This window comes from Brachypodium distachyon, chromosome 2 (genome assembly GCF_000005505.3).
Source record: "Brachypodium distachyon strain Bd21 chromosome 2, Brachypodium_distachyon_v3.0, whole genome shotgun sequence".
Classification (NCBI taxonomy): Eukaryota; Viridiplantae; Streptophyta; class Magnoliopsida; order Poales; family Poaceae; genus Brachypodium; species Brachypodium distachyon.
Genome location: NC_016132.3, coordinates 10336989 through 10396982, shown reverse-complemented (window position 1 = coordinate 10396982; position 59994 = coordinate 10336989). Strand labels below are relative to the sequence as shown.

The window sequence follows — 59994 nt, the reverse complement described above, 5'->3', positions numbered from 1 at the left end:
AGAGAGCAATGATGGGGAGGAGCCGCAGAGGGAGGGGGATAGGGAAAGCGACTCCACTATGGAACCAATTCGAAGTTGAGTTGAGACTTGAGACCCAACGCAGTGACCGCGGTCTTGGGCTGCGATCTCGGGCTCGTCATGAATCAATGACTCTAACAAACCCTAAGCATAGCTCTGAAACAAGGATTCCACTATTGCTGGAAGAGTAGTATCATGTTCCACAACAATAACAACAATAATAAAAAACCAAACAAAGTCTATGCCACACGTGCATATTGCAATTAATCGCAACCAGGGTTTGCGAGGCTAGGGTCCTAAGAGCTGGTATCGTTGGCCTGGACTGTTAAGATCCAGAATACCAAATCGAGCGTTTGACCAATTGCACGAATCAATGAGTATGGGCATGGGATCTGTACGATATATAACCTGCAGTATGAATTATGCTAGGAGACGCTAAGTTCTAGGTTTTCATTCACATTCAGAGCATTTCTATATATTACAATAGCTGGTATGTTAGTTTGTATTCCCTTCATCTCATATTAAGTGACAAAATATTACATGTATCTAGATGCTTTTTGGGTATAGATACATCCATATTTGGACAAATTGAAGTCACTTAATATGGGACGGAGGAAGTAAGTGTAAATTTATCCATATCATGAACCAATAGCATATCATACAAATACTCTAATACCCCCTCCGATCTATAATTGTACAACTTTGTACGTACTAAATCTTACAACCATTGGATATACGTTTACGAAGATGGCACCACCTCGGGTTATATCCAATTATCCACTCCTAGTAAGTTCATCTAGGGAAACCCACTTATAACAAATAGAAAAATAAGCAACACGAGGATATCATCAACAATGGAGTATATGTCAGCTGCTACTTTCATCTAGGGAAACCCTCATTATAACAAATAGAAAAATCAGCAAAGGAAGGATATCATCAACAACGGAGTATATGTCAGCTGTTACTTGGAGTTGGGCCTAGCTCAACTGGTTGGGCGAGTGTGCTGTACAAACCCATAGTCTGGGTTTAAATCCTTGTGGACGAAAATTTAGGTTCCTATTCTTGGTGTTTAACCAAGATTAAAAATCCCGGTACTCATGCTTAATGGTTGTGTGCAGAGACAGAGAAGTGAAATTCTCCCTCATTTTTTAAAGGGCTAATTGGATATATGCCACTCTCTATTCCACCGGTTGGAGATATGCCATTACAAAAACTTGACTTGGAGAGAAATGCCACTCTAACTTTTTTATACCTCTATTCATGCCATTTTGTCCAATACCAGCACGTATGCTGTCTAAATACATATAGACATAGCTCTATACGAATAATTTTTTTTCCATCCCAAGTCAAACAGTTTTATTCCTCTCATTCCCCATGCGTTCCTCATATCCCGTCCCCAACGGTGGAATCATATTACTGCTTTTTTATTTTCTGTAATTTTTATAGATTTTTCTGAGAAGATTGAATTTTGGGCCAAATTTGAATTTTTTTTGAACCTTTATGGTGCCTGGAAGACTCGAACATACTGTTGAACGTTGTAAATAAGGGTATTATGGTAAATACTGTTGTACATGCTGAAATACATGTATTTTATGAACACTTATTGGTCTTAAGTGGACAGAATGACATTGATAGAGGTATAAAAAAGTTAGAGTGGCATTTCTCCAAGTAAAGTTTTTCTAATGACATATCTCCAACCGGTGAAATAGAGAATGGCATAGATCCAATTAACCCTTTTTTAAATGGTTGTGTGCATCATTTTGATGAAGAGTCGGGATTTCAACCTCCTTTTTGGAAAATAAACTGAGAATGCAAGAAACAGTTTGGACTCTTTTACCAAGACACAAGTAATAAACAAATTTTTCTTAGAGAGATGGTTTGTTACTAAAACACTTACTTTGTGGGGTCTACCCTCTCACATGATCTCTAGCATTTTCTATGTAGTACCAACTCATAGCTAGCAATGATTTATCGGAGATGTTGCTATTAGTTATTTGGTTTCGTTAAGAGATAAGACTTATTTGATTTCATTAACACAAGACTTTGACCAAAAATTACCTAGGCATGGACTGCCCGATCCTCCTTTTGCACATGAAGCCCGGTCCGGGAGCCTAGTAAGATTAAAAAATAGTATTTTTTAGATAAATGGATATAAAAATCACTTTACACCCTAGATGATTAATTTAATGTTTTTAATGTCAAACAGGTGTTTCTTCCGGGCCTCATGTCATCCTTGGCGTTCTTGTTGCCGGGCTTTGCGAAGCCAATCTTGGCCATGTAGGCCTCACATGGCAGAACCATTGTCAAACGGAGCGTGGTGTACAACTAGGGCTTGTTGGAAGATATGCCCAAGTCTACTACCATGCTCAAGTCTACTACCATGCTCGGTTGCTTGCGACGCTGGTGCCTCGGCTGCTGATGGTGCTGGCGATGATGGTACCTCGGTTGCTGATGCCATCGAGTTTGTCGATAATGCTGCTACATGATGGGTTATCCATTCGCTTCATTACGCATTCTAAACAAACTTCGAGTTCTGATGGTGACACGTGTAAAAAATATGGATCTGAGCCACCACCTCGCCAATGTTGGATGGTGTCAGGGCCGAACAATGTGTTGGATGTGTGAATTTCCTTGCGAGCTCAATAGGGTTATCGAACTTGACTGTAAATGCACCAAAGGAATAATGAATTTTCATTTCTAACAAACTTCGAGTTCTGATTCTGCACGCCTTCGCCAATTGGGCAATAGGTGCTTTAACAATTTGAACACAGAGAGAGAGAGCGCTCGAGCTCTTGCAGTCAGCAGGGTCTTCTTGTATCACCATATATCATATGATGTGACGACATGTGTTGTCGCAGGGGTAGGGGCAATCGATGGCCTTCACTTCAGCCCGGCCAAAATACCAGTCGCCCACTGATTTCGCGATCCCCTGTGAGTGCACGCAACAATAACAAAACATGAACTTCAGGTTCTGGCAAATACATAACCGAGGATACAATCCCCTGTAAAATCATCGATCGTACCTTGTTCTGGACTGCAGGGGAGCCAGGGGCGTCGTTCCAGGTGGCCGGCAGCTCGGACTGGCAGTGGGCGAAGCACGAGTTGATGAAGAGCCCGTTGCTCCTGGAACCGGAGAAGGCTTTCACGGATGCCACCATCTGGTCCCTGAAACCTACGTGCATTTTATAAAATTATTTTTGTTCAGAACTCCGTTTCCACATACATATGATGTGTCTATGAATCTATTATTTCTGTTTATTCCCTCCGTTCCATAATTCTTGTCGAAATATCACATGTATCTAGACATCTTTTAAGAATAGATACATTCATTTTTAGCCAAATTTGAGACATGAATTATAAAACGGAGGGATTACTTTGCAGGAACTTGATCTGAGACGCGTCGCAGGCTGAGCGGTTGTACTTGCAGGCTCGCCACGCACCGCTGGGGTCAGCTCTGTTTGGGGCCAGGCTTTCCTCGATCTGATTAAAGGAATTTTACGATCACATTTCCTAGCTCCTTTTCAGTTTACTTACCTAGGTACTAGGAATTAACGAGAGTATATGTATTTTACCTGCCAGGCGTCGTAGGCTGCGTTTAGCAGGAAGATGGGGGTCTTGATGCTGTCGATTACGTTCTGAGGGAAGAAGCACTGCACGCATGCACATATATATATGCAGATGAGTTGGCAACGATCGATCATCAGTTGGAGAAATTAATTACTCACGAACACACGAATGATCAATATGATCTCTTTGTGTATTATGCAACATGAAAATGAAGTGATCGATCCGTGCGCACGTACCGAGGTGGCGTCGAGATGACCGGTGCAGCTGGGCGGCAGGTTCCGGGCCACTTCCTGCATGGCTACGATTTCGCCGTAGTAGGATCTCAAGCTGCGGCCCCCGGAGACATCCAGTCTGCAAATGCATTCGTGCATGAACGGATCAAAACCGTGCGTACTAACTTTGGTCATTTGGACTTGGAACAGAGTAAGTATACATATGCGTACGCGTCGAGGAAGAGGCCTGCGTCGGCGAGGCACTTGACGGTGGTGTTCTTGCCGGCGAAGAAGGCGCTGAACTGGTCGCAATGCAGTATCGCCGCCAGGCCACCGGCGGAGCAGCCCGTCAGGAGCACCTAAACATATGTTCTTCTGAGTGTTAAGCATATGCAATGCTTATTTGGTACTAAAACAGCGACAATAATTTAGAATCGGAGGGACTACGGAATATTGAAGTGAGATGGATATAGGACGTTGCATGAGGAGAGACCTGATCAGCCGATGCCATTCCAATGGAGAGGAGGTGTTGGATGGCGGCGTCCCAGATCCGCTGGCCTCTGAAATAGAGCCCGGTGCCCTTGTCGAAGTTGTCGCCGGCGAAAGACGCGCTGTCGCAGTAGCGAATCTTCACCCGGTTCCAGCTGTAGAAGTCTGTACGTATATACACACGCGCGATCGAAGAATGCGTGTCAATTAATTCCATATGGATCTTTTGGGGTCTGCTAGTTGAAAACAGAGCTAGGGACAAATATAGATATATACTTACCAGGGTTAGAGGCGGGGCTGGCGCTCATGATGCCGCTGAATGTGATGTGGCGCTCCATGTAGTCGGAGGAGCCGTGGCGGGTGCGCGTGCGGAACTTGCACGTCCGAGCGTTGTTGCACCACCCGCCTCCCTCAAGGTTGACGATCCAACTGTTGTTGCCTGCTCCGGAGCCCGGGTCCAGGTGGTACGCGGGAGGTGTCCCATCCATGCACACTGCATATCAACGTTTTATAGTGATAATTATTAATTAATGACCCGGAAGAACGGTCAACTGGTCTAGCCTAGCGAACATGACCACAACGTCAGTATTAGTAATTGCTTGGAATTTCCACCTCGAATCACATATATATCGCCGCACATGTACCTGTCACGCTAACTGTAGGGGATGGATAACACGAAAGTTACGTGTGCTGCCGTACGTATGTTGCAAGGATGCAACTTCAATTCGATCAACAATCCGTATGTACGTACGTGCGTGAGTTTATTGACAGTTACCTCATACTCCGTATCAATTTTGCAGCAAGCCCGTTTTCACTGACAGCTCGTTTGGTAGAAATGAAATGGACTCAAAAAATTCACTCCCTCCGTCCAACAAAGGATGTCTCAACTTTGACTAAATTTGAATGCATCTATACACTAAATCACATCTAGATCATTCGAATTTTGACAAACTTGGGACATCTTTTGTTGGACGGAGGGAGTATAAGATTTCATTTGGTTGAATTTGAATTTTGAATTCAAAATTCATGTTTGTTTGTCACATGGATTTGGAGAATGAGAAACAAGTCCAGAGAAATGATGCCTTTTATAAAGTAATTGGGGTAAGGTATACATGTAATTTCATGAAATTTCAGATTGGTCTCCTGTACCCAATTCCATGCCAGACAAACAAGTTGGCTCCTCGAATCCATAATAAATTTCAATAATTCAGACCCAAATGATGGGAACCAAACGAGCTATTAAACAATTTCAAAATTCCCTCCACCTCATCTATGTCCTTGTCAAGAGAGAGGGGAATGAGATAAGTATGTATCAGCTGGTTAAAAATGGAATTTTTATTCAAACTGGAAAATATTATTTGAAGCATCTTTGTATATCTATCTCTACTATTGTTAAAATCATGAGGCGTGGCGGAGCTGAAAGACCACGGACATTTTAAATGGATAATTGCAACGCTCGCAATATTTAAATGATGTGCGATATACATCATATTTTAATTATCCAATGATAATGCCATACCTATCACCACTCCAGTTGTGGAAACCTAATTTTAGTTACAAATCTTATATCATTAATTTGTTTACAACGTGAGTAACTTGGAAAGCTTTCAATTAATAAATTGCTGAAACCCTCAATGAATTACAAATTAATGTTGTTAATTTAAAATTACTCTATAGTTATTCGAATAAATTATCTTGTTAACAATTTTCTTTGTATCAGTTGACACGCGTAACTAGTAATAGAAATAAGATCAACCATGTATACGTACGGAAGGTTAAACTTGATTAATTAGATTGAACAAAAAAACTGTAACTTTCGGTTTCTCATAAAACATGGTGATGCTTCATATATGACTCTAGCCGAACAGGAATTCTGCATGAAACTTGGGAGAATTTTTCATACCCAACAGTCCACGTACCACAAAAGTAAATTCTTGACAAAATTTTGTGTTCCAAATATCTCTAAATATATATGCAAACCGGTATCGCGGTATGTAGCATTGCTAGCCAGCTGAATCGATCGAGAACAAGAAAAGAAGAAGCAGACAATCAAGAACAAGAACTAGTCATGCTTAAGCTTTACTGATACGTACCGGCTCCCTTCTCTGCGGCGGATTTGAGGAGGGTGATAGGCACCATCCCGTCGGCCGCCGCCGTGGAACGCCGGGGGCTCCTCCTTCTCCTCCTGCCGCCGCCGTTGGCTTGCTCGTTGACTGCCGCCTGCGCCACGCAGCTGAGGACGAGGACGAGGAGAAGAAGAGCAAGAGGCAGCCAAGGCCTCACGGCACGAATCCTCGCCTTCATCTTCTTAGCAGTGGCCGGATTGAGTAGAGAGCAAAGAACCGATAGCTAGGAAAATAATCCCTGGAACGATAGGGGAGAGCGTCTCGTAGTAGTATATATTTTGATTAATGCACGCATAGCAAGGGAGTGACACACCTATATGTAGCTATACAGACAAATAAGCAATTAATGAAATAAATAGGCCATCAATCCAGATAAGGGAAGTGTTTGCTTCCGTATATGTGTGCCCAAATCTGCCAATTTATCGTGGGGCAATAATATTTTGGCAGCAATTAACCACCAGGGGATCGATCGGTTGAAGAAGAATTAGGCAGGAGTCGCATGCATGAGACTGGGTCCGCTCGCACCTACACGTATACGGCAAGAGACCAAGCAAAGACCGACTGGCGTGATCTATACCGATTGTCTTATATGCGTGCTCATTTGAATGGACGCAACCGGTTGATTCCGACGGCTCACCGGCGTTCATAGATTCGGTCCAGTCTTTTGTTTAGTAATCACTCAACTACAAATGCTCAGATTCCATTCTATCGAAGTAGTGGTACAAGTTCAGGTAAGAGGCAAAAAAAAAAGGATATTTATTTGTGGCTGCTGGGATTCGAGCCCAGGTCTCCACGGCCACAACGTGGAATTCTCACCACTAAACTACAGCCACATTTTGTTCTTACAAGCCTAGAAAGAATTTAACTTCAGAGAGACTGTAGCAAACAGAACACTCATGCTTTTCTTAGGCTGGCCCGGATATCAAACATTTCTTTTGGTTTATCAACAAAGGGAAACATCGCTAAGAAAACTTCTATCGGCTCGGTATTTGTAGTGAAGGCAAGCAACGATTTCTGTTGCTTAGTATAATATGTCAAGCAATATCCTCGAGTATTACAAATTTACATAAGGCCTGAAGATCATGGGACCTAGCCGAAAACAGATATACATGGTTCTGTTGTCTTTATTCCTTGGACCAAAGAAAGAAACTGCTTCGGCCAAACCCGGGAGAGAACGATATGAGCGTTCTACAATCCCTCCCAGAGCTCATCCAAACAGAAAAAACATCACTTTTCATGGTATCAAAGAATATAATTTGTCACATCATCCGTTCAGTCCGAACATTGAATGGGTTTAGCTGATTGCAAAGCTCTCTGAAAAAATGAACTGCAACCAACCTGTAACTCTGATGATTTCTGCTTTTCTGGACAAGAGGGGAGAGGCACGACTTGCATGTTTCTAGACAGTGCTGGACGACACTTCAGAGTGGTCATCACTGAAATTGTATTGCTCGTAAACCTGGAACAGCATCTCTCTACAGGGGACAACTGCGCCAATCTTGATGCAGGCCAAGAATGCACCTGACAGCTTTCTATGGAGGCTGTAAACTTCATCAGGAGGTGGGGTTAGCCTGTGCTTCAACATGGTAGCCCCAAGGTTGGAAACACTGTGCGTGATGTTGTTTGCACGGAAATCGTGACCACCAGATGTTGAGAATGGCACACCAACAATGAAGGCCGCCTCGACATGTGCGTCCAACATGACCTCTGGTTCCTCACCTGTGAGAAATCCCAATCTGCGGGACATTTCTAACACGCCGGCTCTGTCTCTATTTGCACAGGCAACCACCTGACAATACTGGAAATCAGACATCCATACCAAATACAGTAAACAATGCAAATTATTTTTGAAACACAAATTTGTAATGGAAGTGAGGATTAATTGCGCTGCCTACCATCCGGAGGTAATCATCTACAAACTTCTTTGGAAATTCACGAGCTGCCCCAAAGTCAATAAGATTAAATTGCCTTGTAGTATCATCATAAAGGAAATTACTCCAGTTTGGATCAGTCTGCACAAAAAAGAGTAGTAAGAGAATGGCCTTCTGTTTGCAGTTTCCAGTTAACCTCAAAAAGGTACAGTGCATTATGCATCTGAGAGAAATGTTAAAAATTCATCCGGTGCACCACAAATGATGCATCGATCAATTGCTGGAACTTTAATGTGGGCACAGATTATATGACTACTAAGACTGAAATGCACCAAAGTCCTGAAAGTATTGCATGGGGTGCCAAGTTAGTCCTAATGCTATGAAAATGCATATCTGAGTTCCAAAAGTATACTAAGTGAGTTACTGAAGGTCCAATCCACACGGCATCAGCTCTGACTTGCACGCGTGGTAATTTTGCAAAACCATCCCTAAACAGTTGTCTCTTCTCATTTTCTGACTGCTTTACACATTTTCCTCTACCTCGAGCTCACACAGGCTCGCCACCGTGCACGCTGTGTACTGCGATGCAAAAGCCACACCAGGCTCAAGCAATGGTGGCCCGAGATCCCAGGGTCGCCGACAAGCATGCCCAATCAGTATCATCGCATTGCGCGTGCATGTTGGCAAGCCCAAGTGACCTTGAGTTGGGAAAAGGGATAGAGGGTCATTTTTAGGTTCTCTCGCAAAATATTGTCTACATAGCTGTGATCAACCTGCCACGAGTGCAGGTCAGAGCTGATGTGGTACAGATATGATCTCTAATGACTCACTTGGTGTAATCTGAGGACATAAATGTACATTTTCATAGTATTGGGACTAACTTGGCACCCAAGCAATACTTTTAGGATTTCCAGAGTATTGCAGGAGTGCCAAGGTAATCCTAATAATATGAAAATGAAGGTTTGAGTCCTAAAAGTACACTAAGTGGGTCACGAAGGTCCTATCGCACTGCATCAGCTCTAACTTGCATGTGTGGCAATCTGAACACCGCCACGTAAGCATTTTTTTTCCCAAAACCACACATGAGAAGTCCTCTCTTCTCATTTTGTGACCGCTCTAAACATTTCCCTACCTCGACTGGGCTTGCCATAGTGCGCGATGAACCGCCAGCGATGACATGTGAGGTGCTCTGCAAAGCAAAGGCCACAACAGGCTCAGCGGCGGCGGTTTGAGAGACCACGGTCACCGGGAAGCTTGCCTTTCAATCGCCCATCATCAGCATCGTTGCATCAACGAGAAAGGGATAGAGGGGCCACAAAATGAGAAGAGGAGACTTTTTAGGATCTTTTGCAAAGTATTGCCTACATAGCGGTGGTCAGCATGCCACGTGTGCAGGTCAGAGTTGATCGGTGCAGATAGGACCCTCGATGACTCAGTTAGTATTGGCACTACCTTGGCACCCTGGCTAACTAGCATGACTGTGTGTATCCTTTATGTATTGACACTAACTTAGTATTGACTCATTTAGACTTCTGGTGCATTTTTACTCTAACTACTAACTAGCAAGACTGTGTGTATCCTTTAAGTATTTAAGCCGATGGTATGAGAAGCAACACGTGCCTGCATAAACCGGAAGACAAATAACTCCTTTATCGTAAGTTCAAGCAGTTTACATCCAACATAATTGCGGGTTTCTTGGCTTAGTCCTGCCACCTTATCGATAGGAACTCCTGTAAATAACCAACAAGCAGATGTAGCTTTTACTTGTTAAGCACTCTATCCAAAAACAAAACAAAAACTTAGTATGTGCAAACAAGACGGGGCACAGGAACACGATGTGCACTCATCTACCGATTAAAATACAAGGATTAATTTTAGATAATTAGAAGAATATTTCGTAAAGCAAATAACAAATGGTGTCATGGATGTGGATCCATACAGCAGGAGGTGTGCATTGCAGTAGCACTGGCATGGCATGGCAGCTGGGGTTGAATTGTGTGTCTTTATTCGACACTGACATATTGAATGTAGTTAGCAAAATAATCTTGCCGGTGTCTGTATTCGACACTGGCAAGATCATTTCATAAAGCAAAAACTTTGTTATGCTTTAACTTTAAGTATTGAATCTAGTTAGCTGCAAATATTTTAGTAGTAGGTGTCTTTATTCGACACTGAGATACGTAGCGTATCTCAGTATCTCATTGTTAGGACTCCGTTTTTTCTGTTAGGCTCAGCTTTATTAAAGAGGGTGTCTGGACCCTCATTCACAACACTGGGAACCACATTTATTACTCTGTTCAGGTCTACAAGGGAAATTAAGCTCATGAGTAATCAGCAGTAACAGAGGAGTTCTGCTCCGGAATGGTTACTGAGTCTGACTATTGTCACATAGCTGACACAGTTAATTCCATGCTTATCACCCCAAAAAATTATTGATGGATAAAATTACAAGAACTTCACAAGGACAAACTAATGAACAGGGAGTACTCCTATTATTCAAATGATGCAATTCAAGTACTATTCCATTGTGAAACTATCTGCAGAATAAATATGGAATAAATAATTTATGGTTACTTCAAATTCTTGGCATGAATGCCACAAATATGGCTTACTTTCTGTATGAAATGCCATAACAAAGTTTTCAGATGTCAGTAAGTAGTTACTATGTCTACTTCAAATTCTTGGTCCGGCAATAAGATACATACTAGGTCATTTACATAATAATGACAGTTGAGTTCAGATTGCATATGTACAACAAAGGTAGAGAAATTCCATGTCAATTTCTGGAATCACATGAAACTGAAATGGGCATGGCTTTTAAAAAGATTCCATCACTAAAGCACCGTAAACTGGAACAGCATAGACCCAAAAAAACAGAATGAAAAATCAAAAGCACCTGGCACAAACTCTGATGTCAACACCTTTTTGCTAGACAATTGGTCAGTGACCTTAGGGACATAAAAGCCCTCGCTACCAGAGAGCAACTCCTTGTACCGCTTCTGGTTACTTGCTTCTATGACATAATCACATTCCCTTGCCAGCTCTTGCTTTGCAACCTGCATAACAGGAACATGGAAGAAATTATGCTATGTCAAGTGCCAACCATAGATTTGCAACAACTTTACACCTATATTTAACTCAACACTGGAGACCTATGTTATTTAGATTTAGAATACCATCAGCGTGAGCAGTATGTGTTACAAGGTGAGAACTAATAAGATCGTGAAATGTGCAGAGAAAGACTGTGAACAACAGTAATATTTGAATGTGACTTAGGTCATCTCAAAATTATATCGAACTAAGCTCAAAATTAAGTATGGCCCTGTGTTCATTATTTCATGACATAGGCTACAGCATCTGCGAAGGAAATAACATACATACCCTTGTGTACATTACTTCGCATAGCATTTTTAGGGCTCCATGATTCACCGCATTCCAAAAGTGCAGGAATAGAAAATTTCATGACATGTTAAATCCTAGGTAATTGAAAACGTAGGAACAAGTACTCCCTCCGACCTATATTACTTGTCTCAAATTTGCCCAAATATGGACATATCTATGTTTAAAAAGCGTCTAGATACATGTAATACCGACAAGTAATTCCGGCTGGAGAGAGTAATATAAGTTTTTTAGCTGCACCAAAGGAAAAACACAGGAATTTCTTGAATGGTTAGGTGTTTGCCATAGTTTTCATACACAAGATGAAAAAAATCCATAATGTTGGACCCAATGGAAAAATTTCTTTGGAATCAGGGGCAGAGCTACATGCTCTTAGCCTGGTGCACTAGCACCAGAGCTCAACATGATTTTTAGTGGAACCTATCATTTACATGCCATGCTACGCAATGAAACATTGAGAAGTATATCCCCTTGCCTAACCAAGGCTGTAGCAGGCTCAGCCTGTCCATTCAATGCAGCAACTCCATCCTGCACTTACACACTCCTTTTGCATGATATCAGCATGTATGCATCAGGGCATGGCCCAAGAATGTTTTATGAAGGGTATTATGCATGTTTAGTTGTTTTTAACTCTTTCACAAACCTTAGTTAGTCTATAAGGTGTTAATGACTAGGTTTGGCCTTTAAATTAAGGCCGGATATGATATGTATTTTGACAATGCCAACCATCTTCTGCAAGCTATAGTTACTTCTTTGTCATCGTAGATTGTCATTATGTCGAATTATCTATGCTAAAGTTGCGAACACATTATTTTGGCATGAAAAATACATATATTGTTTTATGAATGTCAAAGCTGTCCACCCGTGTTAGTTTTCTCTAGCTCCACCGCTGGTTAGAATTATATGCAAAGTAGCCCATAGGATAAACTAACAAGGTTTTCAATCTTACAAATCAAATCAGCTCTATAGGAAAAACTTGTGAGGAGTAGAATCCTCCAAAATTCCCACGGAATTCCTTTGAATTAAAGGAGCCCTAGAAAGTTTTGACATAAAAATTTATAATACAGTATACATATGTAGACTAAAATTACTTTCTAAATATGAAGACTAAAATTACCTTTATCGCTCTATCAAGGAAAAGACCTTTAGGGATGAGATTTGTATAAGTCAGGAGTAGCCTAACATTCTCAATATCACTTTCTATACTATCTGCAACCCCGGGATACTGTATTTTCATCACAACTTCTGAACCATCCTTCAAGACCGCTCGATGAACCTGATCAAAAGGGAAGGAACAAATAAGCAAAAGACAGCTCAATTCTCTGAGCAGCATCAGATAATATATTAGCTTCAGTTGGTGTTGGTGACCCTCAAATGATCAAATCTTGACTTTCTTATGCTAATTGCCTCAGGTGGTCCAACCTGTCCGATACTCGCTGCAGCCAGTGGCTCATAATCGAAACTCCTCAACCTAGAAGACCAGCCTTGACCAAGCTCAGCATCAAGGACAGAATTCAGCTGCTTACTGGGCATAACATCAGCGCCTTGACGAACAATATCAAGAGCTGCCAACACCTACATTAAGTCAGCCAACATAACTTCAAATGGCATATGACACACATAACAATAGGCTAAACCCAAATGTTGCAGCATCAGTTTCAGGTAATACCGGCGGGGGCACGAGGGATTCATCCTGGATGCTCAGCATCTGTCCCACCTTGAGCGCCGCTCCACGCATCCGGCACAGTGCAAGGGCAACACGCTCAGCATTCTGGTCAGACAAGAATGGTGAGAGTGCTGACTGCTTGCCATCGCCAACCGGTGTGCCGTACATCACCCGCCGGGCTGACTCCTGAAGACCGCCCCACGCAAGTCCAGCACCAAGACCTGCAAACCTTAATTTTTTCCGGCACATCACCAATAAAGAAGAAGATTTATACATACACGAGGAAACAACAATAAACATGTATTTGGGTTAAAATCGTTGCAAGGCGTTATATACTAACCCAATGGCTCGGGTAAAAGGTGTGGAGGGAACATTCCGTTCCCTTCGCCGGCGCCTCTTTTCGACCGGCGACGGCGTGGGCGAGAGCGAGGGCGAGGGCGACGGTGAGAGTTCAGGGCGAAATGCCTCGTCTTCAGGTCTAGCCGCTTCCACGGCTTCTCGTTTAGCAGCAGCTGCGACTGCGGCGGTTGTATGGCTGTTGGTGATCTCCTGATTCTCCTGCGTCTGGGCGGGGTGGAGGGAATCTTGCGACGGGGGTTGCTGCTCCAATGGGGGTTCTCGCAACGGGGAATCATCGTGAGAGAAGTACACGACGGAGGAGGACGATGGGCGAGAGGAGTCTGCTTCCCCAGGATGGGGTCCGGGGGTAGGTGGAGGGGGCTGCGGGCGGCGTGGGGTGCCCCTGGTGAGGCCGGCGAGGTCAGTGGCAGCGAGGAGGGCAGACCTGAGGATATCGCGGCCAGAGGAGCGCCTGGCGGCCTCGCGAGCGACGAGGGCTGCGCCGTCGAGCAGCCGCCGGAGATCTCTGGACGCCATGTCGAGGGGAGAAGGCGTGGATGGCTTCGGGACCAAGAAGAGCGGTGGCGGCACGGGGCGCTCTGATTTCCTTTTTTTGGGCCGTCGACGAAGTTAGTTTGGCAGGCCGACGGCCACGGGTTGTTTGCCTATGTCGAGGCTGCGGCGTCGATATGAAACTTTTTTGTTTCCCTAAAAACACGAAACGTACTATTGTGTTCTCAGAAGAAGAAAAATGAAAACGTACTGTATTGATTTTAGTGTTCGTTGGAAACAGGACTTTTTTGGTTGTGCGTTTAAATTTTTTCGTTCATACCTAAGCAATTAGTAGTATGTAAATATATACGGCAGGAAACCATGTGCATTCGATATTCTCGGAAGAAAATTATGGTTTGTTACCCTCCACTCACTTCCAATTTGTTCACACACTATGTAACATTTTATTGGTTTTCTGGCTGATGAGCATTCTTCCAGCTAAAAGTTATTGATAGCACAATATTACAACAATTTTTTTTATACAGAAGCGATCAATAACTCTCGAAACATGACGTCGTGGGGATTTTTGGCCTCTCATGCTCCATGCCATGCTCATATCACTCATCTTTGCTGGTGTTTACACCAAAATGCCATTGCGCTAATTCTCCTGAGCCATCGCAGCCCCTCCAAACTACCCGACCGCCTCTCTCCTCCCCTTATTCCTAACGCTCCTCTCTTTCCCTCTCTATATATTTATCTCTCTCACCAGTCCTCTAGGGGTTTCTACCACCGCCGCCACCTGACTCCACCACCTCCGTAGCTCCTCCGCCGCCGTTCTCCCCCAACTCCGTTGTTGCAGCCCTTTCTCTACCCCCGCCATCTTCTCGTGTGCATCGGTTCCATGCGATTTCGCCGTGGAACGATGGCGTCATGTTCTCTTTACTCCTCCGGGCCACCATCGCCCTTGCACCAATTGCACACCACGCGCTGCAGATCCGTGTCACACCTCCTGTCTCCTCCGGATCGAGCACGGGATAGGGAGGAGAAAGGCTGCGAGACGGAGAGGCAGATCCAACACTGCAAGGGGGATAGGTCATCAACGGCGCGTGAGGAAAACGACGGAGGCGATGCAGCCTTTGATAGGTGTCGAGCGAGGTAAGAATTTTTGTTTTGTTTTTTAATCAATCTTTTGTTGGGCTTCCAAACTCATCCAACTTTGGAAAGCCAGCTCTAGTTAGATTTTTTTTTCTAGTGTCTATGTATGCATACATGTTATTGATAGTGCAGAGGAAAAGGCCCGAAAACCCCATGTTCTCCGTTTGGACGTGCATCTTGTATTTTAATCCAACTCCAACCGCACCTGCGTAAGACGCTAGTAACGAATAGGGCGATCAAACGAATCCCCATCCTCGAGCTATCGAACTACTTCTTGTCTTCCCAACGACTCCCAAATAAGGCTGAACCTAGATAGCTGGTAGAGCCACAGATCTTAGACCATGCGTCTGCATCCCGAGCAAGGACCAACAACAGGGTGCCACCGCTCCGAGTAGAGAAGGGCACGAGGCAAGTTCTAGGTCTCGTTCGTTTCATAGGATTTTCATAGGAAAGTCAAAGGATTGAGGATTTCATAGGGAAAAATCATCGTAGATGTATTCGTTTCGTAGGAAACAAGCAAATTGATTTCTTAGAAATCTCATTGTTTTCTTTGTTTTGGCGGGAGATGAACATTAGGTCCAACCTTTTTTTTTAACAATTCCTTAGAATGAAAAGTGCCACCATATGGCAATTCTAAGTTTTGCTTTTTTCCTATATTTTGATTTCCTTTTAACCGAATGAGCCCCTAATCTTCTTCTTTCTGAAGCTTTCGCCCCACCCCAAATAAAAATGCTAACTCCGCCCCTGATGCAGCGACGCAAAAATTGTTCTATGAAAAGCATCAGGAAGCATGAACCATCGAAACATGTTCATCCAAAATACACCACAATTTACTTTAAAAAAATACACCACAATTTAAAGTTAACTCGTCTTTACCACATCAAAATAAAACAGTATAAAAATACTACTCCTTCCGTTTCATAATTCTTGTCTCAAATTTGATGAAAAATGGGTGTATCTATTTTAAAAAACATTTAGATACATGTAATCTTTTGACAAAAATTATGAAACGGAGGAAGTATCTATGAAACAGCAAGCAACCAGCGACGTGGGCTTCCATTTACCTTTGCTCCAGCTTTCGACGTTCGTAACCAAGAGCCTTGAGCATGATGTCAGTGAAGACAATTCGAGATAGTCATTGATGGGAAGATAATTTGGAGTGGATCCCACGAACTTTTCAGGATCGACTAGGCAATGGGTTGACCAACTTTAACTCATGCTATGGTACACCCAGGGATGCACGATGGATGATGGAAAGAAGGCGGCGTCATCATGTCTAGGTGCCAAGCTGAAATCGGGGGTGATGAGGACCGGGAAGACTGGCAGAGAAGTTCACATCCACCTTTCAACGGCAGGGCACGTACGTCATTCAAGCGCACGACAACGCGAGGTATCAATTTCGTTTTCTTCTCTCGCTTTTCTTTTAGTAGTATTCCGTACTACCTCTCACGATGTGATAATGCCACAATTGTCTACCGTGTTGCCCCCTGACAATTCAGAGGTGCTCAATACTTGGTATCTAAAATGGAGTGCTTGGGTGTTTCTTTCAAGAAAACACTTAGTATCTGAAGAAGGCGAAGTATCCAGTGAAAACTACGTCTACGGTGCAAACTATGAAAACTCCATCGAAAAGATTTCAAAAAATTCTTAAAAAAATCACATATGTTAGAAAAGTGACGTTTTATATATGTGTAAAATTTCAAGTCCAAACTCAATTTCGTTTGGTAGCAGCGAAAAAACAAATTCTGCATGAATAGTGGTCTTTCAGTGTTTGACACTATTCATTGTAATTTTCTCTTTTTAATTCCTTTCAAATGCTTTTGATTTTGAACTTAAAATTTTGCAGATTTGTAGAACATCGCACTCACAACATATGGTATTTTTGTAGAATCTTTTTGAAACTTTTAAACATGATTTTTATGAAGTTTGCACGGTTTGCACCGAATGGGGGTTTTCACCGGATACTTCGCCTCTAAAGAATAGCAACGATCAAAGTATATTTATAAAAATTTATGGTAGTTTATATTGCTAGACAAGGGCATCTCCAACTCCAATGGTTGATACTAAACATGTACTAGGTCTATGTGACGGAGAGATGGATAGAAAAGAATAGTACATGTTACTTGCAAAAGTAACAGGTTTTACGCGGAAACCCATGAATTCCTCAAAACGAGGCTCATCAAAATGCAAAATCTAAGACTACTATAAGGCTACTAAATAAAATAAGTAAAAAAATTCGAACGATTAAATTACTGCTCCCGAATATTCAACTGACTGATTAATTTCACCGCCCCCATGGAGGTGGTCCACAGGGTTCATAACTACCCCTCTTACTATGGGGCGTTTACCTAGCCAACACTTAGATCCGCCGAGAACAAAAGGAAGGATGACACGTGGGTCCATTAGAAAAGAAAAATGAATAAAAAAAAGAGAAAAACCATAAAATAGAAATTAGTAACGGCTTGTTGTTGAAGACGGTGTAAGTACTCCAAACCTATAAACAGTGGCGGGTAAGGTTATACGAGCTCGGTTCTGAACTTGGCTAAAGAGAAAAACAGTAAAAAGGTGAATCATGAATACCTCCAAAAGAGGTAAAATCTTCAGAGTCACTCGGTTAGGAATGGACGCCAGACATTCCCTCCCTCGCAGCGCTGCGATCCAGTAAGGTGTAGTCGGCGCTGCTTCTATCTCTGCTGCCGCTGAAAATGGAACAGCTGATTCCTGACATCCCCCCCTCGCTGTCGACGCGCAATCTAAAAATCCTACACTACCACGGTAACTTTTGAAAGGAACAGCGCTCCTTGCGATCTGACGATAATCGCTGACAGTCGGATCTTTTTGGTCAACGAAAAACAACCAAATTTGTTTTATGGGGTAATAAAGAGACCTGGCAGTGTTACTATAGTGCGCGCCTGGCGCCTGCAGCAGATAAAAGAAGAAGCAAACAACAGCACTGAGCAGCCTGCATTTAAACCACATAATTACCACATCTTTATTCCCGGTTTACCAAAGTTCAAATATTGTCACCCATTACCAAGAAGGAACAGAAAGAAATCCATATTATATAAGTCTGACCTGACACGAGCTAGGCTCACAAACTGACGAACTTTGACTGACTGCATTAGACTAGAAACGATGCTGAAAATCTTCTCAATAAAACACGGTCATCTACTGCTGATTACTACTAGGAATTAATGGAAAGCAAAGATATGCATGCGATGGGAGGAGCTGCGCTGTTTGGTCTTCTCCTCCTAGCTGTGGTGGCCGCCGGCGGTGGAGGGGCTGGAGCCGAGCTGCTGCTGCTGCTGGAAGGCGGAGAACGGCGGGGTCTGGCGCGGGTTGTGGTCAACAGAGGAGGAGTTGTTGCAGGCCTCGCCGGCGGTTGAGGAGCCCCTGAGCAGGTCCATTTCCTTGTGCTGGATCATGAGCAGCATGCGTCGGCCGTCGATGCGGGCGCGCTCGTTCCTCAGCTTGGCCAGCTCCATCTCGCGCTCCTTGCCCGCGCAGAAGCGCTCCCACTTGAGCCGCTGGCGGTGCAGCTTGTACTCGCGGTAGTCGCACGCCAGCAGCTGCTCCTCCACCGCCAGCGCGCGCCGCCGCATCCACCGCCGCGCCTGCTCCGGGTCCCCGCCGCCCGCCGCGGCCGCCAGCTCGCTCTGGAGATGCTGCACGCCCGCGGACGACGGCGCCTCCCCCTCGCCCGCCCCCGTGTTGTCGTTGTTGTTCCCGTCCTCTTCTGCTTCCATCGTGCTGCTCTCGCCCCGGCGGCGCTTGGGGAACCCGTTGCTGTTGAGGCTGTGGAAGCGGCGGTGCTTGCTCTTGATCCCCGGCGCCTGCTCCTCTTCGTCGTCCAGGACGTCTTCTTCGTCCATCTCTTCAACCTCGTTGCTTGTTCGGGGGTGCGCGTTCTCGCTGTCGTCGTCCTCCTCATCCCCTTCTGTGCGCGTGGAGGAGTTCATCATCGCCGGGGAAGGAGCCAGAGCATGGAGAGCGGCAGCAGACGAGGCACATGCCACCGGCTGCGGGTGGTGGAAGCATGCTGCGGCGCCCTCGTGGTCGTGGACGGCGGCGCCGTGGTGCGAGGCGACCGTAACGGCGGCGGCGGCGTGGGGGTGGGGGGAGTTGTGGTAGTTGCACATCTCGCGGAAGAAGAGGTGCTTGGAGCTGAGCAGCTTGCGGGCCTCCTCCTTGGCCCGGGGGGGAAGCTCGTCCATGGCGTCCAGGAGCGCGGGGCTCTCCACCACGGCGCACGCCTTGCCCCTGCCCAGCAGGTCCACCACGCGCTTGTACCGCTTGTTGAGGTCGTTGAACTTGTCCTCGCACTGCTGCGGGGACACTGTGAAGCCGTGCTCCCCCATCGTCCGCGACACCGACTTCCACTTGCCCTTCTTCTGCTGCGCGTGCGCCGCCGCCGTCGCCGACCCATGCCCGTGCCCATGCGCCGCCGCCCTGCTTCCTCCTCCTCCTCCTCCTCCTCCAACGGCGGCGGCCACGGCGCCCTCCCCGTCATCCCCGGCGTTGTACACCACCATGATCAGCAGGCGCACCATCGCGTCCGTCCACTTCATCCGCGACCAGAGGCCCCCCGGCTGCTGCTGCTGCTGCGCCGCGACGCCATCGTTCCCGGCGCCGTGGCCCATGGCTTCCTCTTCGTGATGGCCTCCTCCCGCCCTGACCGGCACCGCCGGATAAGGCGAGTACGACGGCGGCTGCTGCCTCGCCGGCGCCGGAACGGGTTGGTGGTGGTGCTGGCCGAAGACGCCGCCGTGGAGGTGCTCCGGCTGCTGGAACACGGGGGCGGCGGCGTGCGGCTGCGACACGAACTGTTGCATCCCCATGCCCAGCATTGCCGCCGGCGCGCCCCGCGGCCCCATCCCTCCTCCTCCTGCTGCTGCTCCGTCGCCTCTCTCCATCTGCAAAACAACCGCTCCTCTTCTTCTCTCTTGCTCTCGATCGCACTCTGCTTTGTGGGCTTTGTGGTTTGTGGACGAAAAAAACAGGGGAAGCTGGAGACCGGATGATACCGGAGAAATTAATCGAGCTCGACGTGTGCGGCCGCCTTGGAGCGCATGCCGCGGCAATTAGTAGTCGGGTTTGCGCAGCACCGGCGACGTGAGCCCACAGACACGCCGCAAAACAGCTGCAGCCCCGGTTTCCCTATGGTTTCGGTTTTGCCAATTTGTCCTGAGCGCCCAAAAGTTCGCGAAAAATCAGAACAAGGCCCTTGCTTAGAACTAATGGTAACAAGGGTATGCTTGTGATTTTTTTGGCAAACTTGAAACCTCTGGTCTCTTTTTTTTTCTCGTATTTCCTTTAGGATAATCTTTTTAATTTCAGAAATAATAACAAAGTAGTTGATCATGTTTTCTGAAAAGGCTACTACAAACTTATGTTTCTTTAACGTAACCCTCACGCCACGAATAGTAGCCGCACCATGACAAAAACATGTTTGAAGTGTGGGACAAGCGAGAGTATTTCTGGTGTGACCCAGCTTGCCTTCGCCCTAAAATGCATGCATTATTGATTGTCTACAAGGGCTAGTGAGCATGGATCCAACTCATTGGTTTCTGTGACAAATTGGTGTTCAAACTAAGATTTAAAAAATATACTTTCTCGTTCTCTCTTCTATATGCATGATCCTCTCTCATCTCTTACCTATATGCCTCCCCCGCCTCCCTTACAACCAGATCCATCGTTCCTGCATCCTCTTCATGCCTTGCTACCCACTGCGCTCGCTCCTTCCTCCTTCTTTTTCGTGGTGGCCTAATCGTTCTCCTCCCTCCCATGCTCATAGAAGAAGCCTATGCCACAACGCCTCCCGAGAACCATCCGAGGGAGAGCTACCCTCTGCTGGACTTGACCGCTTGGGACAGGTCGGTGCGCTCCGTTGTGAGGTGCTCTGCATGTGAGGAACACCTTGGGCTTGTCAGAGCAACACATGAAGTCACCCCTAGACTGACCATGGCGTCTAGATTGGCCTTGGCCGTTCCGATATCTCCTCCAATGATGTGAAGCTGCCAAATTTTTTTTGTTGATTAACCGAATGTTTCTTCTTACTTGTTAAAATTTTGAATCTTCGTTTCTTCTTAAAATCCCGAACATAGTCCGGCACAACAAATCTGCATGAGTGCAAGTAGAGAGAGGTTGGAGGTGTGTGTGTCTAGATGGAGTTTTATTATTGCTCCGAGGAATTTGGCGATAGAGGAGGAAGGTTCTATGGTTCCATTTCTTTCGTATTTGGTTATGCCCCACAATGGTATGAACCAACGACAAAAGCCAAATTTGGTATTTGGCACCGCAGTTTAGCCTAAGTCATGGGTGCCACATGTATATGAGAAGCCTCTTTCGTGATGCACGGACGACGATGCACTTCCCACACGGTCAACATGGACACGTGGGACACAACAACACACAACCGTATCCTTCATCTACCTTGTCTCCTCAGTCCTGAACCTTGCTTTCTCCTTCTCAATCTCTCTCTTGCTAAGTATCTCAGATGCGTCGCCGCGAGGAAGTTGTCCACACACCACTTCTATGCCAGGGGTCGACGCCACTTCTATGCCAGGGGTCGCTGCGAGCCAGTGTCGAACTGCACAGCCGTTGTCCAACACTGTGATGTCTAGGGGAGAGGTTGTCTACATGCCACTGTTGTGCCTTGTGCCGCCACCAGGTCCAAGTTTTAGCTAAGTTAGTCTTTGCCCCCTCGATTTTATCTTTACTTATTATCTGTTTTGTGTGCCATGTTTATGTTTTTGTGTACAATGCCTTGTTTATGCATCTTCAAGAGATTAGGTTTGCAGTGAGTGAAAATCTTGAAATAACCCGTGGTGTATGCTTATGCAAAGTTCTTTTGATTTAGTGGGTCCTTTTTTTAGATTAGTGGGTCGGTGTAACTACCAAGTGCACCTTTTTTAACATGAAAATACCCAAAATAGCGGTGGATGGGGCTTCGGGTTGCTGGGCCATGAGTCATGCAGTCCTTCTCTTTGAAGGGCTTGCAACGTAGGAGATGGGATCACCAATGACCCTTGATGTGTTACAGTGCTGCACGCTGCCACCGTGAGCCTTTCACCCAGATGTCCTATGGAGAATATCAAATCCAGGAGATTCGATCGATCAATCAACATCAACATATTAAACCATGCTGGTTTTGAGACTCAGTTTTGTTTCATTCAGCGGAGATGCAACGCCTAGTAAATTCCAATTCAACATTGTCTTCAAATCCCAATCAACTAACGCGGTGATTATCTTACATTGTCAATGTGGACACGTGGTGCCCCCAAGTCTTAATTCGTAAAATCTTTGCATGATGGTATTTTTATTGTAAAATCAATATTTAGATTTTCGCTAATTAAATAAATTTTTATTGTAAAATCAATATCTCCAAAGACTAGTCTAATTTGTTGGATCTTTGCATATTTGACCTCATTAATGTGAAGTATTAATTCGTAGGATTTTTGGGGATATTAGCCTATTTAATGTAAAATATAATATTTAATTTGCAAAATCTAAATATGGAGTATTTTATTTTACAATAAAGGGGGCAATCCGTAAATTAAGACTTCAGGACACCACGCGGCCACTTTGATCATGTAAACATAATCACCACGTTGGTTGATTTGGGATTTGGTGACTATACTGAACTTAGAATTTGCTCGGCATTGCATTTTTGCTGGATAAATGAAACTAAATATCAAACCAGTGCGGTTTAGTGCATTGATGCTGATTGATGGATCGAATCTCGTACGTCTTGTCGAAGGCTCACGGTGGCAAGCGTGCAGCTCGCAGCCTTCTTCGAAGGGCAAGAGCGAAGCCTCTTCCCGAGTTTCGGTCGGTTAGGAAGAGCGACACGGAACAAAATCGCTGGGCCAAGCCATTTCAGCTAATGGCAGATTCACATAGGCTTGGGCAGTTGGGCCAAGCCGTCTCCTCTTTTTGTTGGTAAGCGGCGTGGGCCGGTCTTGGTTAGCGCTATGTATCATACGATGACGAAATTTTGTGCTCCTTTTCAAATCTCAACAATATTGCTGGGAGCCTGGGACGATGTTGTCAGCACCACGATGTACAATAGTACCCTTTGTTTTGTTCTCAAAAAAGAGAAAAAAAAAACCTTTGTTTTGTACAGGGCGAGAAAGAAGAAAACCCACCGGTCAGGCACCTGCGTCCGCTGCCAAACCGGACTACAGACAGTAGAACCTTGTTGCAATATACTCCGTACTTTTTTTACAGTATGTTGCAATATACTCCGTACTTAGTTTAGCGCTCCTCCTGAAGAAATCCAAGACTTCGCGAGCTATGCTGCTAGACCAGCTGCAATCACTAGTCGTTTGTTAAGCCAACGAGAACTATGGATACAGAAATAACTGGCAGTTTTTTGTTTGATCGAAACATAACACCACGCACCATTTTTTTTTTTAAAAGGGTGATGGAGCTAAGAGGAGGTTAGGACTCGACCAAGCTAGCATCCTTTTGATACAGGGTGATGGAGCTAAGGGCATCTCCAACAATCCAACTAGTCAGCTCTGGGACACAACAACATATCAGTGACGTGGGTAAGAGGAGGTTAGTACTCCGGTAATCGTAGCATACCCCTTCCCTCGTGTGCTGTCTGAGCTATGCTGGTACGACCGATAGGTGTACGATGGCGTACTATGGTAGGGTAGCTTTAGATGATATTGGATCGTGCCCTAATATAGTGATTAATTACATTTCACAAATATTAATACGGAGTGATTACCACTTGAGAATCTTACATACGGAAGTTGCATTATGCAAGAAGAACTTGATATTTCATAGGAGAAGACACCACCAACGGCCCTTGATTCGCCACATTGTTGCACGCTGCCACCGTGAGCCTTTCACTAGACATCCTGCGGAGAAGACGAAATCAAGCAGATTCGATCGATTGGCATCAATTTAGTACAACCACACTAGGTTTTAGATTTATCTCGTTTGTTTAATCCAGCAGCGGTGTTCCGAGTTCATTGTAGTCCTCAAATCCCAATCCATTAACGTGGTGGTTATCTTCACATGGTCAATGTGCACACTTTTGGTGCCCTTAAGTCTTAATTTGTAGGATCTTTGCATATATTAGCCTCTTTAACGTAATATCAAATATTTAGATTTGCTTTATTTCCTAAATCAAAATATTTGATTTGATTCTACGGTAAAGAGGCTAATATCTGCAAAGATCACCCTAGCCTCTAGTCCTAATTTGTAGGATCTTTTCAAATATTGGCCTATTTAATGTAAAATAATATATTTTGATTTGCTTTATTTGCTAAAATCTAAATATTTGATTTTACAATAAATGGGTAAATAACTGCAAAGATCCTAAGAATTTTGTATGATCGCTGCAATTATTGCCTCTTTAATGTTAAATCAAATATTTTGGTTTCATTTATTTCGTTTTACAATAAAATCTAAAATTTGATTCTACAATAAAATGGCAAATATATGTAAAGATAGTAGGAATTAACACTAGGGGCACCACATGTCCATGTGAAAATAATCACCGTGTTGATTGGCCAGGATTTGAAGACTAAAATGTACTTAAAATTTAGTCGACATTACTTGGTTGCTCGATAAAACGAAATTAAATCAGAGACCCGATGTGGTTTACTAACAATGATCTATCGAACGAGTCAATGAGATCTTGGTTTTCTCCATAAGACATCTTGTCGAAGGCTCTCGGTGGAAACCGTGCAACAACGTAGGCTCCTCAAGGGCCGTCGGTGGTCCCATCTCCTAGCCTCCCACCTCTTCAAAGAGCAAGAGTCATGGCCAAGCAAGCCGCAACCTCTTCCTGAGTTTTGGCCGGGTTACAAAGAGCCACATGGAGCTGGGTCGGGCAGCTTTGGCCATTGTTGGCATGTTCACATAGGTGTGGGCCGTCTCCATTATACGACGATGAAAGTTTCTGCTCGAGCAAATGATACCATTTTCTTGATTGATGGGGATGTAGAGGGGTCTAGAAATCTTTAATGTCTCATTTGCTTACTTGAACATATTACTTTTTTGAAATTAACTTCCACAAGAGTGAAGTGTATTGTTTTGGTTCAGCTATAGAAGATATCGTTGATTTGGCTGAGATTTTTACCTGCAAATTAGGAAACGTTCCTATTTTCTATAGAAAATTAAGGAATTCCAGTTGGAAAACTACATAAGACAAAGTAGAAGGTAAATTGGGCTGCTGGAGGGGGGACACTTTTATCTCTAGGAGGTAGATTAACTCTTCTTAATGCTAGTTTAAGTCATGTTCCTTCTTATATGATGTCCTAACATATTTTGCCTAAAGGTGTAAAGATTAGGGATGGCAATGGGAACACAGTACCCGCATACCGGTGGGTAAATCCCTATATCAGGGCACGAGTGTGGCCAGAATTTTTACCCGCAGGAACACAGTACCCGAAGGCATGTGTATGGGAATACATAACCCATGCCCTTGTACCCGTTTAACCATATAATAAACTAGCATACCGGTGCGATCTTGACAGAGAAGGGACACTCATGATATGCTGCGGTTTTTATCATTACTAGCTAAATGTCCTGCTTTGCTACGAGATTAAGAATCTGTGACTCATATTTTTAAAATTTCTGATAAATAATAATTATCTCTGTTGTAGTAAAATAAAATCTTTATATGGGCCGGGCCGTAAATTCTACGTGACGACGACCAAGTCAACATTTCCCAAGCACGAGTCAAGACGCCCACGTGGCGCAGTCAATCCTACGTGGCAAAGGAAGACAAGTCAATAAGTCAAGCCTCTCATGCCATGGTCAAAGGATCAAATGAGTTAGAGTAGGAGACAAGAAAGGTGTGGGGAGGCTTTTGGTCCATGGTAAACCATGGACCAACACTCACTTCCCCCTCATGGTGCACACAAAAGCTATGGACCAAGGAGCTATTTTTATCATTTTGCCTCCATTTTTCTCTCTCCCTCAAGGGTAGCCATGGTCTTTTGTCATGGACCCCTAAGCTATAAATACCCCCCATGGGGTATGTACTATTCACTCTCAACTTGAATAAACTCAAGGGAGAGGGCTAGAGTGCTCCCTCTAAGGTTCGCTCTCGCGCGCCGCTCTCGACTGAAAGTCGACCGATCTCGAGGAAGCCTTCTAGGGGACTCTAGTTTCGAGGCTCCGAGCTAACCTTGGTTGGCACGGGCTCGAAGGAGAACGGGTTGGGTTAGAGTTCCGAGGGTATCCTAACCTCGATACTTGGAAAGATGCGTTCGGTCCAAGTACGAGGCGGCCCTGACGAATCTCTCGCTAAAGTTGACTCGGGAAGATCCGCTCGGCCCAAGCATCTGGCTAACCACCCCCTCGAAGCTTTTCCTAACATAGGATTAAGTTGTACCCGTAGGGTCGACCGAACCTATTCAAAAAATATCAACGTGTCAACTTGTCCAAGTGTACGGCGACCTTCGCTATAAGGCCGACGTACACGCCCTACTTTTATACCCGCACTTGTGCCATCGAGCATTGGCACCCCTTACTCTAATTGTTGTGGAGAACAACATCCGTGGCATCGACCGTGGGGAACCCTCCCCGCAATTGAAGATTTAATGGCCCCGACGAAGCTTACTTCATCGGGTCCCCAATTTGCCGCGAAGTCTACACGGTTGCAAACGAAGAAAGCAAGTGCCTCGGGGGCTCCCGAGGAAGAAGGAATCCTCACCAATCCGGATGTCGCCGCAAGCATGATCGCCACGACGGAAGTCGTGGTCGCCCCTTCGCTACCGGCCGTCTCGGAAGGAACCGAGGTGTTGGAAACCGTCGTAGGCAGTCCCTCGACACTCACCAACATGGTGGCAAGGATCGGCGAGCTGCCTACGGTTGCCGCCCCCGTAGGGGATACGGAACTCGGCATGGCTCACTCGATGGGCTTCACGCCACCTTCCCTACAACATGTAGTGACCTTGCCCTCGGAACCTACAAGAGGAAACAATGTGGCATCGGGAGGATCCGCGCCAGAAAACCAAGGAGTCCCAGCCTACGACCCCTCCAATCCGGGATTGCCTCCATTGGCGCTCGCCGCGATCGCTCATGGAGCTCCTTGGTATCATCCTTATTGGGGGCTTCCGCCGCAAGGCGCTCTCCAAGTCGCACATGCTCGGCATCAACCTTGCTTTGCGAGTACCCCGCAAGCGCCCCTCGCTCCCCCGTCGGGGTCGAGCAAGGTGGCAACCAGGTACCGCCTCAAGCTGCGCCTCGCGGGGAACGAGACCCCGGCGTGCATGGGAACGAGCAAGTGGCAGAATCCGGAGCCCGTGCCGGCAGCGAAAGGAATTCTCGTCGACGCTTCGACCCCCCAAGAAAACGCCGAGATCATTCTCCGAACGACCCCTCTAGCGACGAAAGCGACGAGGGAGGACCTCGCCACAGAAGGAACCAAAAGAATCGGCCGACTTGCAACCCGCTCATGCGGGCGATCCAAGACGCACTTTTTCCGCCATGGTTCAAGCCCCCTACAATACGGCCGTACGACAGGGAATCGAATCCTCTTCAATTCTTGGACATCTACTCCACCGCAATATGGGCCGCCGGGGGAGGACCCGTCGAGACGTTCAATTCTTTCCGCTCGCGCTCACTGGAATGGCGCAAACTTGGTTTAATAACCTGCGGAAGAAGTCCGTGCACTCGTGGGAGCGCCTCCAAGAGGTCTTCATCGCCAACTTTCAAGGAAACTTCAAAGAACCCGTGCAGGCTCACGAGCTATACGCCGTCAAACAAAAGCCGGGGAATCCCTCCGAAGCTTCTTCCATCGCTTTGCGAAGGTGCGAAGCCAAATCGCCAACCCGCCATCGACCACCGTGATCGACGCATGCGTGCAAGGCCTTCTCCAAGCAGAAGTGAATCGGGCCCTAAGTCATAACCCACCGAACACGACCGAGGAGCTCCATCGAATCTTCCAAGAATACGCCCGGGGCGAAGACGGGGACATCGCCAAAAAAGACATGCCACGCGTCGCTCCCGAGGGAGCTCCCTCGGTCGACAAACCCCCTGTGCCCACTCTGTCTCCCAAGAAGAAGAGGAGGTGGGGGAAAAAGGCCCCTGGCGACCAAGCCCGGAAAATCTTCGCTGTCGAAGGACAAGCATCATCCCAAAAGACTTGGCAACCCAAGAAGCCACCTCGCCCCGCCGAGGGAGGAACTGGGAGATGTCTCATCCACAACTCGGCAAGCCACAGGACCGAAGAGTGCAACACTCTCATCATTGCTCGCGAAGAGTTCCAGGCACGAATGCAAGCCTGACGCAAGGACGAGAAGACAGTCGAGGCTCCACGCCCCGCCAACGTCCTTGTCGCTGACCCAAGACCCAAGGAGGATAACCTCCCGTTTCAGGAACCCGCACATCACGTCGGAGTGATACTCGGGGTCTCCCCCATGGGACGGGGATCGAAGCGGCAACGTAAGAGTATGCTTGCGAAGTCAACGTCGTGGGAACCTTCACCCCGACACCACCACCCAAGTGGGCGAGTGTGTCAATTGCCTTCACCGAAGAAGACGCCAAGGGGATATGCTTCCCACATGACGCCGCCCTCTTTGTGACGGCGATCGTCGCCAATTGCGAGCTCAAGAGGATGGCGGAAGCTCCGCCAACATCCTATATCTGAGCACGTTAAAGAAGCTGATGGACCCACAAGGGGATACAAGAACGGCTCGCTGCAGCCATCCCTTTATCCCCTCACCGGCTTCGTGCCGGGGAAATCCATTCAGCCGCTCGGACAAATCGAGCTCCTCACGACCTTCGGAGACGCCACAAACCATCAGACCGAGCTCGTGCGCTTCGACGTGGTGGATATGGAAGCCTCTTTTAACGCCATCCTCAGGAGGACGACACCAAACTGTCTTTGCGCCGCCATCCACCACAACTTCTTGTGCATGAAGATCCCAGGCCGAAGGGCGTGATAACGGTCCGCGACGAGCAATCTTCTGATAAGAAGATGTTCTACCGCCATGAGACCAAGTGCGCCGAAAAGGGAGAATTATCCAAGAGTATTAACATGCTTTCGAACGCGGGAGCATCCAAAGCCAATCACCCGGAGCGCTACATCCCTAAGCCCCTCTCCGAAGGAGAACTCAAGGAAGTATGCGTCTCCCAAGATGACGCCACGTGCACGGTGAAGATTGGAGCCGACCTCCCGAGTAAACTCGAGGAAGAACTCGTCGACCTGTTTTGAAAGAATTCCGACCTCTTCGTTTGGTTGCCTTCCGACATGGGGGGAGTCCCGCGCGACGTCATGGAAAATCGCCTCGCCATGGGACCTGACAAAGCTCCCGTAAAGCAGAAGCTCCGGAAGCTCTCCACCGAGCAAAGCGAAGTCATCAAGTAAGAAATCGCCAAACTCTCCAACGCCGGTCTCATCCTAGAAGTTTGGCACCCCGAGGGGTTAGCCAATCCGGTCTTGTTAAAAAAAGTCAACGGCAAGTGGCGAATCTGTATCGACTTTACCCACCTGAACAAGGCATGCCCCAAGGACGACTACCCGTTCCCTCGGATCGACCAACTTGGCGACTCCATGGCGGGATGCGAAAGGTTGAGCTTCTTAGACGCCTATTCAGGATATCACCAAGTCCACATGGCCAAGGAAGACGAGAAAAAGACCAGCTTCATCACTCCTATCGGCACCTTCTGCTATCGCAAATGCCTTTTGGTTTGAGGAACGTCGGCGCAACTTTCCAACGCCTCGTCAGCCTCATCCTCAAAGAACAATTGGGGAGAAACGCCGAACTCTACGTTGACGACGCCGTCATCAAAAGTCAAGTTGCGAAGACCCATCCCAAGGACCTGCAAGAAACATTCCACAATCTCCGCAAGTATGGCATAAAGCTTAATCCAGAGAAGTGCGCATTCGGAGTGCGAGGGGGAAAGCTCCTGGGCTTTCTCGTCTCTCAACGAGGGATCGAGGCCAACCCGGAGAAAATCCGGGCCATCATGGAGATGGAGCCTCGTCGTTCCATCAAAGATGTGCAATGCCTAGCGGGAAGAATGGTGGCCCTAGGGCGATTCGTTGCCCGGTCAGCCGAGAAGGGTCTTCCTTTTTTCAAAACCTTGAGACGACTCCGTCGACGAAGCTCAAAGGGCCATCGAAGAGCTCAAGACCTATTTGTCGACCCCTCCGCTTCTCACGAGCCCAAAACTAGGGGAGCCTTTGCTCATGTATCTTGCCGCGACCCCGGTCGCTGTAAGCGCAACACTCGTGAATGAAGAAGACTAGTCACAACACCCAGTATATTATGTGAGCAAAGCCTTAGGAGAAGCAAAGGGTCGATACACCCAGATCGAGAAGATCGCGTACGCCCTCCTCATGGCCTCTCGAAAATTCCGTCGTTACTTCATGGGCCACACCATCATGGTGCCAATTACCTTCCCACTCAAGGAAGTCTTCGGCAATAAGGAGGCCACCGGAAGAATCGCCAAATGGGCAACGGAACTGGCCCCTTCACAGCGAGAACGGACATAAAATCCCAAGTCCTGGCTGACTTTTTGGTCGAGTGCCATACTCCACTGACCCCGCTCGAAGAAATCGCATCCAAGATCGAGCCCCCTGAACCACATTGGATAATGAGGTTTGATGGCTCCAAGCGCCTCGACGGCGCCGGGGCCGAAGTAATACTCATCAGCCCCGAAGGCAAGATCGTGGAGTACGCCGCCCATCTTGACTTCAACGCCACCAACAATATGGTGGAATATGAGGCGCTACCTTTCGGGCTTCGACTGGCCAAGGCCATGTGAGTCCGATGCCTTCTCATCCAAGGAGACTCCCAACTGGTGATAAACCAAATGAACAAGTCATATCAATGCCTTGATGAAAAAATGAAGAAATATATCGAAGAAGTTCGCAAGATGAAACGGTATTTCCTGGGCATGGAGGCGCGACGCATTCCACGAGTAGAAAATCACCTGGCCGACAGGTTAACCCGGACGGACGGTTCCAAAGAACAGCTGCCACCCGATGGATTCTTCGAAGTAATTCGCGCCCCGTCCATAAAGGAAGAAGCCGACGCCCTTGACGAAACTTCAAAGACCAGCATGGTCATCGACGCTCCACCCTCGTGGATGACACCGATTATCCGCGCCTTGAAAGGCGAGGTGGACGAAGAAGCGGAAGGCCCAAGCGCCAAAACTCTGCTTGCAAAAACCAAGATGTACGTCCTCCTCAATGGCATCCTATACAAGAAAGGAGCGGCCGCATTGCTAAAATGCATAACTGCTGACCGAGGAGCCGAGCTCCTCATGGAAATCCACTCAGGAATATGCGGCCACCATCTTGCGCCAAGAGCCACCGCGGCAAAAGCCCTACGTCAGGGATTCTATTGGCCCACCATGGTGCAAGACGCAATCACCATATTGCGGAAATGCGAAGCTTGTCAGAAAATGGCTAAGTCAATCCATGCGCCCGTAACTCCCTGAAGAACATCCCGATAACATGGCCATTTGCACGCTGGGGGATGGACCTTCTTGGGCCTTTCCCCGCATGCAACGGGGGCTGCAAATACCTCGTGGTGACGATTGATTACTTCTCCAAATGGATAGAAGCAGCGCCGCTTGTCAAGATCACGTCACAGGCCGTCCAAATTTTTTTCTGGGAAAACATCATATGCCGATATGGCGTCCCACGAGAGCTAACCGTGGACAATGGCAAACAGTTCGACTGTGCGGAATTCATCAAATTCTGTGAATGCCTTGAGATCAAGCTGCACTTCGCATTCGTAGCTTACCCCAAAAGCAACGGCGCATGCGAAAGGACAAATGGACTAATCCTCCAAAGACTCCGCCGAAGGATAGAGCACACGGTTAGCAAAGCAAGGGGAGCATGGGGAGATGAACTCGCTAGCGTGGTTTGGGGCATACGCACCTCCGTAAGCCGTTCCATGGGCCGAACACCATTCTCTTTGGTGTATGGAGCCGAAGCAGTTCTTCCCGCCGAGGTCGAGTTCCGCTCACCTCAGGTCGAAAGGCTCCAAGAGGCCACCCCAATTGCCTTCATCGAAAATGGAGCATCACAAGACGGCCGTCGATCTTGTGGAAGAAGCTCGTGACAAAGCCCTCATGAGGCACGCCATCTACGAGCAAAGCGCCGCACGCTTCTACAACACAAGAGTGCGGGAACGAGCCTTCTCCCAAGGAGATCTCGTGCTGAAAAAGAATGTCAACCCAAAACTCCAGTGCAAACTCGATCCTAAATGGGAAGGACCATACCGCATCGCCGCAGTATTGGGAAATGGTGCATACCCCCTCGAGAATATGAAAGGGCAAAACCTTGTCCATGCCTGGAATGGCGACAAGCTCCGGCGTTTCTACGCCTAAAGAGGACCTTCAAGGGCAATCCTTACTGCTCCCAAAAGGAGACTATCAGCGCCCAACCGGCCTTTCCCTTATGAAACTTTGAGGGATCGTAAGCGCCAATGAGGCCGCGTGTACATAAGGCTTGTAAGCGCCTATCGGGCCATACCTTAAGACAACGAAGTAAGAATCAATAAAGCAAGTCCTTGAGGAAAAATTAAGAGTGACATGAGACACTAACACGACTCGTCGTCGTAAAAGAGCCGCTGCCCCCGTGCCGCTCACCGAGGAACGCAGAAAGGCCTCCGTTGGCCCGAGCATCCTCTAAAAATGTCCACAGACATAGGTCGCTACTAGCGACTTGTTCCTTGGTGGATCCTAACGTGCCTCGAGGCCATCCACCAAGTAGAACCAAGTCCCCCGAGGGCCGGAAGCTCCTTAAAACACATTTAAGGGGAACCGTAAGTAAGTGAGTTATGCATGATCTTACTTACCTCGGAGAACCGTGCTACCCGTGTGCGAGACGATTTTCCATGACGGGCCTGCATGATAGTAACCAGGTTAAGGCTCCATAGTAATCGCGGGAAAGCATAGCTTCCTGAAGTTCGAAGAGGGAAAATTCCGCATGAAATTTCCCGAACGGCAGGTCGAAATGACCGGATCACTACCGGCACATCGATAGCGACCCTCACAAGGGTGCTAGGACCCATGGCTCGTAACCATGGCCTAAGGCGCCGAAGCCGAGTCGTATCCCATTGGCAATAGCAATTGATAACACAAAAGTGCAATCATAGCGAACGATCGTGAGCTGTATAAACTGAGGAAATATAGTACTTCACAAGAAGGAAATATAGTACTCCAAGAAACGCATGTTGATCCAAGTTAACATTTCCGATAATGTCGACTACATGGTGAAACATGAGAAATACATGCTGAGCTAAGTTAACATTTCCGATAATGTTGACTACATAGTGAAGCATGAAACACAACAAAAAAGCTGTCTTACAACCTCTATGACTAAGAGCCTAAACATGCTAGCCATGAGGCCAAGTCAAGTGGAGATATGCAACATCGCATAACTAAGCAGCTGAGGTACATCACCACCTCCGAGGGCGACGAGGCTCACACCTCATCATCACCCTTCTGAAGAGTGGGCTCAAGGCAATGCACGAAGCGTCAAGCCTGAGCACGAAGAGGAGCACCCTGGTCCGCTAGAAACTTCTTTGCGCCGTGAGATATCTCACCCTCAAGTCCACTCATCCCGGCACCGCCGACGAAACAAGTCGGGCACCTGTACTCAGGAGGCACTTCTTCACGGTACAATGAGCTCCACCTGAGAAGTAAGCACCCTGCTCGCCTCATCCACCGTACGACACGGAGGAAGATCCGGCTGGGGAACACTCCTCAAGCAAATCACCGTCTCCTGAATCTCGGTGGCCTGAGCAAGTAAAAGTGAAACCACCTCAGGACGATGATCCGGAGGAGGGGGAGCACGAGGAGCAAGCATCGGGCCGTCACCTGCTGCCGCCAACTCCACCTTGAGAGAAGCAGCCTCCGCACGGGCATGCTCCCTATCAAGGTTGGCCACCACCAAGTCCTCCTCCACTCGATGGGTCCTCGCAATCTCGTCCTTCTGGCGCTCCTCAACAAGTCGAGCCCTGGTCTCCACCGAAACGCGAGAAAGCTCAGCCTCCACGGCCTCGCGCCGCACTCTCTCCAAAGCCAACTCGCTCAAGGAAAGGGTAGACTTGGATATCTCCATGTCCAAAGAAGCGGAAAGCGCCCCCACCTGACTCTTGAGGGCAGGAAGGGCACCCACGGCCTCGACCAAACCCTCACCTACAGAGAAGAGGGAGTTAGCACAAAGCTAACACGAAGGACCGAGGGAGATACGTCACGGATGCTCACCAGCTCCAGTGTCACGAAAGGGTCTCTCGCTCCATCCTTGATCGTTGGAAGTGCTCCGTCCCTCGTTTGAGTCGGGGGCTCGCCCTCAAGAACCTCGGGTTTCGCGACCCTCGCACCTAAATGCAAACCAAGGAGATCATGTCAAAAACATTCAGAAAAAGAATGACATGACCAAAAGAGAAGGGCACTCACCTGAGGTAGGAGCATCCTCTTCGGGACACTCGCGACCAATGGAGAACACCTGGACGCCCGCACCGCTGGCTCTGGTCGACAACTCCACCACCGAGTCGCTCCGAAGCCGAAGCCCCGTCTCGCGAGTGAAAGCCTCAACCTCGTGACTTGAAGGAGGAAGAACTTGCTCAAGTCCAATCTTCCCCTTCATGTGCAGGTCCAAGGTCACCCTCAGGGGGGACCTCGACTCGCCCACGACGGGATCCGCCGAATCCGTCGGGGCGTAGTCAAGAGAAGGAGAAGGAGTCGGTGGAGCGTTCCTCTTGCATCCACTCGACGGACGAGGGATCTTGGGGACCGGCGCAATAGGCACCACCCAGCCCAGCACCGCCGTTCCCACCTTCGCCTTCCCGCAAGAGTCCCGTAACTTGGACCCCACCGCCAACATCGACGGTGTAGCCAAACGGGAGTAGCGATCGTCTACTCAGAGAAGGCGACCAAGCTTCGGGTCTTGTCGCATCGGCAACATCTTCCCGAAGCACTTCGCGATGATGTTGTGGCATCCACCCTCGCTGATCTTGGTCTCGTAGTCGCGGTGCTCCAGTCTGCCATACGGACCTATCAGCTGCGTAGCCCACAACGCCGCCCTCTCCTTGGAAAACGTCCCTGAAAAAGGCAAGCCAAAATTGTTAAGTACCTTCACAAGGGAAAACAATCAAAACACGAAGGGCAGAGGAGTGCCACTCACGTGCGGTGACGAGCTGTGGAGGACAGAAAGATCGAGGGATCCCAATCTCGGACCTCGGACGACTCCTCATCATGAAGCGCCCTGCCATCGCCATCTCCTCCATAAGGTCACGAAAGCTCCTCTCGGCGGACACCTCCTTGATCTTGGCCATCTTCCAAAGGTCGGCCGACCGAGGATCGCCGGGTGAGACACCTCCCTAAGGCCACCAGCCCCAGAGTGCCGAGGGAGATCACCCGTGTGCCGAAGACGGGCCTTTGAGGCCCGAAGAAGAAACCACTGGGACTCCCACTTGACGAACAACCTCTCCGCGCTCTTCCCCGGCATGAGCGGGAAGTCGTCCCCAAAGCCGGAACGAAGCCTCAGGTTCATCGAACCAAAGGCGCTCAGAGCAAAGCCGTCCGGGGTGAGCAATTCCCTCACCTCCACGGTGAAGTACAACAGCAGAAGCTTCATCGACGGCTCCTCGTGAAGCGCCGTCTCACATAGCCACCTGAAAACGTTCAACCTCACGATCATCGACGGGTGAAGCAGGGCCAACTCGATGCAGTACGTCTCCAGAAACTCCAGCAAGAAGGGATGAACAGGCACACACAGGCCGGCGTGGAACCAAGCCGAGAATGCCACGATGCATCCCGGACGTCGCTGCTGGTCGAGCCTCACCTCCTCGCCATCGGGCAGGATACCGTCCCCCTTGGGAAAGTATCCCGCATCCTCCAGCTGGGCAAGATCCTCGGGACTCATTGACGAAGGGAGAAGGTGGTCGTGTGCCCAACCTCCACCGTCCACCGGCGTTGTCGGAACCAAGGGAGGGCCACCACGAGGGCGGAAGGAGACCTTCTTCTTCTGTGATGGTCGGTTCGCCGCAAGCTACGCCGCAGAAGACCCCCTCGACGGCTCAACAACCGGACGCTCGACATCGGGTCCTGCCATCTCACCTACAAAAAGATCCGGCAAGAATTAGCAAAATGCGGTAAAACTCCGAAAGGAATCGGCAAAAAAAAAAGGTGGGAAGGAGCCAAGCTCCTTGGGCCAAAATCCTCTGCCCGCGCAAGGGAGGGGAAGGCCGAAAGCCCCCTGGCCGCCGGCCCACTTACCTTTCGGCCCACCTACGCTCAGAAAAAAATAGAGGCAGGAGGAGAGCCGCAGTCCTTACCCGCGGGGTGTTTGGCAAAATGCCTGCATGCCACGCTCGCGTCCGTGCCATGCTGTGCCGCGCCCACACCCGCGCCTTGCCTTGCCGTGCCGCGCTCGCGCCTTGCCGTGCCCGCTCCTGAGCCTTGCCGCGCCTACACCCGCGTCGTGCAGCGCCCACGCCGCGCCTTGCTCGTGCCTGCTCCCACGCCCTTCCGCCCTCGTGCCTGCGCCTGCGCCCGCACCATGCCGTGCCGCGCCCGCGCCGTGTCGCGCCGTGCCGCGGCCATGCCCGCGCCGTGCCGCGCCTATGCCATGCCGAGCTGCTCCCGCACCTTGGTGCAAAGACACCGTGGCACGCCTACGACCGTGCCCGAACTATGCGGCGCCGCGCCCCCGCCTCGACACGCCGCGGCCGCGCCCGCGACCTTGCGGCGTGTTCCTGGCCATGTCGCCCGCTCGGTGAACCAAGGGTGTTCGACTGAAATCCTGCAAGGATCCTCGGCGGCCAAAGACACTGAGACCCACGTGATGAAGCTCCCTCACCTTCACACGAGCAAGGAGGACGTGGCCGATGATGAAGATCCGCCGAGAAAACTTGAAGAGACGATCGACACCTCTCTACGAGCGGCCGCGGGCGTGCTCCACGACCCCACGAAGACTCCACAACGCAGAGCTTCCGCGGCTGTGCCTCGACAACCAACGCGACCTCAGTCGCTGCTATGAAGTGGCTAATGCCCCTGTGGAGCTCCCTACTACACCAAGCTCTTGAAGGAATGCCGGATGCTGCCGAGCGCGTCTTTGGCACCGGGCAAACCAAACGAGTATGGTGTGAAGCTTCACAGTGTCCAAGGTCTCCATTTTATAGGCCAACAAGCTCCTAGGCGTCCGGGTCCAAACAAATCCCCCGGCGACACATCGTCGTTCTCTCTCCAGTCCAAGGCCGATGGAAATAGCAAATGGACAAGCTTTCTTTCCAAAAAGAAGGGGAGGAGGGAAAGGGGAGCCCCCCCCCCCCCCCCCCCGCGTGGCCCCGACCGGAGCAGCAGCTCCCCTCGTCACCTATGGTGACGTCGGCGAAGGGACAAAGGGGAAAAGGTGGTCGGCTTGACCGCCACCTTTCCCTGGCCGTACCGACGTTGAAGGCGATCCCGAGGCCGTCCGATCTAGGGCTAAGGGGCGCCCTCATTCGTCGGATCTTCCACTTAACCCCGAACCGATATCGGGCCCAGCTGGGCCGAAGCCCAACTGTGGCCCAAGAAGTCGGACAGTAAAAAAAAGGAGAAGGTGGCGCACCCAAAGGCGGCCCAGAATCCGGCCCACCTCGCGCCCGCACGCGCGTAAAGCCGGCCTAGCTAGCCCGCGCGGCTGGCCGGTTTCGCGAATTTTGTAGAAAACCCAGGATTTTGGGGAAATTGCCAATAAGACCCCAGAAATTTTGGGGAGGCCCGCAGGGCCCCTGATTTTTGCAAAAAAGTCCTCCGGGACACCGGATTTCTCGCAGAGAGGCCCCTAGGGTCCCGGTTTTTGCTAGAATACCCCCCGAAACTCGATTTCTCGCAGAGAAATTCGCCCTGGGCATGGAATTTCCACGCAATGCCTCCAAGGCTCATATTCTTTGCAGGAAAACCACCAAGTACCTCTGTTTCTCACAAGGGAGCCAGCCAGAGAATTCATCAAAGACACCATTGCGAATACAAGAACAAGACTCAAGAGTCTCGCCTCGAAGGTTGACCCGAAGGCATTTTCAATGCTTCCAGCTCAAGGGGCTACTGTTGTAGTAAAATAAAATCCTTATATGGGCCGGGCCGTAAATCCTACGTGGCGACGACCAAGTCAACATTTCCCAAGCACGAGTCAAGACGCCAACGTGGCGCAGTCAATCCTACGTGGCAAAGGAAGACAAGTCAACAAGTCAAACCTCTCATGCCATGGTCAAAGGGTCAAATGAGTTAGAGTAGGAGGCAAGAAAGGTGTGGGGATGAGGCATTTGGTCCATGGTGAACCATGTACCAACACTTACTTCCCCCTCATAGTGCACACAAAAGCTATGGACCAAGAAGCTACTTTTACTATTTTGCCCCCACTTTTCTCTCTCCCTCAAGGGTAGCCATGGTCTTTTGTCATGAACCCCTAGGCTATAAATACCTCCCCATGGGGCCATGTACCATTAACTCTCAACTTGAATAAACTCAAGGGGAGAGGGCTAGAGTGCTCCCTCTAAGGTTCGCTCTCGCGCGCCGCTCTCGACTGAAAGTCGACCGGCCTCGAGGAAGCCTTCTAGGAGACTCTAGTTTCGAGGCTCCGAGCTAACCTTGGTTGGCACGGGCTCGAAGGAGAAGGGGTTGGGTTAGAGTTCCGAGGGTATCTTAACCTTGATACTTGGAAAGACGCGTTCGGTCCAAGTACGAGGTGGCCCCGACGAATCTCTCGCTAAAGGTGGCTTGGGAAGATCCGCTCGGCCCAAGCACCTGGCTAACCACCCCCTCGAAGCTTTTCCTAACATAGGATTAAGTCGTACCCGTAGGGTCGACCGAACCTATTAAAAAAAAATCGACGTGTCAACTTGTCCAAGTGTACGGCGACCTTCGCTATAAGGCCAGCGTACACGCCCTACTTTTATACCCGCACTTCTGACATCGAGCATTGGCACCCTTTACTCTAATTGTTGTCGAGAACAACAACAATCTCAAAATGTTATTTTTGAAAAAAAATTTATCTTGAAAGTCATCAGAACCAATCAAGAATAGCCAAAAGATCATGATACGTATAAAATGAGTCGCAATTAGATGAGTCCGTAGCCATTAAGGGGTAGTCTTGTTGGAGTGAACTCACGACCACCAACTCAGATCTTTATAAGTGTAAAGATAAAGATGTGTTGTCGATTTGAACGATATAATGTATTTTTATCTGTTGTTATTGTTTACAATGTGCTAATACAGCGTTGTTTATGACAAGATTGCTTCAATTTTTGAAAACAAAATATGATGTTCTTTCAAAGGAATCTGTTGTTGTTTACGACTATGTGATCAAATTTTAACATGGGTATTTTTATCTGCGGGTACTCGTCTACCCTGACGGATGATGGGTATGGAAAAAAAGTTGTACTCATTGGTCGGACGGTATGGATACAAGTAACGGGTAAACTCAAAGGTAGCGGGTAAGGGTATGTGAAGGCTCCACCCGCACGTAAATGGTTGTGGAGGTTGGAAATTGAAACTGGCCCTGTGCCGGTCTTTTCTCAAGAACAAATATATGAAGCACACCTCTGGAATGGGTAATGCAAATTAGATATATTTAAGTAGATTTTGTGTTAAGGTTATGCTAAGAACATAGATGAAGTAGATTTTGTCTCACTTCCTATCCGACTGCTAAGTTTGTATGGAGAATAGTACTCCCTCCGTCCCATATTAAGTGACTTTCTATTACATGTATTTAGACGTTATTTAGACATAGATACATCCATATTTTGATAAATTTGAGTCACTTAATATGAGACGGAGGGAGTAGCATGTTTTTTTTCATAGTTATCCTAAGAACATAGATGAAGTCTGTAAATGGAGCAGGACATTCTTCGATACTGTTCCACGTTCAGTGCTTGTCGGTGTAGCTGCATTATGTTGGTCATCTGGAAAGCCAGAAATGATGTTTGCTTTCAACGTAAATTTCCAGGGAGATCCTACTAATGTAGTTTTCTCTATGTGTTAGAGGATTGATTACTGGACAGGCCTTCAGAAACCTAAAGACAAGGTCACAAGGAGAATTTGCGCCAGAACACATAGATGAAGCAAGTTGAGTGTGAAGCTCAGAACACATCGCATGGTTGGGGCTTCAGGCGTCTGGGTCCAGGATGAGCTGTGTACCTGTACGTGGCAAGAACTCCTAGTTGCTGTAGCTGAGATTTGTGTAATAATGATGGCTGCTTGTTTTGTTTCCGATCCTGTGTGATCGCTGGCACTGTTTCATCAGTTTGAACCTCTAGATAACTGAACTTGCTACTCTGATTTCTGTAACGAAATCGGGAGCCAGTGCTCCTTCCTCTAAAAAAAAGATCGTGCTCTTCCAAACTGCAGCATGTTATGACTGGATTCACGCACGGCGCTATGTTTAATTCGCGAGATACAGAGAGTATGGAACCTCGGTGCAATATGCTTACTTTTGTAATCCTGAAGGGATCCCAAGACTGCGCCAGCTATGCTGCCAGACAGGTCGCTATCATTAGCAGCTTTTAAGCCGACAAGAACTATGAATACAGAAGTCCATGGCAATTTCCGTTTGGTCGAAAGGTAACACAAGGCAGCATTGTTTGTTTGCTAGGTTGCGGGGAAAGTTGCAAGAGAAATCGGCTGCTCACTCCGGTTACAATTAATTGTCGAGATATTACATGTATCTGCACACATTAAAAATATAGTGCATCCATATTTGGTCGTAAGGAGTAAGTATCCTTCTGATACAGGGTTACATAGAGCTAACAGGAGATTAGTACTCCGCTAATCGTCTGCGCAATCCCCCCTCGTATCCTCCGCCACACTTTCCCTATCCATTCGTTCCCGTGCCGTGGCCCGTGAGGTCCTGTCCTGTGTACTGAGCTATGCCGTGTGCGAGCGATAGGAGCATACGATGGAAGCTCCAGAGGATTGGAGCGCTGTTCGCAGAATTACTACATTTCCGCAGATAATATATGTCTATCCATTTGATTTGAGGTTGTCCAAATCATATTCCATCAATTTTGACCGACCTTGCAGGAAAAAGCATAGAGCTATTTAGGGTACTGCGAAATTATTATGGACCGTCTATTCGTCGAGATCCAACGGTTAATTTTGTCTGGCACTCCAACACAAACCAAAAGAAGTACCACCTGATAAAACTCCAACACAAACCAAAAGAAGTACCACCTGATAAAACTAGGAAGTACCTTGCTGTTAGGGGTAAATCCGTAATCAAAATTGTAGTTTACCTATTACTACTCAATTAATCAACACGATAAATCACTTCAATAAAAATAATATGGATTGCTCATCCGTATACGAACACGAACAGAAGTACATACTTCAACCCCCATTAATTTACGGCAAACCCAAACCCCGAAATCAGACGCTCTGCATGGTTCCATCCACGTTATGTTGGTTCTGCGTGCCTGGGATGTGTATGCCCCTTGCAGCCGGCGTCCGGTTGCTGGGCGTGGAGGTCCGCACCATGCGCATGTGCAAAAGGGCCGGGGATGCCTCTGATGCATGGATTGATGTCCGGTCGAGGGGAAACATCAAGAAGAGCGAGTCCATGGCTAGCGAAGCTAGATACGATCCTGGAGCGAGTCGGCGGCGGACGGCCGGATCGATCTCACTGTGCGGGTGGTGAGGCGGGCGGCCGGATAGATCTCAATTCGAATAGAATCGAGGTTGACGAGGCTAAAAAAGTCCAAGAAAACCGACGGACAGATATTCTTGGTACTCCTGTCTTCTGTGAAGGAGTACCGGTCTATCCTAAAAAAGCTCAAAACATAAGCATACTCCTATGCAACACCAAACTGATATCATTAAGATTACAATTAATTAATTATATTTTGTATTGTATTTGTTTGATATTACATATCCTACTGGAGATGCATACGAATGCAAGAAGAAACTTGAAACTCTTCGGATATAGAAATTGAAACCGCAATTCAGAAGATGGCAGATAGGAATTAACACGGAGATAAAAGCAGCCCCACTATCCACCCAACTGACCAACCATGGCTACAATGAATACCCATGACCATTCAACATTCATGAGAAGAGAAGCCATGGCCAGTTGCAGGGACGAGGATTGTCCGGAGGATACACACCAGGACCAGATCACATTCCATCAAACAAGTCGCGTCCACATGTTCTTATTGCGCTCGTACAAGAATCCGCCACGGGCCACACACACACACACACACACGATCTCACCGGATATCACGGGCACATGTACCTGAATATACTTACCTGACACGACTCACGCGGAACGCGTGACCCAACAACTTCTTACTGCAGCCCGGCGCCGGCTCCGGCGGCCGTGGCGCGGGCCTTGAGCCAGTCGACGACGTCGCCGAACACCTTCTCCACGTTCTCCTCCGGCTCGCCGATGATCTGGTGCCACATCCCGGGGTACACGCGCAGCGTCTTGTCCTTGCTCCCGGCGCGGCTGTGCAGCTCCTCCACGCACCCCGGGTCGCACACCGTGTCCTCGCCGCCGTGCACCGCCAGCAGCGGCGCCTCCACCTCCTCGAACCGCGCCTGCAGCTCCCTGCACATCCGGAGCAGCTCCAGCGCCGTGGCGGCGCGGGGCGGCGCCGTGGTGCGCCGGGGGCTCGCCATGGCCAGCGCGCGCTTCCACTCCACCTTGAAGGACCGGCCCGGGATGTTGCCCCTGGTGAAGGCCACCTGCCACGTCGGGGCCACCGCCGCCGCCACCCACAGCAGGTGCTCCAGCGGCCACGGCGGCATGAACCGGGGGCTCACCCCGCACATGGCGCCGTTGAGCACCACGCCGTCGCGCCAACGCTGCTTGTCCCTAAGGTGCAGCAGCAGCGCGATGGCGCCGCCGAGGGACTCGCCGTAGAGGAAGCAGGGCAGCGGCGGAGGGTAGTCGGCGCGGAAGGGGGCGAAGGCCGCCTCGCAGTCGTCCAGGACCGGGCCGATGTCCGGGATGTGGGCCTGGAGGCCCTCGGAGAACCCGTGGCCCTGGTGGTCCACGGCGGCCACGGCGAAGCCCGCCTTGGCAAAGTGGACGGCGGTCAGGAGCACCATCCAGCCGGACTCACCGGTGAAGCCGTGGACGACGGCGATGGCTCCGAGGACCGGGGCGCCGCCGCTGGGCACCCAGCGCTGGGTGAAGATGCGGAGCCCGCGCGGGTTGACGAAGGTGGAGGACGAGTGCGTGACGCCGTGACGCGCGTAGAACTCCTCGGCGGTGAGCTCGCCGAAGGGGCTCCGCTCGTTGGCCTCCGCCACTGGATGCACCATGGCTTCTCTTGGTCTGATCCCTCCGATTCCTTGGCTCTTGCCTTCTTATGTGCTCTTCCGAAAGAGAGTAGTAGATGGAAGGGGAAATTAACTTGTACAGTACTACTGTTGTGCCCGGCTCTAGATTGGCGACGCACGGCGATTACAGCTGATGTGTGGTACTTACATTCACATAGAGCATGTATGAATGATACTCCTTCGAACCCTGTTACCTGTCGAAATATTAAACGTTTTTAAAATACAGATATATTCGTATTTGGTAAATTTGAGACAAGTAATATGTGTCGAAGGGATTACTACAATTAGCTGATGAGTATACTTACATTTATAGTCAACTTTTTTATTTATAATAATTTGATTAAATTTATAAAAAAACATGTTAATATCTACTGCATCAAGTAAGTCAACTAGATGTTATATATCATGATAGGCTTAGTAAAACTAATTTAGAGTTGTAGATTTGGTAGTTTTTTTTATAAATTTGTTCAAACTTTAAGAATTTTGACTTGGCACAAAATTACAACATCTTACTGTATTAGTGACGAAAAGAGTACCAGTATCGTACTACATTACCATCATGGCATGGTTTGATGAGCTGCCCTTGCTATCGAATCCGTCTGCCGGATGAGTTGTTGTTCCGGGCGTTCGGTGGACAAAGGGAGCACAACAGACAGAGAACGGGGTTTTTTAAGGGGTACCTGACAGGTGGGACCATGCCTACATGGCGTTGGTCAAACAGTCATGTCATCGGTCAGACACGAAAATACACACATAAGACTTGTGATGAACAACATAAAAATATTAGGATCCAAACGTGTGTTTCCAAAGTTTAGAGATTAACGTGTCACCTTTAAAATAGAAATAATATTTCTAATGTGTTTTACTATTTTTAAAACCTTCTTGGAGAACTAGATGTTCCCACAATTCATTTAGATGAAAATAGTTGACCCCTGTTTATTAAAAAAAGGTTGGGCTAAAAACTAAGAGCATTGTTTATTCAAAGAAAATTGTACAAAAACTCTAACAAAGCTAGCTACCTCATCAAGCTGGGACGGTGGCCTCTCTGCTCGCCTCCCAGGACCCGTCCCTGCCTGCCGACCCGCCGGAAGATCCAGTCCCAAAGCCTGTGGCGGCAAGTCGGTGGTGAGTGCAGAAAGTACTTTTTTTATATAGATCCATCGACGGTGAGCTTCATGCCACCTGATCCCTTACCGAAGATGTATACCATCTAGTGAATCGGATTCGTGGAAGGTGCCGATGAGTTGATTTGTAACATGTATTCTTGAACGGTGTGCCGTGTTTTTTGAGTACCTCATGTGTCATCGGTAGGTACGAAGTTTTGATGAATGTCTGTGTTTTTGATTTTTTTTCTAGTACATGACGTACAATTGATGTAGACAATATTTACAGACGAGGTAAGACGAGGTACTATGTTTTAATGAATAGGTACGTGACGAGGTACTAAATTTAGATGAATGTTTGTGCTTATATTTTTCTCCTGTTACATGACGTACAATTATGAGTTGATGAACACAGTATTTACAGATGAGGTACTAAGTTTTGATGAATTGGTACATCATGAGGTACTAAGTTTTGATGAATGTTTGTGCATATTTTTTTTTCTGATACTGATACATGACGTACAATTATAAGTTGAGGAGGTACTTGTTTTATTTTGGCGGATATTGTGATTTAAGTACCATCATGTACCAATGTTTTTTTCTTGGTGCATGAGGTACAATTATGAGTTGAGGAGGTACCATAATCTACATCGATAACGAGCAATGTAACATCATTTGTGCACTTTCAAATTTTGAACAAAAAATAAAATAAAATAAGAAAAGAAATAAAAATATGTACATTAGTTCTCCTGTAAATAAATTTTCATTGGCAGTAGAAAAGAAATGGGAAGAAATATGTGCAGAGCTTTATGTCACACGTAAAAATTGAGAGAGAGAACAAGAGAGAAGAAAAAGGTTTGAGGTGTCCTATGCAGAGTTTTATGTCACATGGAGAGCTTTTTGTTTTAATATGATGTCAAGTACAATGCTAATCAATACTTTATTAGAAGACACAATCAGCTAATTAATTGAAACACAATCAGCTAAACGGTGTCAGTAATTATGCGGCCAAGAAGATGAGCGTAGATACCGTTAGCGTTACAGCCTCGTTACGCTTCTAACCACAGCTAGCCACACACTCTAACAGACGGGACAGAGCGCATTTAATCAGGTCCGAGTACTTATTGGCTTTACTGCTCCAACTCCCCAACTACTATTTTAACTCATAGGCCAAGACCCGATCCTGTGTTCAAATTGTAGCAAATCAAATACCAAGAGTTAGGGTGTGCTAGTTTGTAGCCGTAATTTCCAATGGTGATGTTTTAACAAGCCGACATCTTATTCCACTGGCATAAATAGGTCTTATCACAAGAAAATAATCAATTCCCTAGTTGGCTTATCTAGCAACTACTATTGAATTAGGCCTCTCTCAGTTGGGGTATCTTGAGACAAAATTTTAAGCATTTTGATGGCATATGGCGTACTAATTAATGAAGAAAAAGAGTGATGTTACCCGCAAAAGAAAAAGAAAAAAGAAAAAGAGTGAGGTTATCTCTTGCTTACTGTGATAGAGCTCTTGCACTTAGACATAGACAAAAGCATTAATTCCCTCAGTCAAATGCAATCATACCTCCAAAATTAACCAACACAACCTTCTTTAGAGACAACAACTAAGAGATAATGTATTATGAAGTTTGTCTCTTATGAATTATCACCACCTAAGATAACCTGCTAACAGATTATGCATTGGGAGAGCCGTTAGTATCCGAAGGGCTTCATCCGCTAGTTAACGCAAGCAAAAGATCGATCTGATGAAAAGGACTAGGCAATCTATATAACTTATAAAGTTGATCCCCACTAACTGCAATTAATGTTTGCAAGTTTGACATGCCAGGTGTCCACATCATCATCCACATCATGCACATCATGGGTATTCAAAGGCTCCACATCACCATCCACATCATGTGTTATTGTACATAGGAATTCATTTTAATGGTCCATTCGAATTTAATATTTTGATACCTAAGATTTTTCATTTTCACGTTGCATATAAATATTTCACCAAACACACATATTTTCATGATGTGTATGTTATGTTTTCTAAGATCTACAAATATTCAGGTTGACGAAACTTCACTTCTCGGTTTCCTCGAAATTGTTAATGTTCATGCACATCAAAATTATACCTATTGTTTTGTTGCATAGTTGTTATGAATGATAAAATCGTTTTGTCCTACAATATTCATATTTATTTTGCATTAAATCATATTATTATTTGTTTCTAAAATCATATTTAGACGTGCATATAAAATTTTCCGCGGCAACGCGTGGGAAATCACCTAGTTAATCTCATTTTTACTGCCACAATAAGTGTGTACTGCTAATCCAACTTAAAAGCTGATTGAAATTTAACATAAAATGTATGGCGTACTCCATACTTTATAAATTCAGAAGGAAGTATCAATTGAGCTTATCGCTTAAGAAAATTAAACGACTTGGTTGGGACGGTGCTCCAAGGCCCAAGCAGTCGCTTTCTAGTCTTCTCGTTCACTTTATATTTCAACACTTCCCTCACGTGTGGCTCCCTCATGCTTAAATGTGGATCGAAAGTGGGTTCCAATTTAATTGGGCCAGCCGGGTATCAAACTCGAGACCTCTTAGCTCTAAACATCTATGCATAAAGACAAGTACTTTTGGCTCCCGAGCTACAGGGAGCCTGAAATTTTAAATAACTGAAATTGTATTCAAACGTTTGAAAAACATTTGGAAAACTTTGAGTACAAGTATATATGTATACTACTCACTTCGTCCCATATTAAATGACTTTCTATTACATGTATCTAAACGTATTTTAGTATATAGATGCATCCATATTTAGACATATTTGGGTCACCTAATATGGGACGGAGGGAGTACATATTTGTACATTTCCAACAAGAAATACATTGATTTGTGATCCATGTACAAACACAAATATATGGAGTAGCAAACTGTAGTTCTATTTGAAATCAATGTATTTCTAGTAGCTCAAAATCAACAATATTTCATAATAAATTACATACACGTAACACACGTTCCTATGCACATGTATATTTTGAGACCCGAAAACCCGAAAATGTGATTTTCGCAATAGATTTAAACCAGGCTTCGTGTCACTTAGAAGCCAAAAGGATTACCATACGGATAGTCTTTTACAGGCAAAATAATCAAGAGAAAACAATTTGACAATTGGTCTTGGTCTCCCCACACTTTTCTTACGCAATTAGTTGCATCATTGGTTCAGTCCCCCTCCACCTCTCTTTAACTCTACTTTGCTTCACCCAGTAGGATGACAACATTAAAATTGTTTAGTAGTATTAACATGATTAATTAGTCTTTGGGGTCCAAATATACAGAAAATTTAAGAAAACCGGTTAGGGCTACATGAATGTGAGATGAAAAATGAATCCAGCTTTCTGAATCAACAAAAAGAAGTGCACCGAGCACACATTCTGTTGGGAAAAAATATCTACAAAACCGTGGAGAAAATCAGGCATATATTTGTAAAATAGCAAGAAAAATGAGTACTTTTTAGGGGCAGAGCGTTGATCTTTTAGACGACTAAAGTTCTTTTCACATTGCTGGAAAGTATTATAACTCCCTCTCATTACTGAGATGCTGCCCCAGGGACCAGGATTAGTGGTCACTGAACAGTGCTTGACTTCGACTCGAAGAGTAATTTTAGCGAAGGAGTTAAGGCTTAAGATAGCGCAAAAGGTACGTGATGTTTGAGCTGCTCCTACCTGTCGATTGTCAGCTGCAAAAATGCTGCTTTCTTTTGATTGATTGCTTCTATTTATGGAATTATGGGTCATGCAGGAGAGCGTGTATTTACAGTTGGGATGAATGCAAGTGGGATCCCATGTCCCACTTCGTTAAAAGATTTTCTAATTCAAATATTTCCTCCGTAGGATGTATCAACTTTGACTGAATTTGAATGCATCTATATAATAAGTCATGTCTAGACATATCTAAATTTTAACGAACTTGAGACATCTTTTGTTGGATGGAGGAAGTATTTGATCAACGATTTAAAAATGTGCCTGAAAGTGGGGCTTTGGTGAGATCCCGCTTGATACCGCTAATTTGTCCGTTGGTTCACATTTTCACATCGATGGAGAGAAATGTAGCCGAAGCCAATGACTAGGATGTTTATCAACACTAACTTGTAGCCACTGGATAAAATTTCCTCGGGTAAAACTGGTGCAGCATATCAACTCACCGTCGATAACCCTGTTGTTGCAAACGCAGCAATACAACTGAATTTATGACCGATCAAGAGGGCTTTAAACTCTCTCTTAACTCGTTGCATTCTTCGCATAGAACCAGTACCAGCAGTACCACTACTCACGTATCTGGACCATCTCATGACGTTTCGCAACCGCAACCCCACCATGATTGATATACAACTGTCCTCAAGTGACGAATCTTGATCCGGAGCTCATGTGGTCACAGGCATGGGCATCACAGTCCTTGCGCATGCGTTAATGAAGCAACAGTTCAAGAGAATCTTTTGTTCCTCAAAAATCAGTAAATCGTCAACCACAGTTTGCAGGCTGGTAGAGTACGAGGTAATGTGCCCCTCAGCTCCATCCATCGAAGTGCCGAACTACACACCAACATTACTTCCAGGGCAGCAGTGCCAAAGGGTAGTTCAGCTGGAATCCCAGCCTGATTCAAACAGCAGCAGCCAAGGGGCCAACAAATGCTAGGTGAATACTCCTGCAAATACTAGTACCACAAAATAATGCAGTAAAGATTTCGGTGAGATGCTGACCGCCAAGTTGCAACTGCATTTGCAGCACATACTCAGCAAAGAACAACTATACATAACATATTTTCAGTTTAGATTGGTGACTCAGACGACATAAGGGATATGTACACTAACATTTCGGATGAACTCGGTCAACACAGCTACTTAACTTCAGCAAGCCAAGAGGGATACATTATTAAACAAGACATGTTTCTTACAACTACACCACGCTGCACTTGATTAGGCTGGTTTGCTTCAGTAAACCTTGGGCTTCCGGGCCCTTTGACTCCTCCTGCTGTTCACCTCCACCAAGACAGCCTTCTCAATCCTCATATTGGTGGGGGTGTTTCCACTCGCATCTGTACTTGCAGCAGATGGGTATCCAGCTGCCTGCTTCTTTGCATTCGAGGATGAGTTGCCCGTTTTCTGCTTCTTCGCGAATGGGGATGAGTTTCCGGTTTCCAGATTCTGTGTGGCTGAGGATGAATTCCCGGTATTCAGATTCTTTGAGGCTGAGGATGAGTTCCCGGTTTGCAGCTTCTTTGCAGCCAAGGAAGAATTTCCAGTCTTGCACTGCTTTGCAGCAGGTGCTTTGGAGGCCTGTTCACTCTGCTCCTTGGATGCAGCTGCAGAGCCCGTACCTTCGGTCTTGGGCTGCCGTCCCCGTTTTTTTCCAGAGTAGACATGCTTCAAAGGTTGTTGGTTTTCAAGAATTAGTTGCTTCTTAACCACTGGAACAGAAATTTTCTCAGCTCCAACCTGTGCAGAGGTATTGTCAGCTTTGGAAGGAGCAGTTTTAGCAACATTCTCAGTCAGCGCTGATAGTTTCTCCTGTGAATGCTCGACGTTCTCAAACGGTTCATACACTTTGGCTCCTCGATTGTCTATGAGGATATCATCAGTGTTCTGTGGAAAGAAACAACAGCAGTATCAACTAAATGTACACGAAAATATATTACCCAAGAAACTAACTAAAAAAAGGAGAATACCCAAATAAAAGGCTCTTAATCAGTGAGATGAATCAGATGATTACTGGATGGAGAAAGACGTATGACATAATCAAAATTACATTACCATTGGAAGATTAGGTAGCTGCAAAAGAGATTTAGAATACACTTGTGTGCTTTTCTAACCAATGTTACCAGTGAACTGCCTCAGCACATTGCCCTGTGGCTGTGATGTCTTCAGTGCTACAACCTTCAATTTACTATGGGGATGTCTTATACCTAGTCCCGGTACATTAAATATGAAATTCTGGATAGATCCGATGTACAAGCATCATCCTACGAAATTTACTCCTAAGAACTACTCCCTCCATCCAACAATATGGGGCATATTAGGGTTCGGTTGACTAAGCCTTTGACCACAAATTACTTCATGAATATATGACTAATGTGATCAAAATCATATCCATGAGCAAATATCCTTGAGCAGGAATATAATGGATATGAATCTATATTATATAATTATATATTAATAGAGTAATTTGTGGTCAAAGCATTGGTCAAAGTAAACCTAATACGCCCCTTATTGTTGGACGGAGGTAGTACACATCTGACACAGGTTCCAAATCCCATATCCAATACGTACTTGATAACAATTCTCACTCCCTCCGATCCTAAGTTCTACCAAAACCACGACAAGAATTTAGGCCCTGTTTGGTTGGGTTAAAACTGATTTCTGACTTTTGGCTTGTAAGCCACAAAAGCACCAAATTAGGTGCTTTCGGCTTTGGCTTTTGACATTTGACTTGATATTGTTAGATGATGGTATAAGCAAAAAGCCAAAGTCAAAAGCAACTATTTAGGTGCTTTTGTGGCTTATAAGCCAAAAGTCAAAACGCAGTTTTAAGCCCAACCAAAAAGGGCCTAGGATCGGAGGGAGTAGTATATTATCTGTTATCATCAAGATTATCTCGGAATTCAAAAGTAGACAAGTTGTCATCCATACAGTTTTTTGGCAGATGCTATATGGCGTTTACTTTATAAGTCTACATTACGTAACTGGGGAAATCTAAATCCCAGTCCTGCTGTGCACACACAAGGGTGGATGGTTCCAACTAATAACTCATAAGCAACAACTTGAATACAACTGAACTGAAAGTCTGAAACAAACAAGAAACATAAGGACTTACTTCATTGCAGATATGACCATTTGGTAAGGAACTGTCAAAACCTAGGAGTAGGTCCGCTGTGATAGCTTTCTTATGTGACTGGCTCCTCTCCCCAGCTTTTTCTTCACCATTCCCATGTGAAACTTCGATTAGACAACCAGTTGCCCTCTCAGACGATGTAGGTATTACTGCAAGAGCTGGTCTATCCTCTTGTTCCAGTAAAATGTTTAGATTCTTCTTTTTCTGTGGTTTAACAGATCGATCATTCTTATAAGAAAATGAACGTTTTTGTGTCCTTTGCCTCTTCTCAGTTCCGTTGACCTGGGCATAAGCCAGAAGAGATGACAACTTTACTTGTTTAGTACGAGCCTTGCTGAGATGCTCTTGCAGATGATGAACTTGAGACTGGATATCGCCAATTTTCATGAGAACTTTATGTAACATGAATTGCTCTGAAACCGCATCATATTCCTTGGGCGCATGCAAACTAGCAGCATTGGCCCGACCTTTAGTACCATCACCAACTGCATTAGGAAAAAAAAAATCAAATGAACAGATAACACTTGCAATGAGAAAGTTATTTAATACCCAGAGGGTATTTTGCATTTTCAGTATTGACAACCAAATATTCTATAGGCAGAAGCTGGAGACACATGCCAAGACATGGTTGCATTAAATATTAATTACTCCTACGGCTACTTCATACAATTAGGTCAACGATTCTTTACTCCTATAAAGGTTTAAATCGGTGGCGGTGATCCGTCACCTTTAAATCATGACACCTAATGATTATGCACAGACCATTGACATGAGAGAGGAGGTACGAATTATTTGATGAAAAGCAACAAATGATAGTATAACATTCTATTTAAACATGCAGTGTGTTATTTCTAATTCGTAGCAAAGCATGGGTATTTTTGCTAGTTTTGATAAGATAAAAAATTAAAGCACTCGCTGTCCTGACCATTTTTACCAATCATATCAACAAGATGACATTAGGTCTGTCAGCTTTCTTCCAATGAATGTGCACCTAGCAAAATGGGTTGCACAGATGTATGTTGATTTTAGAAGACTTAAATGTGTCATAGTCATAACTCATAGTAGAATCACCACTTTTTAACCTTCTAAAGATGAAGACCGTTAGCATGTGACTAAAACACAAATGAAGGTGCCCTAATACAAGCAAGCATTTCCTGACAGTTAAGTAATGTGGCAACTTGTAGGATCTTGCTAGATAGTAAATAACTTTATTTGTTAATTACAGCACAGAATTTTAAGACATGGGCATGTCACCATATCCATACCTGGACCATGACTATCATCCTCAATTATGAGACCATCTGTTTCAGCCCCCTTGTTTTGCTTATCTTTATCTGCCAAAGATCAGAAGGACAATATTATTTACCAATAGTAACATGGTGCAAAACATAGACAACCATGGGATAAAAAGTACTGTCCTATCCTTAAAACGAGAGAAGGAATAGATAACAGACCAAAGAAGTATGACAATATCTGGTGCTTCTTGAGGTACGATGAAGTGTCCGCAGTGTCTTCATGTCGTTTCCGGTTTCTCCTCACCATGCTAATATTTTCATGGCCTTTGCAACTCTTCCCTGATTCTATCCTAGAACCATTTGTCTTGTTTATTGCCTGCTGCAATTCCTTTTCCTGCTCGATGAGTGCAAGTTGTCTGTCATACTTTGATACTTGAGATGAAAGTTCCTTCATGCGCAGCTCTAACCACTGGAACCTCCACAGCATAGGGCGGACATCATTCTTCCACTCAGCACTCACCTTTTTCCTTCTGAAAGATAATTTACACATGAGAAAATTATACAGATGAAACCACATCAGAATGAACATAACTTTTCTATACAGCAGAATTACAATGAGAATGTAATACAGAATAACCATAAAAGATGACAGGTCAGCTAGAACTTTGAAGCATGCACAAGAGTAACTCAACTCCTGGCTTCCTTCATTATACTTATGTTACATCCATGAACTGTAAGCATAATGTATTATGAACAAACAAGAAGTGCATGCAACACAACATACACTGTCATGAGGTTATAGGGTGATAATATATATCTGAGTAACGTCAATGAAATTGCCTCTGAATTGGCGAAATCAGGAAGTAGCAACCCAGGGACACCCTGGTCAGTAATGTTGCAGGTGGAAGATGCTAGACTCGCAGTTCAGTTTTTATGATTTATGCCGCACAATGCCTGATGCTTAAATAAGGAATCATGGCACCTTCAGGTTTCTTATTTTTCAGGCACGTAACTTGAGGTCGTGATTTTTTTTAATACCCTTCACTTATTGCTGAGTTCCATATAAATTTGGTGCCTATCATCCAAGGGAGAGAGTGGAAGCCTTTGAACTACTGAAGAGATGGATACGAGTAGATAATTTATGTTAAGCTCTGGAATAGGTGAAGACAAACTCTTTAGTTCACTGTAACCAGTTGTATCTTGCATACCTTTTCTGGCTGCCCTTCTTTCTTGAAAAATCTTAGCACATGAGTGGCAACAAACACAAAAGTTGAATTGTACGCCCAAATTTCAATTCAATGTTCAAACATCGTAGAGCCAACAGGTACAGTGTTACTGGTTGCGTTCGTTGTGAACGTATAGGTCAAGAGATCTCGTGCCATAGTTCAGAACTAAAAACTAGGCATTTCCATAGGAGCATATACATGCAAGGTTGAAAGGGAAAACACTAGATAGTGGCATAGTGCACATGCTACATATGCTACACATTTAACAATATAAATGTATGACAAGAAAATAAGTGCATGAAATAGCATGGTGTCAACCCTGTTTTTAAATGAACTCCCTCTGTTTCCAATTGATTGGCGCCGGCAATTTTGCAAAAAAACAAAAACCCTGTTAATTTACAAAATCAGCCCGCAGTACACAGCTTCAATTGAACGTGGACTTCCAAAAACAACAGGGGGGGTTTTCGCAAAAGTTCTGATAGAACGTGGACTGCGGGTCGATTTCGGGAAATAGCACTGGCTTTTTGCAAAATTGCTGGTGCCAATCAATTGGAAACGGAGGGAGTACAAAGGAAAATGCATAGAATAGCATCCACTACTTGCTTCTGTGTGATGCAACTGAACGTGCCCTGAAGAGAAAATAAGATGAACGTGCCCTGAAGAGAAAATAAGATGAATTGTTCCTAATTCACACCTAACATTCAGGTAGCAAAAAGGTTTGACTGCCACCTCCTACCTATTATACACCGGGGAAATCGCATCTCTTCACAAAATTGCTGGCGCGAATCAATTGGAAACGGAAGCAGTACAAAGGAAAATGCATGGAATAGCATCCACTACTTGCTTCTGTGTGATGCAACTGAACGTGTCCTGAAGAGAAAATAAGATGAATTGTTCCTAATTCACATCTAACATTCAGGTAGCAAAAAGGTTTGACTGCTGCCTCCTACCAATTATACACCGGGGAAATCGCATCTCTGATTTTGGTATTCTGTCACTATTACCTACCATACTGATCGATCAAATTAAAAACAATTAACACCACGGCCAATCTAAATACACCAAAACACAGGAAATCTTGAACACGCCGCACCTCTTGCACAGGGGAACTAAGTTGAGCTATATGTTCTGGGAAGCCAATAAATCTTCGAAAGGAGGAAATCATCAAACACCTTCTGTGCAGGAGATAGACAAAGCAGAGACAGAGAGAGAGAGACTAAGAGCACGTAAGTTGTAACAGGAGCTGTCGTGCTCCGCTGCGTCGTTGCCCTCATTGCAACTCTTGAGGCGGGTGAAATCCCGTGCTGTTAGAGAGATAATATTCACGACGAACATTTTGTGAAGGAGAGTGAAAATCAGTAACAACTCGCCAGGCCATGGAATCAGGAGGGCGCTGGATGGAATTAAGATGCCTGAGCGGCGCTGGAAGGTGGGCAGGTCAAGCGCTAATGGATTCGAGGAGTCACATTGATGCAACGATTCGAGTTAGATCAACGTGAAGAAAGTGAAGCTTGGCATTGAATAGAGGAGTCATTTCAATCAGGGCATGACGGTTCCAAAACTGGCCAAACTTCTAGCCACTAGACTTATGGCCAATATAGGCATTCAAGGAGGATAATCCCATATTCTAGCTTGAGAACAAGCTGTTCCACAAGGTGACTTCATGCACATAATAAGCAAAATCATGAGCATTTAGGAAATCACTGGGTTTGGTATAATTGGATTCAATCTTATTTATAATTTTAATAGTTTATTTTGCCAACCAAGTAAATTTGATAGATAAATTAGATTCAATTATTTATGGCAAGCAATAATAAAGAAGCCAATTTCCGTATCTCATTCTCTATATCCCTAACCCTAATGTACCTCCTTACGTCTGTCGGCCAGGTTGCTATAACGGCAGTTTGGCGCGGCGGGCCAAGTGCATTCCAAACCTCGAAAGTTTGGTTGGTTATGCTACCAATCAAAGCTCTACCACAACCTTCCTTTTACCCCGCCAGCGCGGGAAACCTCGAGGGCGTAGAAAATCAACAATCAATGCCTAACTGCCTAACATGGTATTATACATGTTTATTTCTCTGACAAACAATACAACCAGAAAGCAGAATTGCATAATCATCCAGCCTGTGTCATTGAGAGCATACGAGGAACTGATAGAAAGACTCACCTAGGGAGCAATGAGGATTGACCTTCATCATCATGAACTGAAAAGGGGGAACTCACTTCATTGCCAGCCTCATCATCGGTCTCAAAAAGAGAATCCGCAAACGAGCTCGAGCACTCCGTGGTATCCCCTCCTCGCTCGTCAGTCACGTGCCCTGAACTCCCCACAGGCGGCGGGTCATAAGAGGAGGAAGCTCCTCCCACAGGATCAGCACCAGAAGGTTCGGAGCAAGGGGCGAGAAGGGCACCTTCGCCCTCGCAGTGCTCGGTCGCAGATTTCAGCACCACGTCACCCAGGTTGTTGCCCACGTCGCCCTCGCGGTGTTCGGTCGCAGATTCCAGCACCGCGTTGCCCCCGTCGGCCTCGCCCTTGCCCTTGCCCTTGCCCTCGCCCCCGACATCGATAACCGGCGCGGGGTCATCAGAGGAGTCGATACCATCCTCAGGAACCGCCACGACCGGGCCATCTGGGCGGAATTCGCCGGGCACGGGGCCGCCGCCCACAGGCATGACGGGAGGGGTGGCAAGTTCCCCGTGAACATCGGATTTCACCGTGTTCTGGCCGTTGGCACCGCCACCCTCGCCATCGACATCCAAGGCCGGGGCCGGGGCCGGCGCCATGGTTGGCGGCTGAACAGCGGAGAGATCCGTGAGGCCCCGGAAGGGATCCTCGCAAAATTCGACCAGCGGCTAGTTGGGGAACGCGCAATTGCGAGCGATTTGGGAGGAAAGGGGTTGAGGAGCAAATAAAAGGGAGATGGGAATTCAGATTTTGTTCAGTTCTCACGGTACAGGGAAGGGAGGGTTATATATTTCCGCCTCCCAGACGCACTGACCATCCGGTCCCACTGACCGTAAACCGAGGGCTTTGCCCGGCCTCGCTGCCTTCCGGCCCCATTCGTACGACGGTCCCCGCGCTTCCTTGCCACACGAGGCCTCGCACCTCCCTTGACTCTCGTCTTCACATCCGTCACCACTCACCACCTGTAGCCTGTAGATGCCGATGAGCGTGCTGTGGGCCCCACGCTCGTCCGGGATGTTCATCTTGACCATGTGTCGCTAGAAAATGGCTTGCGGAAGAAGTTAGCCTGCAGATAATCAGGTACACCAGAATATTGAATCGTGATAAAACAGCAGTGCTAGGGCATGTCCTTATCTGCAACATGAGTTATCTCTTAGTGTTATATCTTAGAATTAATACTTAGATGAATAAAATTAACTAAATAAATGATAAGAAAAGGTGAAATCCAGTACAATGGTAATTGTGTCTTATCTTTGCCTTATCATTTTTTTGAAGAAATCATCTACTTCCTCCGTTCCATAGTTCTTGTCTCAAATTTGCCCAAAAATGGATGTATCTATCTATTCATAAAAAAGTGTCTAGATACATGTAATATTTCAACAAGAATTCTGGAACGGAGGGAGTATTAATTAAGAGAAGGGTTCTGCCTTTTCTTCGTTTCTCTCTTTTCCACGTCAGATTTTATCCTATGTGGCATCGCTAAGAAAATGTTGACATCACCCCATCGTACACGCCCTAACTACTATCGCAACCTCTCATCTTTAATGTCTTCTCTTTCCACTCTCATGCGGAGTGTCGACTTAGATTTGACACGATGGGGTATGCAGTTACAAGTCATAAGTATTTCATGCATAAATTTAGGGGTGTATATATGTAGTTAAGATATCTTGAAGACTTTGTCCAATGTCATGTGCACTTTGTCAGTTCAACCTGGGTACGGTCATGTCACTCAGCACTGACGGTAAAACACCGACCCCTACAGCGAGTGCTCTCGTCCTCCTTGTGTCGCTATTACCAGTTTTTCCGTCACGGTGGCACCGGTCTCATTATCAAACATGGCTAGGGTCTCTCTTCATGCTGTAAGCGGTGGCGGTTGCCTGGCTCAAGTGGGCGGCAAAGGTAGGCGTGTGGAAGCCAGGGCGCCAGCCTAAGGATGTGGTGGCGATGCAGCCCTAGCCTAGCCTGGTTGCATGCTTCTCCTTGTAGGCCCAAGACTCTGTCAAAATGGTGGTTGTTGCGCTATTTGTTCTTGTCGACAGGATGGTGGCTGTAGGGGAACTAATGCATTAATGTGTATATACACACGCGCGCGCGCGGTCTAGGTCATGCGGCGCTGCACCTCGTTGGCAGGCGATGGGTGCCGAGGCGATGACCTGAAAGGTGGTGTTGGTCAACTGCACGGGGTGGAGCATAGCGGTTAGACATCAAGGCGATACCCCCTGAGTGTTTGTGTTTGTGTTGCAGTGTAGCTGTTTGCCTTGGGTCTTGTGGGCAACCAAGCTCCTAATGGGCGTCACTTTTCGCACGTGCTTCCTGTAACGTGTTGCCCACCTAGCCACTATGGGAGTGTTCAAGCTCCTCTCCTCCTATGGTAGACTTGGTCTCTCTCTCTCCTAGCAATGGCGGCGGTGTCAATTAGTTGGCGAAGCAGTTTCTTGGCAAAAGCTTGGACCACTAGCTTGTAGGTTTTGGGGGACTGTATAGGCTCTGAGAGGTTGGGCCCGGTTTTTGGCCGGTTCCACTCGTTAACTAGTCAACTCTTTTTCTATGTATGAGAAATCAAAGCTCTAGTTGTTTGTTGGACAAGAAAAAAAGTCAGGCACCCCAGTGGAAGCTGCACTTTGTATACCACATTGTTAATCGTCCTCTCAACCACTTAGTAAGGGCCATAGTACTTAAGTGCTATGTTGGCACACGGACAGTTGCCAATCAAAGTTGGAACGTACAGTTCGTTGCCAACAATGAATGTGAGAGTGACTCTAATGGACTGTTGTCTTGTTGGCATAGAAAAATGGGTAGCTATGAGACCAACGTTTATAGTCTAATAGTTTCTATTTTTGCTTGCGAAAGTGAAAAATTATCATATACGATTCAGCATCACTAGAAGAATGTTGTTTTGAAGGCATAGTGGCAATGCAGCTAAGAGATAATATTTCGTTCTTAATTCACCAACTCTATTAGTGACGTCGATTCTAGGTTAACCGTTTTTTCTGTCATGATTTTCCGTGCAATGCTGAGATCTGTTAGTGCTCTATGTGCCTCATTTTCTAATTTCTGTCAGGCCAAAACAACCATGATGTGTGCTAACATGTCATTTAAAATTTAGTGTCCAAAACGACGTGTTAGACATATCAATTCTGATCTAACCGTTTAACGATGAGTTCTCCTATTTCCCTAGCTATATAATTAGGAAATTCTGCTTATATGCATTTGCACACGCATAGTGGCTTTGTTGTGATTCCATATTAACCCTAACTATTTATAGAAGACAATAGAACACAGTGTACAATAGTGGTTATCTTTACCTAGTGTCATACCTTGCAATTGATGCTAAAAACATACTACTATGTGATTAAATCTATTTAAGAAAAGTGAGATAACAAAATGCAATCTGGTATAATAAAAAACTATTATATCTTTATTACGAAGAGATCGTCTCTTTGTTAAATGAATCCAAACATCATTTTCATTTCATCTTAACGATTCTCCTATGTGGTATCCGGGAGGAAAAACCATTGTGCATGCATTAATACAATGGCGCAACGTGTATTGGTTTTTTCGTATGTGTCATCTTCGTGTCTTGTGTCTTTAATTTCAAGCACATATGTCTTTAATTTCCAGCACGATGTCTTCTCTTAATTTTAAAAATGCTTTTTGACACATGATCTCGAGCGTGGGCCCAATAGTTACAAGCACAGAAGCTCAAACGCAGGCCCATCAATTATGAGTGTGGAAGATCGAACGTGGATGGGGATAGGAACACATCAACACTT

At 46.4% G+C, this 59994-nt stretch overlaps 5 protein-coding genes and 1 non-coding gene across 7 annotated transcripts; all 6 read right to left on the bottom strand.

Annotated features, from left to right (window-relative positions):
* Positions 1 to 2661: 2661 nt before the first annotated feature.
* Positions 2662 to 7099, bottom strand: LOC100841630 (pectin acetylesterase 3). 2 transcript variants are annotated; one of them, XM_003567570.4, is made up of 9 exons: positions 6380 to 7090; positions 4567 to 4779; positions 4291 to 4451; positions 4029 to 4156; positions 3822 to 3936; positions 3591 to 3668; positions 3393 to 3498; positions 3042 to 3190; positions 2662 to 2947 (listed from the first exon to the last, which is right to left on the bottom strand). In XM_003567570.4, exons 1-9 carry the CDS (start codon positions 6588 to 6590, stop codon positions 2846 to 2848), a joined length of 1263 nt encoding a protein of 420 aa, XP_003567618.1. In that variant the 5' UTR covers positions 6591 to 7090; the 3' UTR covers positions 2662 to 2845. The 2 variants fall into 2 exon arrangements, with proteins under 2 accessions (XP_003567618.1, XP_014755008.1); XM_014899522.2 differs by lacking the exon at positions 3393 to 3498 and having other exon boundaries at positions 4019 to 4156; positions 6380 to 7099.
* Positions 7100 to 7173: 74 nt separating this feature from the next.
* On the bottom strand, positions 7174 to 7245 carry TRNAH-GUG. The gene has a single exon. It is a non-coding gene; the product is annotated as a tRNA-His (tRNA).
* A 155-nt stretch (positions 7246 to 7400) lies between these two features.
* Positions 7401 to 14314, bottom strand: LOC100835317 (protein ABC transporter 1, mitochondrial). Its single transcript, XM_003565672.4, has 8 exons — positions 13689 to 14314; positions 13352 to 13577; positions 13105 to 13257; positions 12800 to 12958; positions 11180 to 11339; positions 9904 to 10013; positions 8308 to 8424; positions 7401 to 8201 (listed from the first exon to the last, which is right to left on the bottom strand). The coding sequence occupies exons 1-8, from the start codon at positions 14222 to 14224 to the stop codon at positions 7812 to 7814; spliced, it is 1851 nt and encodes a 616-aa protein (XP_003565720.1). The 5' UTR covers positions 14225 to 14314; the 3' UTR covers positions 7401 to 7811.
* A 3987-nt stretch (positions 14315 to 18301) lies between these two features.
* On the bottom strand, positions 18302 to 20403 carry LOC100835008. Its single transcript, XM_014898069.2, has one exon. The coding sequence runs from the start codon at positions 20245 to 20247 to the stop codon at positions 18586 to 18588; it is 1662 nt and encodes a 553-aa protein (XP_014753555.1). The 5' UTR covers positions 20248 to 20403; the 3' UTR covers positions 18302 to 18585.
* A 21824-nt stretch (positions 20404 to 42227) lies between these two features.
* Positions 42228 to 43771, bottom strand: LOC100841324 (caffeoylshikimate esterase). Its single transcript, XM_003567569.4, has one exon. The coding sequence runs from the start codon at positions 43568 to 43570 to the stop codon at positions 42590 to 42592; it is 981 nt and encodes a 326-aa protein (XP_003567617.1). The 5' UTR covers positions 43571 to 43771; the 3' UTR covers positions 42228 to 42589.
* Positions 43772 to 49418: 5647 nt separating this feature from the next.
* On the bottom strand, positions 49419 to 56987 carry LOC100841024. Its single transcript, XM_010232537.2, has 5 exons — positions 56204 to 56987; positions 53030 to 53340; positions 52841 to 52909; positions 51558 to 52060; positions 49419 to 50329 (listed from the first exon to the last, which is right to left on the bottom strand). Exons 1-5 carry the CDS (start codon positions 56818 to 56820, stop codon positions 49679 to 49681), a joined length of 2151 nt encoding a protein of 716 aa, XP_010230839.1. The 5' UTR covers positions 56821 to 56987; the 3' UTR covers positions 49419 to 49678.
* Between the last annotated feature and the right edge of the window lie 3007 nt (positions 56988 to 59994).

Excerpts from the sequence above, each read along its gene's own strand:
- LOC100841024 (XM_010232537.2), bottom strand. The coding sequence starts at position 56,820 with ATGGCGCCGGCCCCGGCCCCGGCCTTGGATGTCGATGGCGAGGGTGGC. Across the intron at positions 52,061-52,840 it reads GGATGATAGTCATGGTCCAG|TTGGTGATGGTACTAAAGGT; the intron begins GTATGGATATGG and ends TTCCTAATGCAG. Across the intron at positions 50,330-51,557 it reads ATGGTCATATCTGCAATGAA|AACACTGATGATATCCTCAT; the intron begins GTAAGTCCTTAT and ends TTCTTTCCACAG.
- LOC100835317 (XM_003565672.4), bottom strand. The coding sequence starts at position 14,224 with ATGGCGTCCAGAGATCTCCGGCGGCTGCTCGACGGCGCAGCCCTCGTC. Across the intron at positions 8,425-9,903 it reads TTGTCTTCCGGTTTATGCAG|ACTGATCCAAACTGGAGTAA; the intron begins GCACGTGTTGCT and ends TTTTTTGTGCAG. Across the intron at positions 8,202-8,307 it reads TAGATGATTACCTCCGGATG|GTGGTTGCCTGTGCAAATAG; the intron begins GTAGGCAGCGCA and ends CAGTATTGTCAG.
- LOC100835008 (XM_014898069.2), bottom strand. The coding sequence starts at position 20,247 with ATGGAGAGAGGCGACGGAGCAGCAGCAGGAGGAGGAGGGATGGGGCCG.
- LOC100841630 (XM_003567570.4), bottom strand. The coding sequence starts at position 6,590 with ATGAAGGCGAGGATTCGTGCCGTGAGGCCTTGGCTGCCTCTTGCTCTT. Across the intron at positions 4,780-6,379 it reads CGCCGCAGAGAAGGGAGCCG|TGTGCATGGATGGGACACCT; the intron begins GTACGTATCAGT and ends GTTGATATGCAG. Across the intron at positions 4,157-4,290 it reads GAATGGCATCGGCTGATCAG|GTGCTCCTGACGGGCTGCTC; the intron begins GTCTCTCCTCAT and ends ACATATGTTTAG.
- LOC100841324 (XM_003567569.4), bottom strand. The coding sequence starts at position 43,570 with ATGGTGCATCCAGTGGCGGAGGCCAACGAGCGGAGCCCCTTCGGCGAG.